Consider the following 67,587-nt stretch of genomic DNA (forward strand, 5'->3'; position numbering starts at 1 on the left):
GAATCAACCAACTCGTATATGATATGTATCGAGAGGGAATGAGGGGGGGGGGGGGGGGGGACCAAGTGGAAAAGGCACTGTAATAACTTCGCTCCCTGATTCCAATATCAATATTACTCTTTTTTGGGCTTTTTTTGTCATGACCAAGGAACCTAACCCATAATATTGCTCTCATTGAGACCATGCATTGGGCGTGCTCTTTAATTTGTTTCTCGAAATGCCAAATTTCATATTATAATATTATACAAGTAATTCTATTGATTATTTTTCTCCCATAATATAATATAAGTAGCCAGTTATTTCGGTATTTGAGAGAAGTGGGTCGTTATTTCATTATCCGTGGCCTCCACGACAATCTGTCCTCTGCCTCCCTCGTGTACTCGGAGTTTGTAGGGATGATGCTCGTTTATAGCCTTAAACCGGTCAAAGACACCAACTTCTGACGACCACGAGCTCTTTTTCCCTATATGTAGCCACTGAGTGTTAGGTTTTCAATCAGCCCCCGTCGTCACACATGGCCAAGAGAGCCCACCTGCCTTTTTCTGATGGTTTTCACAATTTGGTATTGTTTCCATATTCCATGCAAAACTTCTACCTATCTGATCATTTTGATGTTTAGCAATCTTCTGTACAACCACACTTCGAAAGCATCTAGGCGGTTTTGACATGTCTGTCCAGAGTCCAGGTTTCACACGCCTAGAGGAGAGACACGAGAATGTACGTTTGGATCACCTTAAGTTTCATGTTTAATTTGATATTGGTGGCAAAGACGACAGGTCTTTGGTTGTGGAAGGTGTTTTTAGTTTTAGCGATCGCTATTTTATTTTATTTCTAAAACACCTCTAGCGTCGTTCGTGATGGTTGCACCGAGATATTTAAACTTTTAAACTTGTTTGATGGCTCCCCCGTTGCTGGTGAGGTGAAAAGATTGATTTTGGTTTTGTTTGTCAACGACATTGCACTCGGTTTTCTTGACGTTCAGCAAAAGTCCCGTTGCTTTGCTACTAGCGAATAATTTGTCAAGCATGATCTGACGGTTTTCTGGTGTGTCACTGGTTTTATGACATTTTGTGACATGATATAAAGATATTTCCAATAGCATTCGTACTGATGATATCACAAAATAGGTCCCCACAAAATTATAGCTTTATATTATTTAACAAGTCTGCTGATATAAATTAAACTATAATTTTATTTAAAATTAAGAAAATGTCAAAATGAAAAGGTTTTGGCAATCAAAACGTACCTATTCAGTAACGCGTAAAGACAATACAATACACACAAACAAATCTTGTCTTGTTGTCTCAAGTTTGCTCTTCTGTTTTCTTGTAGCAGCATTGATCTAACTTTTCATGAAGAAGATGTGTAGTGTAGATACTTCTTCACTATGTACCGGACAGGGCCCAACAAATATTGAGAACAATTGTGCTTCTCAAATATATTTTACGTCCAAGACTTTGCACTATCCTTTTATATATGGACGGATATTTGACCGAACAAGTTCTTAACGGGCACCTTATATTATCACACTCTTTTATGGATTTGTGATATTACGACATACGTTGCTTTTTATTTTGTAACCGAACCGGCAACATTTACTATTTATTATAACGCACTTTTGGCCTTCTCTGTGTTATACTTTATTGGGACATACGTGCATAGTAACGGATCTGCCTTTTCTGTTCTATGACTTTTACTGAACTCTTTTTATCGGACTGACATTGCATAAATTTGCCTTTTCTATGCAATGGTTTTGGTCACCCGTTTACGGACTTACGCAGTACAGTAACCTGCATTATGCCTTGCTATTTCCGGCCCCGAACGGTTCTCACACAATCAACCCTGCATTGTGCAAATAATAGCAAGTGACGATTTGCAGTCTGCTGTGGGTTTATATAGCCATGGTGAGTAATATTCATAGGACGATTGAGAGGCGTTGTCAACACAAGATAGTCGAATAACAGTAACAGGTTTGAAAAATAACACCTCCTTGTCGCCTCAAGTTAATTTCCCATTGAGACTTTAGCTCGTTCTACAGTAACGTGACAAGAAGTTCATCGTCTAAATACCTCATGTTCCTCAAATTCTCACCTCAAACACAGATGCCTGGTACTTCTTCAATTTGACGGAAGATTATTTCAGTCCTTTTTTAATATTAAAAAAAAATCGGACTCATTTTCCAATGTTACACATGCTGTTTGGTTCTAGTACAAATTTTTCACAAGGCGGAAGTCATAATGCGATAGATGGGAGTCCTTTAAAAAGTTCTTTATGTTTAATCGAGTCGAAGGCTTTTGAATAGTCCACGAAGCCGAGTTACAGGCTTTTTGCTTCTCAATAGACCTTTGTAATATTCTTCTTAATGCCAAGATGGCATTCACAGTACTTTGTCTTTCACGAAGCCAAATTGTTCCTGCCCAATTTCATATGAAGTCTTATTCCTCATTCTTTTCATTATGGTGCATAGGAAGATCTGTGTGATCTGGCTCATGATGCTGATCGTGCAGTGATCACAATCTATTGCACCCGTTTTTGTTGGAGTGTGATAAAATGGGTCAGTCTCAGCTCATATGGCACGATGCCATTGAAGTAGATCATATTAAACACTTTTGTCAGAATGTCTATTCCGACATTGCCCATGGCATCCAAAAGCTCAACTGAAATGTTATCCTGTCTGAAGCAATTGACTTTGGTAAAAGGCTTTTTTCTTCCAGTTAAATTTGCAATCGAGTCGTGAAAGAGCTTTGTGTTAGATTTTCTATTTTCTTGCATTCTTTATCAATGAAGCGTTATTTTGCTTCTCTGCACTCCTTTTTTATGATTTTATTGGCATTTTTAAAGTGGGTAGTGAAGATTAAATCAATAAGCTTCTGTAATTATTGTGGCTACGTGGCATGGTTGAAGGAAAAGTAATCACTATTTTGAAATGAATCCAAAGAGAAGGCTATTATAAGAATGATAAACTAATATTCGATTAATAAAGTTTTTGTAAGCATGTCGGAGTACAATGGAGTGAGACGAACTCGGTTCTTATGTTTGTATTACTAAAATAACAATTTAGAACAATAGAGGTGAATCATTGTTACGTGACACTTTCGGGGCAGTTCTATTGTCTGGTCAATGAACGAGTAGGATCTACTTCGCGGTAGCTTTACAGTCTTCCTCTGTAAGGACCACCCCCCCCCCCAAAAAAAAAAAAACAAAAAAAAAACAAAAAAAAACAAAAAAACAAAACAAAACAAAACAAAACAAAACAACAAAAAAAAAAAAAACAGAAAAAAACCCCAAACAAAATAACACAAAATAATTTTTAAAAATAATTAAAAACAACTTTCAGCCACCTTCAATAATTAAGAAAAAAACAATCATCTTGGACTTTGAATTTTGAGGTGTAGCCGAAGCCTCTCCCGATTTCTATTGCGTTATATATACTCATAATTACAATATATTGAAACTGTGCGTTAAACCAAAGTGCTCACAACACCCGCCAGCCGGATATAATGTACCAACACACAAAACTATTAGTAACTTTGAACGTTTATAGTCTGATTGATATAGTTTTGTACTCATAAAAATGGCTGGTTAAAAAAAATAACAAGGAGCTGAGTGAAGTCAATTCGTTCCTTCTATACTTCAAAGTACTTGCCTAAAAGTTGTAACTGGATCCAGAAACTGAAGGAACGGAAAGGGATGCAAGAAAGAAAAACGATAAAGATGTAGAACACTTACGGTTTTTCATTCGAACACCTTACCTTCGTGGTAGGGAAACTTAGAAATTGTCCAAATGTGAAAGCAAAGGCAAGAGGCTCCACCGTGACGAGTCTGAATTGGTTTACCATCTTATCCCTGATAGGTTCCACGGCCATGGTTTGCGTCTATGATTAAATATCATGTGGAAAAGATAGTAATGCTGCTGCTGCTGCTGCTGCTGCTGATGATGATGATGATGATGATGATGATGATGATGATGACGACGACGATGATGATGATGATGATGATGATGATGATGATGATGATGATGATATTATTATATAATATTAATAATAATAATAATAATAATAATAATAATAATATATAATAATAATAATAATAAATATAATAATAATAATAATAATAATAATAATAATAATAATAATAATAATAATATTGATAATAATAATAATTATGATGATGATGATGATGATGATGATGATGATGATGATGATGATAATAATGCTGCTGCTGCTGCTGATGATGATGATGATGATGATGATGATGATGATGATCATGATGATGATCATGATGATGGCTGTGGTGGTGGTAGTGACGATCAGGCTCTGGTACTATATTATGTATCATCGTTGATAGGGATTCCACAACTTTGATTCTCAGGCTCTGGCACTATATAATTCTGGCAATACCTGATGCAGCATTCCCCAGTTTATTCTCTTGGTAAGTCTAACCTATCATTTTATCCAGTTAACCGCCGTACTCTGGAAGGACACCGACTATAAACCTGGCCAGAAACCTCGTATTTCAAATACCGGTCGATTTAACTGACTCTCATCTTGGCAAAAACTCTTATACCTGGGCCCGTTTTTATGAACGCGGACTAGTGCTTAGTCTCTGACTTTAGTCAAGGACTTGAAAAAATCGGATTTTATGTCAGCTGACCAAGCAAGTCCCAAACTATAATCACAGCACCTTCAGACTACATTTGGCCAAGATTTAGTCATTTGATGAAGCCGGGCATCCAGCTTTGAGACTAGTTACAAGGATACATCATGGCGTTGACACGATGGCAGATTGCTTTTTTTTTTAGATTGAGAGAACTCCAATTCGGAAGGTAAATACGTCGGTTACGAATGACAGACGCATAAAGTGTCCTGCTGCTATTGACACTGATTTTAAAAACCGTAAGATAAGAGCAGATGGTCGAAGGCACACATTTTTGAGAGTTAAAAAAAAAAAAAACCCGAATCTAATCGGGTTAGCGAGTTGCGAGTGAACGGAGACTCGAAGTTAAAGGATTTGCTTCAAAGAACAACAACAACAACAAAACGATTTGAAAGTATAGTGGAAACAAAAGTTTTATACTGCCATTGTAACTGACTGAAATAATGTGATTCATCAGAAGACACTTTCTGTTTTGTTTGTTTTTGTTTTTGTTCAATTTGTTCTAGTTTCAATGAAACTTTCACTGGCCTAAATATAGAATTGCAGTCGATCATGGACATCATTGTAGTCTGATCAGTCAACTGTCAATATCACGTGATTTGATTCATCATGGCAAAAGTATGTTCAAATATGAAATGGAACGAAATATATCTATACCGGATGTGTTGCTAATTTCCTCTTTGGAAATCTTTTGTGTTGAAATTATGGAAGTTGGTATCTTACCTGCCATTATGTACTAGAGAGCACAAAATAACCGAATTAGTCACCATCCTTGCAATGACCACTTCTAGGCAATAGCCTTGCAAGTCAGAGACTAGAAAACTTTCAAAAAATTCGATTTCTTTAGCCACTTGCTCCGCTCAGGCTTAAGACTAGCAAGTTATTTACTAGACTAGTGAATTAACTAAATCTAGTCCGCTTACATAAAATTGGGCCCTGGGTGAGGGTAATTTAAATCGATCGATATTTGAATGACGAGTTTTCTGGCCAAATTCTTAATACGTGCCTTTCTTGAGTAAGGCAGTTAACTGGTTAAAAAGATTAGAGGCAACAGCTTACTAGGGAACAGATAGTACGCGTGCTCTAACCACACAGGGAGGATCATTGACCAGAATTAAGAGTCTTTAGAAATAAAACTACTCTTCTATCTGCCCTTTAGATTATTACATAAACGTCGATGTATGAATGTTCGGTAATGTAAGTGGATGGAAGAACGATTGGCTCATAGCGTTGTAGATCTCCGATTCAACAAGAACTGGTTGGACTGGAGATCTAGATATTTACTGAACATAGATGATATTGTATATGATGGGCAAGATCGAAATAGACTGTTGTCACACTGCGTCGTGTATTCTACAACCGAGATAATCTTGTATTTTGTTGGCTGTATAAAATGCACGCAAGGTAAACCGATCAGAAAAAAAATGCACATCATCGGTTGGATGGAGAGTTAGTCACAATATGTTGGATATGCTAAAATCATTGGGTTTTTTTTTTGTATTTCCAGAAAGAATAATGAGAAGCCCCCCCCCCCCCCCCCACCCAAAAAAAAATAATTTAAAAAATCTGATTTCAGAAAACTACCTCCTATAATCTGGAAGGAGTTTTGAATGATGCAAAGGAATTAAAGTATACTGGACTCTTGTTTATCAAAATCGGAATGGAGAAGATCCAGAGCTCTGTGTTAACCAGTTAACTGCCGGACTCTTGAAAAACTCGTATTTAAAAATTTGGCAAGAAAACACGTCCTTCAAATATCAATCGATTTAAATGACCCTGATATTGGCAAAAACATCTTCCGCAAAGTTCCAGGATTGAGGTGTTTTGCCAAGATAAGGGTAATTTAAATCAATAATTAATTTTGAAGGACGAGTTTTCTGACCACATTTTTAAACACGAGTTTTCCAGAGTACGACAGTTAACAGGTTAATGAAAGAATGAACAATGCCGAAAAAGATCCAGCAACGATACTACGTTAAATCTTTCAAAGCCGATCTATTTTGTTTGTCCCCTACAAATGAGATAATATATTTTATAGTCCGTTCCACAACCCGTGCGCACCCGTTAACGTGTAGACGTCTATGTCTCCACAACCTTCTGATGGATTTTATTGAAAATTTTCAAGTATTTCTCCAGTGAGGCGAAGTGCAGAATTCTTTTTCATTGCATAGGGCGAATAGCAATATTATTAATAGATTGCCCACAATCAGGAACTCAGAATGGAGAGGATAAATTAATAATTATATCATTACATTTAGATTATGAACCTCTTGTATTTGAAAACTGCGGTTCCTTTGAAAGTACAAAAATTACATGGATAAAGAAGTTTTGATTCAGTTACATTTCACATTATCACATTCAAAGCCCCCCCCCCCCCCCCGCCCCTTCCCCCTCCTCAGTGAACATAATTCAAGAATGGCAAACGTGTATGCTGCTCGATGGGTGACCAGTGGGTTTTGTGCGACCTTTATGAGTTGTCTTGTTCAACAGTTGGTCGGGGATTTGCGTCTTTGTGAAAGGCATTTCTCCTCGTCCTATCGAAGATGGGCGTAACAATTCGGAGGAACCCCCAATCTCCCCCTCCCCTTTTTTTTTTTAAAATTTACATCAATGTCGTTGCCCCAAAAATGTATAAGTACCTAACGGGCTGCTTGTGTCGTCTAATATATTACATGTCCGCTGTCCACCAGGAAAGAGATAAATTATAAACTATGTGAGCTTTATTTCAACACTGTTAAGTACTGTTTAAATGATATCTATTGTTACACTATTTCAAACAACCCAAAATTATTTGATAAGCTACGCCACTGAGTGTAACTTTGTTGTGAATATTTCCCCCACGGAGAAGAGAATCAACACACCATTGCTGTAAGCATTTTAAAGTTTGAGTCATAATTTATTGCAAACAATGAAAAGATCAAAGGAATTTGGTCTTGTGAGAAAACTGTTTGGTCTATCACTACAGGTGTTCAAAATTTGTAATGACACTTTAATATAATCCCGCATGAACAGACTATATAATATAGTACAGTATTAAGTAATACGCATTTTCTGCATTTCTTTATGCTAAAAGAAAACGGTATGGTTGATAGGTGAAAATTAGTGATAAAATGTATAAGCTGGACGTTCTGGTTCTATAGATCATGTCACAATGGACAGAAGGATGTCAAAGAGGTCTGAATACTGGAGAGAGAGAGAGAGAGAGAGAGAGAGAGAGAGAGAGAGAGACTTTCTTTCTTTCATTAATATAGATATGAAATCTAGGGTTAATGTCTATAATTTCTGAAAAGACTCAAACTTCCATATTAGTCATTTCAATTTTAAATTTACTTTTCAGGTCCGATTCATCTCACCAAAATACGGTTTTAAGACGGTGGGTAACAATGAATATGAAATACAATAAATTCACTCTAATATTCCAATGAAGATGTGTACTCACTGAAATACAGAGTACAAACAGAAACACATAATTTGAACATCGAAACAGAAAAAAATCCTACCTTTGGAAATCTACCCTTTCCAATTTCTAAAACTGGGGCAAAGTTTCCTTTTTAACCATTCATCGGCAAGATTCAATAAGTTGAGAAAAACACAAGCTTAACCAGGTAACTGCCGTACTCTGGAAAAACATGTACCAAAAATTTTGCCAGAAAATTTGTCCTTCAAATATCGATCGGTTTAAATGACCCCCATCTAGGCAAAAGTTCTCAACCGTGGAACCACACTTGGTTCCCTGTTTGAGAGGTGTTTTTTTTCTTTTCCAATATGAGGGTAATAGTAATTTAAAAAAACCCGATAGATATTTGGATGACGAGTTGTCTGGCCAATATTTTAAAACAATTTTACACGCTATCACTGGTCTGTAGGTGAACAACGGTTAGGTCTTGATTTGTAACCAGATAAGTTATGAAATGATGGTAATATATCGTATCGTCATTAGGGATTAACCCAGCATTGCTTTCAGCAGACAGACAAGTATATTTGTTCTTGATAGAAGTCATAACTAAAGCACTTGTGCAAGATAAGAGTGCTTGTGATTAGACTATTACGCTTTGAAAGATAACAAGTAACATTTATTATTTCACGGGCAGCGTGTCACTTGTAGTTGTAGATTTCGTCAACATAATAGGGGAGAAGTGGCCCATTAAAACATTTTAATCTAAATATTCTGAAATTCCCCGCAATGAAAATAGATATACAAATACTTTAAATACAACCCCATACAACTTTTATTGATAATCAAAACCAGTCTATCTAGGTAAAAACGAAAAACAATCGAAATAAAAAAGTGACCCAAAGTGTGTTGATGTTTTATGTTGATGATTATGAAAACTCGTCATACCTAAACTTACATTTGACTGAATCTCACCGGATACGGTGGTATGATTGTTGTACGCAGCAAGTGTACAAAGTGGGCAATGAAACAATCTAACAACGCTTGCTTCCAGCAACCATAATGATTAAAGCAACGATATCGATATCTACCCCTTATTTATATTCAATCATTTAAGATTTAAATTCAATTTTCGTTACATTTTTTCATCCCGTCTCTATTGGGAGAGAGAGAGAGAGAGAGAGAGAGAGAGAGAGAGAGAGAGAGAGAGAGAGGGGGGGGGGTCAAAATAAATGAATAAACCCTACGTTAACGCATTGTCTGCCCTGTGCCAATTTGGTAGCGCCAAAAGAAACAGCTGTGCAATCTGCCTTACTGAAACCTCGTTGACAGAGATGGAAAGTGAACAACATGCGAGGCTCAATAACTTTGCATTTTTGAGAACAGAAAGAGACCCTTCACATAGAATGAGAAAAGGAGGGGGTGTTTGTGCTTACATAGATAAAATAATATCAACATATTACACTCCGTGAGCCTCTCTAACTTTGAGGTTTTATCTCTAGCGTTGAGACGTCTACTACGAAAATGTAACCGAATTAACTTAATAATATAGATCATATATTATACCAGCCCATGCCATAAGTGATCGTGCCAAAGAGAAAAAAGAAAATACGTCCATTCATTCATTACCAACAACCCAGATGAAAATTAGATGAGGCTTATTTTTAACAATATAATCTATGAAATGTGGCACACGCGGTACACGTAATGGGAAAACAACTGACTTGTGTTATTCGAACATACCAATTGCTTACAAATCTGTTGACAATCCTCAAATATGCCAATCGGCACATGACACAGCTCATCTGCTACCATCCTGTTCGTACATTCCTGAATTGAGACAAGAAAACCCGTCGTAAAATAACAAACAAGAAGCAATATTAAAACTCCAAGTCCAAGCTTGTTTTGAACTGACATCATCGGATGCTTTGACCCCTGACATCTAATAATTTATCATTGATTGGGTTGACAAGGTCAACCACTCGGCAACTTTTGTTTTGAATTATTTGTGGAAACGAAAACAAGAAAAATATTTTCAAACAACAAATCATGGAAGAAATAAGAGCTTAAAAGTATAATTGATGAAAGAAAGAGAGCGTTTGTAAACAATGACAATTTTACACTTTTTTTAAAAGATTAGAGAAGCAAAAATAGCCTACAAAAAACAAGATGGGAACAACAATTGAAATCATGTCAGTCAAATGGAGGTTGGAGTAGAGAGAGAGAGAGAGAGAGAGAGAGAGAGAGAGAGAGAGAGAGAGAGAGAGAGAGAGAGAGGCGTGAATGGAGACGATAGCGAGAAATATTTACGATGCAACACCAAACAAACAAATTGACGCTGAAACGTTGAACGAATTCTACTGTCAGTTTGAGAAAACAGCAAATACAATGTCAAAGACGAGAATAAGTAATGAACCTACCCACAATACACCGAAATATCGAAAATGGAGAGGCTTCGTATGGGAACAATACTGACAATGGACGTTACGGGTACAAACCCTTCGTCAGTACAACAATACACAAATTAACCTGGAAGGGGAGAGGGACATAGAGAGAGAGATGGGGGTGAGAGAGAGAGAAAGAGAAAGAAAGAAAGAAAGAAAGAAAGAAAGAGAGCGAGAGAGAGAGAGAGAGAGAGAGAGAGAGAGAGAGAGAGAGAGTACACCCGGATGATAGCTGCGTCTATATGTATATAAATAGGTAAATAAGTGGACGAGTAAACAATAGATAGCTAGAAAGGTAGGTGACTATGAATTAGTGGATACTTAGAACGAGAGATAGTTAGAAAGATAGATAGATAGATAGATAGATAGATAGATAGATAGATAGATAGATAGATAGATAGATAGATGGATCGATAGATAGATAGATAGATAGATAGATAGATAGATAGATAGATAGATCGATAGATATATAGATAGATAGATAGATATATATAGATAGATAGATAGATAGATAGATAGATAGATAGATAGATAGATAGATAGATGGATAGATAGATAGGCAGAGTTGTATTTGTAGTAGTAGTAGTAGTAGTAGTAGTAGTAGTAGTAGTAGTAGTAGTAGTAGTAGTAGTAGTAGTAGTAGTAGTAGTAGTTGTAGTAGTAGTTGTAGTAGTAGTAGTAGTTTTTATTGTTGTTGTGCTAGTAGTAGTAGTAGTAGTAGTAGTAGTAGTAGTAGTAGTAGTAGTAGTAGTAGTAGTAGTAGTAGTAGTAGTAGTACACGTAGTAATAGATGTAGTAATAGTAGTAGTAGTAGTAGTAGTAGTAGTAGTAGTAGTAGTAGTAGTAGTAGTAGTAGTAGTAGTAGTAGTAGTAGTAGAAGTAGTAGTAGTAGTAGTAGTAGTAGTAGTAGTAGTAGTAGTAGTAGTAGTAGTAGTGGTAGTAGTGGTAATAGAAGTAGCAGTAGCAACAGAAGCAGCAGCAGCAGCAGTAGCTGTAGTGGCAGCAGTAAGCAACGTGTTGAATCATCAACACATGAGGCTGGCAACATGCTTGATCTAGTTATTTCCCATCAGATGTACATGTTGAAATTAATAACATATCAGATCATGACAGTGTAATATTTTATCTAAACACTACAAAACCACGATTCCAACGCAAGACGATAACATACAGGACATCGTCATCTATTGATATGGAGAGTTTTAAGGACATCGTAAAGTCAAATTTAATCAATTAGTGCAGAACGCAGAATCGGTTGAAACGAAGTTATTAATCTTCAATAAAATTACTTCTGATATTTACAATCTACACCATATCTAGAACTGACATATAAACACAAGCACCACGCGTTTATATTTAGGCCAATGCATCAATGTTAACAAAGAATGCGTAGGTGTAAGAACAAGTGAAAGAATCAAATTCACAAAACCATTATTCCTATTTACAATTTTATAAATAAATCGAACAAAGTATCAATGTGGCCTAATCAAAAGCACTTTGAAGACGACACTTGGACACAATGTAATACACATTCATGATGGTAATCCATGGAATTGAACTTAAATTTATTTAAAATAAAAAGATGCAACACAATGAGCATGGGAACTGTTGAATGAATAGCCTATTGAATCTCGCGCGGGGAGTACACACACGGCAACACGTAACCGACACGCAATACGTGGCCTCAACCACTCGCAAGGATAAGAGTGAGGAATTGCCTGTTATTAGCCTTGGGTTCGGATCATATGGGAGGAGCTGGTCCCTGATGAGGACGTTCAGTTTACGTGTGTGCATAGGTGAAATGCAGTGGCGGTTTTCAAAGCGTTCATCTCCAGATACCACTTGTCGAAGTAGGCTCTGAGTCTGGTGACGTCCTCGCTGAGTACGCTTTCGAGACGGGTCCACATTTTACTTTGAGTAACAAGTGCCTAGTCATCCGCATATTCCAGCCTCAGGGAGGAAGCGTTCGGCATATCGCTAATGTAGACATTAAACAACATTGGCGCCAGAACAGATCCTTGAGGGGCCCCATTCTTCAGTTTCCTAATTTTACTCGTTAAGTCTCCCAGCGCGACATGGAATTGTCTTTCCCCTAATATTGAAGACAACAGCTTCAAGGTCTCTTTGCAAGTCTGGAGCGGCGATATCCATGATGTATCATCCAATGGTTGACTGCGCGACGGGTAGGGGGCAGTAAAGGGTGGAAATTTCGTTTTCGGAAGTAATGTCCTTCTACCAGATAGAAGTTAGAAAATATCGGGTGCAAAAAAAAAAAGAAAGAAAGAAAGAAAACGAATAAACTTACAAAAATTTTGAAGCATGCAGCCTCCATAGTATAAATAATATAAATGATATAAATGATACATAATGTCTGAAATTTTACAACAATCGAAACTACTTATTGAAATTTACATACAGCCCAGTCAAGAGAATACGGTGGGACATTTTAATTCGATGATTGATTTAATAAACGCATTGCATAATTGCAAAAGCGATTTCAGATGTAATTCTCAAATTTTGAAGTCATCTTTCGACACCCTCTCCCCCATTTTGTGTAATGGCTGTGCGTTGTCTTTTCCACTTTGATCCAGTTGAGTTTCTAATGTATGGAATCGCACTTCGATCCAAATTCATTTTAAATTCGCTCTTTATTTTAAGTTCCATAATTGCTACAACTACAACCTTTACTACCACCATAACCACATCATCATCGTCACCGTCACCACGGCTGCAACTCCTCCACCACATCATTATCCCACTCACCTTTGTGGCATTCCTGGATGGAATCCATTGCATTCAAGTCAGGACTCATTGGAGGAAATTAATCTTTAGAAATAAACCGAATATGATTTGTGCTTCATATTGAAAATTATGAAACATTGAAAGAAGAAAAATCTTATTCCTCACTTTATTCCTATCAATTATCTATTTTTCAACAAGATGGGGCAACTTCCCACGCTATTAATACTGCAGTGCTTAAAGCAAGATGCAAGTCTGGAAACTTTTGATATCGTGATTTTTGAACGACTTTGGTACAACCGGCAGTGTCTTAACCAAGAAAGGACTTTTGCTTTTAATTAAACATGCCAGTAATTAAATCATTTCGCATATTATTGTCAGATAACCACGAGTCGCTGCGGTCATCTGGTGCTGACCTTGCTACGATAGAGGGCAATAAAAATACGCGAAGTGATGGAGTTCACGCGCTGCGCTATAGACAGAAGGGAAGAGCAGACGACTACACGTGTAGTACGTTTGCGGTTAGCCCTGAATTCCATGGCGGCGTCATTTTCAATTTGCGCAGCAATGTTTTCACAGTAATGTTTTTCATACAAAAGAGCAGTACCAGAATGGTGTTTTTCATGAACTTTAATATTAAAGTTAAAGACCACCTCTTCCGCCTACATAACTTATCAGAGTATGCTTCAACAGTCGTAACGTCACTTCCCTCGTAATTACGCATGGTAACTTAGTAACTGGCTCTAAACTATCGGAACAATGGCGGACGCCCTTATGAAATATTTCTCCGACGAGCATAAAAGCGTATCCAAAGGAAAAAAAAAACCCATTATAAATCTGATCATGTTTTGACTTTTACACATTCTGATCACAAGACATATGAAAAGTTCTAGCCAACAGGAAAAAAATAAAAAGTACCGATTTTCTTTGTTTAGAACCACGATGGTCGCCGTTGCTGGGTGACGTGACATCAGACTATTGAATCCAGTTATCGTTCGTAGATAAGAAGTGGTTCTGTTGTTTCGCATATATTCGATGTAGGTAAAACGTTGAGATTATTTCGTTTAGTTGTTTAAGACATTTTATGTAGACTGTAAAAAGCCCGCAATTTCGCGGGGAAAGAACTATTCGATATTAATTGTACTCACCATCATTTAATGAGGGCATATAGGTAAACAACGTTGTCTGTGTAACTTGGTACATCCTCTGTTGATTTTTCTGTGAGGCCCAACATGAAGTGTAAGCCACTATAGCCTCTGACCCGTGACACAGCAACATACAGTTGTCCGTGTGTGAAAACAGGTTGTGGTAAAAAAAATCCCCACCTTGCTTAATGTCTGCCCCTGAGACTTGTTAATTGTCATTGAATATGACAATTTTACAGGAAACTGTCCTCTATTTAGAATAAATGGTAAGCCTGAATCAGTTGTTGAATCGCGGCAACAAAAAGAACTTAGGATCAGGATACAAAACACGAAAGACTCGGAAGAAATAATAAACCTGAAAACGGAACGAAACAAAATACTGCATTCAATTCGATCACTTACAATAAAACACAGAAACGAGGAATTAGACAAAAAAGTGGAAGACATAGAAAAGTCCAAAAGTAACGCATCGTCTATGTTCAAAGCGACGAAATCTCTGAACCGAAAACCATTCGAGAACCCAAAACTAAAGGATAAATTTGGCAAACAGACAACAAATCCCAACGATATCCTTGACATTGTAACTGACCACTTCCAGCAGAAATTTCACAAACAAGTCTCACAAATATCGCCCTTCTCAGGAAACCCTAGAGACCTAAACAACCGCATCACAACAACTGAAGTTAGAAATAGCATAAAGTGCCTAAACAATAACAGATCCCCAGGCGAAGATGAAATTCCCGCTGAATTGCTGAAATGCGGTACCCTCTCCCTGGATCTGAGCATTGCAAACATAATGAACAAAACATTCTCAACACACAAAGACTGGGACATAAACAGCGGTGTCCTAATTACAATACAAAAACCAGGAAAAACGAAAGGACCCGTAAACAACCTACGCCCAATAACATTACTGAATACCATAAGAAAAACACTGTCAACTATTGTCCTCAACAGAATTAGACCGAAAATAGAAAAATATCTATCACATAGCCAAAGCGGGTTTCGCCAAGACCGAAGCACATCGGACGTTGTATGGACACATAAATGGTTGGCAGCAAAGGCACTCAAAGAAAACATATCCATAACAATAACCGGAATCGATATGTCCGCAGCCTTTGATACGATCGACAGAGGAAAACTTGGCGATATTAACAGAAATAGTAGACGTCAGATTGATTCTCGGAATAAACACTATGTCGCCAGCTCCACTACCTGTAATTATCTTGGCTTCTAATACTTTTGAACCTAATTTCGTTATTAATCGATGTGCTTGTCGTCGCTGTCATGCTTTAATCGGCATGATTTTAGTTTATCAGTCTAGATATCAAAATCAATAGGTCCCAAGTCTTTACCACGCTTTACTTAACTTATGACATGAATGAATCAATGACTTACGCTTACTTAGTCTTAGTTTAGGATCTGATTCTTGACATATTCATGTATATATAGATTCTAGCATAACGAATGACAGTAACAGTAACGAACAGGTAGGGAATCCAGCAGTACCGATGTACCTACATCAACTGCGAAAATAAACCTGAAGCAGCAGACGTGAGCAAAGTTGAAAGACGATCCTGGGATCGAGAACTTACCTTACAGTAGAGTACTCCTGGTGATTATGTTTTGATTGTTGGTTGGTAAAATTGAGAGTTAGCCCATAATTCAAAACTAAGTAATATACACCGATCTATACTTACATGAAAGAAAATGGGTGTCTTGACCACTTTAATCCTGAGGTTAAATGAAAATCTGAAGCAGACGCGAACAGTATTAAGTACTCCATCATAATATGTCTACTTTTGGTTTGTTCGGGCTAGAAGCTAGACAGATATAATTGACAGTTTGCCGATAACGTTTAACTAAATATTTCCCAGGACAATAATTATCCCATCGATGGCATAAAAATGACAGTAATATTAGCAGTAATATTAGTTGATGTTGTTAATCGGTGAAACTTGTTAAAAATTTCTGTAAATCCGAATACCTTAATGTGATCAAGTGAATAGAGCAGTAAAGTTAGGTGCCCCAAACGTAAACAATAACAAGTTGCTAGTGATTTCCGTTAGGGACCGGAATAATTTACGCACAATATAGGTCTCCCAATTTTGTAGTTTGAGTTGTAGGCAATACACTTTCAGTATTGAAAATATGTTTACATAAAATCTAACAGTTGCAGAAATAATAATATAAGGCTAAATTATTATGAAAATCAGGCTCCGAATAATTCTCGTTTTGTTCACACCAGCGCAATAATTTGCTCTGGTCTAAAAATAGATAGACTGTAACTTTTGATAAATTTTAGAAAATTTTACCTTTTGTTCCATAAAATATCCATATCTAGACATTATTTGATGCATGATCGAGTATTTATGAATATGTGTTTCTTTTGCCACCTAACAGCCAAATTTTAAAGGTTATTTTTTTCTATTATTTACATTGGAACGTGAGCTGTCAAGACAGGAACATGTGGTTTGCCACGTGCTTCTCGACCTTTGTTTACGTTTGGGGCACCTAACTTTACTGCTCTATAATATTATTATGAATGCCACGATTTGCTGAAAAAAGCCAATCTGAAAGTTCCTAGCAAAAAAAAAAAAAAAACCCTCTTCGCTCAGGAATTTCTGTACTTGATGTTTATACTGGACAGATAGAGTTGAGGGTGTGGCCATGCCATAAGTTAAACAAAGGGGCAATAATAATACTTGATGTCATAAATCGATGAAAACTGTTGAAAACTTAGTGTAGATCTGAAATCCTTAAAGTACCGTAATTAAGTGAATACATTATTTCGAATGCAACGATTTACGTAAAAACGCCAAACTGACAACTTTTTACAGTGTCGAGATTGGTTGTTTTTGAGAGTACGGAGTTATAGTTAGACACCGAAGCTCGCCTAACGAACGACTTGCCCAACACGTGACCATTTTTTTTCTCGCGTCCTCTCGTCTAATCTCGTCACTCCCGAATAGAAAGAGGAGGCGGAGCTCATATGATATAACGCAATGAAAGTTCTGTCCGATGACGGGTGGGGGGATATCACCTCTCCAAAACTTACCTTATTATATGAGATCTTGAGATTCTTATCCAATCATCGATTGCTCGTTTGACAGTTCGCTTGTGAACAGTTAGGAGACCATCTCTTGATTTATGGGCAGGCGGCTTTGCGTAAAGGCGGTGAGTGTTGTATACATCAAAGAGTACCGCTGACCGATGGGTAAATAGTGGTTGTGTAACCCAAAAGCCCTGCCGTCTCGACTGCAAGGTCTTGTATGTAATAGTTGCGTCGCCATCTCAAGGCTCAGGAATTAATTAGTGAGCTGATTCAAACAATGTGGGTTTCAAATTTATCGTATACGTAATCATTTGGAAGCTACAGAGAAAGGTGTTTTTGAATCCCTTTCACACACACACACACAAACATATACAAACAATACACAAACAATACACATCCCTGGTCATCTATTGCCTATATTATTAATGTTGATATATACATCCCATGCTGATTGTCACTACCCCCCCCCCCCCCCCCCCCCCCCCCCCAACCATTTCCACCATCCAAGTACCAGCGGCCTTTTCTCTTTGATTTCGTATCATGGTCTACCCGAAGCCCAACACCTCGATCGTTTGTGGGTCAACCCATCCCCCCCCCCCTCCCCCCACCTTCCCCCGTAATCAATTTATAATTTTCTCTCTGTATAGAGCGCCACATGCACAATTATATACTATTGAATGACACTGACCTTGCCCCTCCCCTAACACAAGCCAACAGCAACCCAAGCTATCCTCTATCACGTGACCTTAGATCCGATGCTGCATACCGCTTGAGAGTCTTCACTATCCAGATCTCGTTCATGGTCACGTGAGAAGGCTATATCCGTTCGGGTTCGGCGTTCGGGTTCGGCGTTCGACCCGATTTCGTTAAAAGCCTAGTGTTAGTGTCGTCGGTACGTATTTTATGATTTCTGTTTTGACTCAACGAACTTTTAAACTGACTTTAAATTATAAAAGGAAATCAAGTTATCTATTTATCTATCTGTAAAAAGTACATTTCTAATTTTCAAATCTTTCAGTAGAGTTGTGCGCCGTATAATTTTTTTTTATCGACTCAAATGGCACAATGTTCTCCATAAGGCTATATTTTTTAAAGAAAGGATTATCTTAACTACTGAGGGGCTTAATAGGTCACATCGAGTTGGCAATTTCCATTGAATAAAAATCAGCAGACGGAAATAAAATTATAAGATATAATGTCGTTATTACAACAGTCCATTCAGTCAGCTGAAAGCAGAAATTATTTTCTGTTAAAGTTCCCCAGAAGTCTATGAAAATGAATTATGTATTCAGCTGTCAAAATCACATGAAAATCGGCGTATGTTGCTTTTCCCCTTTGTGACAGCACATAAACACTGTATAAATGCTCTTAGTGCTCCCCTTCCTCTTGGGACTAAACTTCTACTTCATCCAAGTCACGACCTATAGCCATATATCATTCATACCTAAGTTGAGTGGTGACAGTGTGTGTAGAGTGTCTTACCCAAGGATACAACCAAAGTATTGTCCAATGTTCCTACTCATTACTGGTTCTGAGACATTACCAATTCTGATTAAGTAACTGGAGTTTACCTTTTGGGTGCGGATGGTGTATGTGCATTTGTGTGTGTGTGTGTGTATATGTGAATGGGGTGGGTAGGTATTGACAGCCATATGGCGTGTTATAAGAAATGTTCCTATTTGTTTATGGCACAATGCATTGTTTTATCACTTTCTCAGCATTTTAAAAGTTCAATTAAAGTATAATAATGATAATAATAGGCTAATACTCTCCAGCACGGTTTCCTCGAACTCCCCCGATCAAGCAAAACCGTTGGAGGAAACCGTACTTACATTGGCATTGTATTTGATGGGGAGGAGGGGCGGGGACAGTGTGGCTCAGCAGTATGGTCTTTGCTAGTATTTGTGTGTGTGTGTGTGTGTGTGTTGGGGGGGCTACTGTATCACAACATTCATTTACCGTAATAGTCAACCATAATCATGGCGCGTGGCATTGGAATTGGAACGAATGGCGAAGTGGTTAGAAAAACAAGAGAGGCGCCTTTCATGCAAAACGGCGATGAGTGTGTGTGTCTGCTTGTGTATCATAATCATACTGCAACTACACACACACACACACACACATGCAGTGTTAACAGATAAGTAACATTAGTAACTGTCAACTGTCAATGTCACAGTAAGTCATCAGTGGTCGAAATCACCGGGCGCATAAAAACATTTAAGTAATCAATTAATTAATTTTTCTTACGTTGAATGGATGAAATTAGTTCCAGGAAACTTTGTTCGAGGTAAAAATTAGTTCGAGGCAGGAATGGAATGATAACAAAGAATAAGGAAACAATTCTGGACATCCGAATGAGTTCGAGGAACCGTGCTGGAGTGTAATGATGATAATAATAATAATAATAATAATAATAATAATAATAATAATAATAATAATAATAATAATAATAATAATAATAATAATAATAATAAAATGTACAGTTGTTAAGCGCCACTTATCCTGCTATATTATGCAGGCTTTGGTCACGTAAACAACTTGGACATTCAAATTGCAACATGTCAACTAATAAATGTGCTCAGAGTGGGGTTCAGACTTCCCATAGTGGGCAGGGGTGTACTTGTTGTGTCTTTTATCCCATAGTATGTTTTCCAATCGCTTTCTGTCTTTGTCTTGGGATGAGATTACTTGGTTTTGTCCTGACCCTGACCGGAGTCCTTGGTCGGGAGGGAAACAGTCGAATGTATAGTTTTGGGAGATTACATTTTTTTCCTTGTAAATCATCTCTCTGTTATTTTTTTCTTTTTAACATGATTTCTAAACATTTGAGTGCATTCCTCTTAGTTGGATCTTGTGCTGGTGTCTGGTTGAGACTTTTAGGTGATTTCAAACTAAGTACACTGATAGTGTGCTCTTGGAATCTAAATATGTTCCCTATTTGAACAATTCCCCTTGTCTTACTTATCTTCAAGTCCTTTTAATTGTATATCAAGAATGCCTTTACTATCCACTTTTCTTCCTTTTACTGGCGCTGATATGGCCTACATGTGTTGCCAGCGCTGTAAAACTCTTAACAACAAACTAACAAAGTTGCAATGATGCGTAGATTTCTTGGTCCCAACAATACGCGACGACCACCAGAAAAGAAAGTGAGTTATATTCAATATAACAATGGGATCATTTGCTTCCTTGGCTTGAGCACTACAAACAACTCACTATTCGTGACCATTGCCTGGAATTGTGATTTATCATTTTATATTTTTTGTTTGTTTTGTTTTGAGTCAATCAAAGTGTAGCCTTCGTTAACTTATCTTAAAGAACTTTAGTACGGAGGGCACTGCAGTATTTCTTAGTTCTTCAGGGATTAACTCGTCCTCATCTGAATCCAGAAATTTCTTATATATAGAGAGATCCTGGTTCAGGGTAGTTACTATTGATGATGGTGGTCTCCCTACATATTTGTTGCCATGAAGGAAATATTCTGTCATTGCAGTTTGGGCTGGGATGTTATTTTCTCGACGTAAGATGTGACCAAAAAACCTCCATCGTTGTTCTTTTATTATTGTACTTAGGCGTTGGACACTGGTTTTTTCAGAGATCTTTTCTCTAATTCTGTTGAGCTTGATTGTGCTTAAAACTTTTCTTAGGGTGGATAATAAAACAATGGGTCGCAAATTTTCTGAAGGGCCCTTCTTTTTATTTGGTTTGTATAGCAGAATGAGTTTTCCACTTACAAGATTGAGAACTTGTTTGTCTTAAATATGTTATTATAAAAGAATCCTAACAAGAAATATTATATATCATCTTTACCTCTTTTTGTTTTTATTTCAGAAAGAATGAAAACATACAAAAGCAAAACGAAACAAGCAAACAAACAAAAAAGAAAAGCAACAAAAATACAAAGCAAAACAAATAATAAATAGAATGGACAAAATAAAAAGATCTTATGGTGGGATGAAACAATGAGAGTCATTCCATTGCCCCAATGGTATCTAATGCGTTAAACTTAAATCAAATTTGTCTAAGTGTTTAACTTACATCAAATTTGTCTATCTGTTGCTTACGGTCATGGGATAAGTTGGCCTGGGATTTTTTATATTTTATTATTCATGGAATATAATCAAGTAGTGACGAATAAGTCCGAAAAGGCTTTTGTCAGCACTGACGAACAGCCCTATGTTTGTCAGTACTGATCAATTGGCAGTGGCACCTGTTATTAAGTACTGACGAATAGGTGCCTGCACCGGTTGGTCAGTACTGACCAATTGCCCTAGCCAAAAAAAGAAACTCATGGACTATTGAAATGGTTTGATTGCAAAAATCAAGCATTTGTCACACTTTTTCCAGACCCGATTGAAAAATTCGAGACCTTTTTCATTTCTCCTGACCTCATTTTCCCGAATTTTTCTCCAAAATAAAATTCCCAACCTTTTCAAGAATTCCTGTCATGGAAGGGACCCTGCATTCATCTTTCCTATGCTGTGATGTCCCAAAACAAAAACGTTTGGCCATGATTCTCTGTCGGCACCAACTAGCGCATTTAAGTCGCGAAGAAGGTAAATATGCTCTGCCTCTGGGATCTTTTTGACAGCTGTGTGTAATGACTCGTAGAAATGGTCCTTAACTTCAGCCGAAGCTTGCAGTGTTGGGGCATATATGCAAAGAAGGTTCATTGAACTCTGCATTGATGACAGACGCAGCGTAAAAATTCTCTCTGTGCCGTATGTTGGGGGTTTAATCATGCGAAGCAATGTATGACATACTGCAAACTCAACAAGCACTGTGCTCCCTCACTTCCTCAGTGCCTTTTCCTTGCCAGAGGAAGGTATTATTATTATTATTATTAATATCAGTGGCGGTTCTAGCCCATTCATAGTGGTCAGGTAAAATAAGGGCTGGTCAAAACATCATATATGTATATATATATATATATATATATATATATATATATATATATATATATATATAAAAGAAAAGAACTACTTGAAATAACGACATTAAAAATTCGTTTTGTTAATGATTATGTACCAACCTTGCGTCTATTTATATATTAATCCATTCGTTGAGACTTTGATGATGCAAAATGATTTATGATCATGTCATTAAGTCCAACTTTTGACATCCATAGACATCTTGTCCCATAGTATTCCGTCCACATGTTTTGATCCGTTTTAAATTACTTAAAAAACGCCCACTCTCTGTGGTGGAAACTGGTGTTGTTTTATCTCTATCTTTTCATTGAATGAATGAGTGGACTAATTCTCGATAAATATGTTGTCAATTTCATTCATCATTCACTTTAAATCTTCCAATCACAAATAATCACATTGACAATGAAATGACAATACCAGTAGACTTCAGCCATTCCAAATGTAATCAACAATGAATGACGAATGAGAATAAAATTAAAGAATAAAGCGATAAAACATTTAAAATGCACAACACCTTGACAACACAATAAATCTGGAAGAGCTATACAAGTCCATCTCGTTCACTCTCCTAATTAAAGAGATACTTTGACCCTTCAACGGCGAGATGGAAATTTCTTTCAACCAAGAGACCTTTTTGTTATAATCCTGGTTTTTAGTTATAACTTTGAACCTTTCACTAAGAAAGCTCATTCTGAGTTCAAATCGCATTGTTTATTGCTCTCTTGGTAAAAACGATTAAAACATGACGTCAAGTTGGAGTAAAATATAACTCAGTGGTTGATAGGTTAAAGTGGGGAAAATTTATCGCTTGGAGTTCAGAGAGGTAAGTAATACATACAACAGTTTTGGGAGGTTAGAGATGTCAAGGTGATGATGGATAGCGTTCGTAAAATAAATGCTTGAGTCCTACTTATCATTTCACTCTTCTCATACTGGAATGGCGAAAATAGATTGGCATGTCAATCAATGGAAGGTTATGATGGTGTTGAAGTCGCATAGTTGCGATGGTTGGATTGATTGCGGTGATGGTAGTGGTTGGAATTAAGGTAGTAATGGTGGAGGAAGAGGAGGATGTAATGATGGTGGTAGGTTTTGGTGCTGCTGGTAGTTGGATGGTGGTTGTAGTTGTGGTGACGGTGGCGATGATTATGATGTTGACATTGTTGGTATTGTTATTGCAGTTGTTGTTAATGATGATGGTGATGATAAGGAGGAGAATGGAATGATGATGGTGGATTTGGTGTAGCTGGTAGTTGGAGTTGGAGTGATGGTTTAGTGACGATGACGTTGATTATGGTGATGCTGGTATTGTTGTTATTGTTATTGTAGTTGTTGTTATTGTCATTTAAAGGATGATGATGATGATGGTGATGATGGTGGTGATAATGAGGAGGAGGAGGATGGCATCGTCGACGATAATGATAATTACCACACGATACTACAATTAAGTATTAAGACATCATAATGTTATCCTCTCATTATGCATTAGACTGCAAGTGGCAATATTACAATAACGAACATGTTATCCTCATCCCTCCCCCAACCAAACCCTAACGTCCTGCCTCATTCACTCTCTTTTTCACCGCGAACTACCTTTTGTATGTGAATGTGACAGTTTCAACACGGGTTAGAGACAATCTGCCCACCCTGCCTTTCAATTAATTATTACCTCTATAACATGGTTTTAATTCAACTTCTCCTTTCTCAAAAGACTTCATCTTATATACTAATTAATTGATCAGAAAAGGAAAATTGTGGTTGTTTGTTATAAATATATTCAGTCGTGACTTTTGAACAAAATTGTTGTTTATTTTTTAATTAGATGAACTTCCATATAAAATTCCATTGTTTTGCAACATTTTTTAGTCTGACCAAAAAAAACCCCCCCGGAAAAAAACAAAAAAAAACATTGCAATAATTATGTAAAGAAATAGAAAAAAAGAACATACAAACAAACAAAATACAAACAAGAAAACAATTTCAATAGCTGAGTGTTGAGAAGTACTAAAGAAAATGAGTAAATAAATAAACATTTGAAAGAATGAATAAATAGATAAAAATAACACAAATAAATAAGAAATAGGTAGATAAGTGAATGATTAAATTTAATGCAATACTGAATCCTTCCAAAAATCATATACTTAATGGTACCAGCACAAGTTGATCAATAAATAAGAAATAGTTTAGCAGTCATTGGTGTAAGTTGGGCAGACGGGATTGTCTTTCATGCAGCCCACCCTACCGCCCTTACCTAGTGGGAGCGCGGCCTAGTCAGGCCTGTCAGCAAGTTCAGAGTTCACAGTCAGGCACCAATAAATGTGAATGTGGGCGGAGTGGAGTAGTGGGGGGTAAAATTAACAGGAGCGTATCCTGCTCTATATATTATGGGGTGCATGATGATTCGCAATCTATCAAATATACACAACCCTTGATTTCAGTACGAAGTATCAAGTTTAATTATAAACATTTAAACTTATCTAACATAAATTAGACTATTTCAGACCTGGAAATTCAGCATCAAACTTGAAAAAACAGGCTGATATTTGCCCACCCTGACCACTATTACAAGCCGGCACTGATTAATATTATCATTATTATTATTACAGTATTATTATTATCATAATCATTATCATATTATTAAAAGTTCAAATTCTACTCACTTTCATGTTTATGTTTGTTTACTGACAAAGAGCTTGTACCCTAAACGTTCATGTATTATATTGAGGATTTTTTTTTTATTGATGCCTCCTCTTGTTATCCCCTATTTTTCAATTCTGTAAGCAATGCATATTGCCTTAATGCACCTCATTGCAATAAATATCTCCATGAAAGGCTGTTTCCATTCTACTAAAATTTGTCCAGAGCTGGTACTATCAATGATCAAGTATTTTTTAAATTACAGAATGCATCATGTTTAAAACTATCACGAAGAATTTCCAGGAAAATATGCTGAAGCCAGAGGCGGTTGTGGTTTAGACACAATCATATGTTGGTTTAACCTTACACTGTTCATCAATCGATTATTACTACTGTTCTGTGTAGAAGACAGCGCCGAAGAATGTATTGGTGCAGATGATGAGGATGATGACAAAGAGGAGGAACTTGAGACTGGTGGATGGACTGAAGTTTGCAGATTTGTTACAGTGTGCGTTGGTTTTGATAGCGAACTGACTGATGTAACTGGATTATTAGTGCTGGCACTTGTGTTATGCTGCTGTAGTTGACTATTATGTAGGTTTCTTAGAGGAATGGCTTCATCGCGTTTCATTAAAAACTTTGGGTCCACTTGTGGATTATGCCTGAATGAAAGAGAGAGTAGTAAAATAAAATGCAAAAATCTTTTTAAAAATTAGTTTACAAGCTATTTTTATTTCCTAAATTGTTTTAACTCTGCTGCTTTGAGAAAGGAAAATGAATATCTCTGGACTCAAAATAAGGATAAAGGAACAAAAGGAATTACAGCATAAATCATAAAAATAATTCAAACAAAGGGTTGGATTGGTATCACAAGACAGATGCAATAGATGTTTTTATCATATAATATCATCATCACCATACACAGAGAATAATCAGTTTTACGATACAATAAATTTTTTTAAAGGTTACAAAAAAAAAAAAAACAGCAACCACTGCTTATATTGAAAACTTCAGCAATATTCTAGAGCAATATGAGGTAAAAATGTTGCTTAAACTTAAAACTTTAAAATGTAGCAACGTGATTTTCATTTTTCAAAAGTGTGGACTAAAGTTGACAATTGCCAAGACTTATCCATGTCTTCAAACAATCGTGACGGATACTCATTTCTTTAACTAAATGATTCGCAATCATGTGTTTTTTGTTGGTGATCTGATAAAGTGTGTATGATACTGTGCCAGACAAAGCAAGTGGGAAAAGACAAGAATAAAAATCATCCCAAAAAGATACGCCTGCCTGCTCCCAAATTTGCCACTTTGGTGCTGTGTTAAGAAGATCTGGATTTAAATCCCACAGGGATCTTGGTATTTTAATTATTCTGAAAAATATAACCCTAGTTTCTCTTTTCATAGTCTAATATATTTTGTTGATGGGACTTTTTGCAATGCGTCAAAAGAATGCACAGTACAGCACAGATCTCAATCTCCTAAGAATTAAATTAATATTTTGTCCAATCCTAGCAGATAAACAGGTAGGAAAAATCATAATTTAAAAATAAAGATATAATTAATTCAATGTCATTCTCATACCTGATACTATTAGCAACAGTGTTTATGGCAGCAGGGTCAAGGTTATTGTTGGTTGGCCCATGGCTTAAAGGGGTCACCAAGTTGTTAGGCTGATATTGAACCTGTTAGGAACAAATAAAAAAAACAAGATAAGAAAGATATAAGAGAGGAAGAGAAAGAAAGAAAGAGAGAGAGAGAGAGAGAGAGAGAGAGAGAGAGAGAGAGAGAGAGAGAGAGAGAGAGAGAGAGAGAGAGAGAGAGAGAGAGAGAGAGAGAGAGAGAGAGAGAGAGAGGAGAGAGAGGGAGAGAGAGAGAGAGAGAGAGAGAGAGAGAGAGAGGAGAGAGAGAGAAGAGAGAGAGAAGAGAGAGAGAGAGAGAGGGGGAGAGAGAGAGAGAGAGAGAGAGAGAGAGAGAGAAAGAGAGAGAGAGAGAGAGGGAGAGAGAGAGAGAGAGAGAGAGAGAGAGAGAGAGAGAGAGAGAGAGAGCGAGAGCGAGAGGAGGTGCAGCAACAGAGTTTTAGACAAAATTGGAGACAGAAAAAAAATCATCGAGAAATTATTTTTCTTAGAAGCAAACTAAAATCTTAAGCACTTTTTATATGGTATTAGCATAGAGTAAAAATTAAAACCAAAATCAAGGGGTCTTGTTTATTTGATTCAATTCAGACATAAGAGTAAAATGTTAATTTAAATAAAACTATCATAATCATGTCATTCAATTATAACTTCTTGCTTCCCTTGTGTCATATATTAAAGAGATAACATTTTTAAACTGCAGGAGTTGAGTCACATCTTCAGTACATTATTATTTAAGTCAAGTGATAAACAGCTGTCTGAGCCGAGTGTACGACCTTAAGGACTTAAAAAAAAAACACATGAAATGACATAAAGTGTAAACTGCATGCAAATTTGTTTTGTTTTCCTTTCTGTATTTTTCCTTTTAGCTTAGCTTTTGAATTGTTAGGTTATATTAACATAATGTTCAAAATGACATTTTGAACTGTTTTCCATTTCTTGAATGTTTTGGTTTAAGTTTTCGTTATGTTTTCAGTGCACTAAACAACTGGCTAATTCATACCTGCTGAGGCCTGGCCATTTGTGGCCCTACACCAACACCCACTCTTTGCTGTATGATTTGTTGTCTTCTATCATCATGTGCTAAAACAGAACCGTGACTAGATGCACTGAAGTTGTGCTGAAATAATTTAGGACAAAAAAAAAAAAAGAAATGTAGAGTCACTTTACTGTCCGCTTGGTCATTCCGACCGATGTGTGAGTTGAGTAAAAAAAATATATAATTTCTTGAATCCTGTATTAATTCCTCCAATGAGGCTTTGTCATGCGCAATCCCCTTTGTTTTGTCACCATTTCGATCAGTGAACAGCTGAATAAAGCTTTTGTTTTCCAAGAACTGACAAGTTTTTTCACAAAGGTAAGTCAAATCTACTTTCCTTATCGCTAGTTGAGTTATCACCTGACATCAAATAAGCCAGAAGGTGAGCTTTTTTTCTGCGAAACAAAGTCATAACTGGTTTATTAGCATTAGGTAGCCATCTGAGAAGTGTGTAATTGTGGTTGTTCCCACATTGGAACACACGAGGCGGTTTGTTTGTTTTTATGTTTTTAAGGGTTTTATGGCACTTGCAACACATTAAGGTCATATCAGCGCCAGTAAAAAGGAAGAAAATGGGATAGTAAAAAGTTCTAGAATGACAATTAAAGCACAAGAAAAGGTAATACAAAGGGGAAAAGGTTCAAATAGGGAACAGATGTAGATTCCAAGAGCACACCGTCAAAGTACCTAGTTTGAGATCACCTAAAAGTCTCATCCAGACACAAGCAACATGTCCAAACTAAGAGAAATACACTCAAATGTTTATCAATCATATAATATAATATGTAAACTAAACATAATACAATGCATAACAGAAAGGAAAAAAATATAATCTCCCAAAACTATACCTATACATTCGACTGTTTCCCTCCCAGCCAAGGAACTCCGGCAAGGATCAGGACAAACCTAAGTAATCTCATTCCAAGACAATGACAGGAAACAATTGGAAAACAGGTATGGGGGGAGAGAAGGCACAGCATGTACCTCCCTGCCCACTATGGAAGGTCAGGAACCCGCCCAGAACGAGGCGGTTTGACTGGGAGGTAAGGGGTGTACCAATTGGTCGCTTTTGCCTCATATTCTCATGAGAAGCATATAAAAATTTAAAGATAATGAGCTTGATGCTAATAGATACCAATTTTTTTTCTATCTATCTTGATCTAGCTAGCCTAAATCAATTTGTTTAAGTTAACCTTTTGAGTATGGAATTGTTGCCTTACAGTTTTCACCAAAAGATTAGTAACTGTGACTTGAGCGTTGAGGCCGCATCATAGTTACAACTTGCTAAAAGCTACAAATCTATTTATAATGGTCCTAATATTAATTGTTCAGTCAGAATCTATTGCCGTACTCAAAGGATTGATAAATAAATAAATAAATAATTCCCTTTATTCATCACATAGGGGAAATTTGTCTAGAGTCTATTCCAAGGCATTAGCCGCAGTGCAGCGCCGGAAACTGAGCTACCGCGAGGTGATTCGGGTGATCAAACTCTGTACCTTTCGGGTATGAAGCAAAGACTGTAGTGCTGACCCACGATGCCCCATGTTTTTTATAAAATACTTTGCAAACAAATTCATAACCTAAAAGGTCGGCCATAGCATAGTACAGGGTCCCTAAAACGACCCTGATAGATAAATTATATGGAGGGTAAGCAACTGTCCCCCAAACAAGAACTGTCCTGACAGCTGAGGAGGAAAAGAAGTTGGTGCAGCGGCTGCGCATCATTTCTGAGAGGGGTTGTGGCAAGACCAAGGAAGATCTGTAAGGAAGACAAGCCACGGCAAACTTGGTACAGTGACTTCCTCAATCGCCAACCTACAATAAGAGAGGAAGACCACAGTACTCTGCAAGCAGAAGATTCTGAAATAATTCATTACATGGATGAAAGTTTGGGGGATGAATGGATGGATGTAGAGCTGGGGCAGGAATTGTTTTTTTAGGGTCTTGTGAATAATGAGTCTTTCATGGAATGGTCTTTCAAACTCCAAACCGCTCGGTTTGTTTTACTGTCATGACACAAACGAAACCTAGATGAATCGTTTTATGTGTGCAAGTCATGCGGGTATGTACAGCGCTTGCCAGTCAGAAAAAAAAAAAAGAAACAGAACAACTTAACCTTTCAAAGGCGACGTTCAATCATACTTGGAGCTAAAAGAAGATCTTACAGTTTTCAAAAGACAAATAACGGAAAGGCAATGCAATTATAGTTTCATTGAGGCCTAGGTTGAAATGGTGGAAATGGTGTATTTTGCATTAAAAATAATATAAAGGGGAAACTATTATTTGATAACAAAAAATCAGTGTCACTGGCAAAGGGTTAATTGCAAGCTCCGTCCAGTATCTCGTGATACTACTACCTCACTTGCTAATCATAAAAAAGTAAATAGCAATCAGCAACACTGAGTTGAAAAAATAAAGAAGAAATGGGGGGAGTAGAGAGAGAGCAAAACCCAGTAGCAATGTAATCCTTTAAAGGTGAAATTCGATCTTATTTTGACTCAACACCAGATCTTCCCGTTTTCATCAAAAGACAAGTAACGATTTGATAATTAAAGTCAGAGTTGTGATGCTCTGACTGCTCTCTTTGTGGAAACGCTTTATGCTTCATTAACAAAAATAAAGATAAAAAAGAAACTATTATCTGAAGAAAAGAAAATCAACTTCGCTGTTAAGAGGTTAGAACACCTGCATGACACGCGTCCCATGTACTACGTCTCTTTTTCACATTCCCCCATGCTCCCTCCCCTCATCCCTTAGTAACTTGTTTACAATTGGATGTGAATTGGTTTGAAAGTGATTCAGTTCCGAGTTCTGATTCAATGTTTGATGAATCGCTTTACTGATAGGGTCTTGCGGACAGCGAGCTGTTCCAGTGTCCCGCCACAACTCTAGATGGATATGGGTGTGGATGAAAGTGTATGTTTTATGTATGGGAAAGATCATCGGGATGGATGGATTGGATGTGTTTTGTGTGCAAGATGATTTCACAAGGGGTGTATGGGTGAACAGCAGGAAAGGGTTGAATGTTTGAGTGAGGAAGAGGTCAGTTTATGAAGTTTGTTCAATGCCAAAATGAATTACGAAAGTACCTACAACCCCCCCCCCCCCCACCCTCTTTTTTATTCTCTGCCTCCGTCTATTTTAAGGAGAGAAGTCATTTTTAGATTAAACTTTTAATCAATGCTGAACCTTGATATTTTTATTATCATTCCACCCTTCAGTTGTTTTTATTTTTGTTCACACTCGAATCACAAAAGTGTGTAACATCTTGCTTTCAATTCTTATATCAGTAGAAAAATAGATTGCTAAAAGTAATGGTCAGGAAGGGAATGATCGATAAATTTAGTTGAAGGGATGTTGGTATAAGCTACAAGTACTTCAACCGGTCAGTAGCACCACAAACGTTTAATAATGGGCACTCAAAAGAAGCGGTCAGTATGTAATACTGACTGATTGGATTGGGGCAGAATTGGCTGCGACTGGTCGGTATGGGGTAAACACCTGACAGAGAGAAATTGATGTCAATTCAATATAAGAAACTTTTAAATTGTACAAGCTGGCAAACTGGTCTCTGCTTAACTTCTTCTAGTACAAATGATGTCATTATTTTTTATTTTGCGACATTGGTTTTATTTTCAGCGCAGAAGAGCAATTTTTGTGTTGATGTCAGGGCACACACATCTTGTTAACATTGGTTGACGTCCATCATAAGCCTAAGGTGGATGGTAAAGGGCAGAGTGACAATATATTTTGTGATGCGCTAAACACAAGGTTGAATTTTGTTAAGATTTAATCAAGGTTTATCCACCAAAAGTAAAGGGGAAAAAAAAATAAAGAAGAAAATTTTTTAAGTTGATACGTACAATGGCAGATAAAGGAACTCTAGACTGAGATGATGGCATTTCAAAAGTCCCCAATTGGCTCTGATTGACTCTCTGTTCGTTGATTTGTTTATTCAACCATTGAATCACTTTCAGAGAGAAGAGAAAATATGAATATCATCAGAATGTATTATTGGTGATTTCAAGTTGCTTTTTAATCATTCTTTTTTTTTAGTGTTCTTTATAAGCAAAATGCATTTTATTTTAAAGTCTTTTCAAAGGTAAAAGCGATGAGTTTTGTAATTGCAATACGCTACTTATTATGCAACATTTTCAGGAAAAAATATATATCTTTAATTGTTAATTAATTTCATTTAGCTGAAATTCATTTTTTTTTTGGTACTAGTATCCTCTTTTCTGGCCTTCCTCTTTCCTTTGTCAGATTTCTTCACCTCCTTTCTCCTTGTAACTCTACGTTCATCTTCTTTCACCCCATTGTCTGAAGCATGCTTTGCATCATTGTTTGTTTGCGTGACCCATGCGTCTTCGCTTGTTGATGGCTCACTCACCATGCCATCCTCAAGGCATGGGGACTAAAAATTTAATTCATTATTTCATTTTAAGTGAATATTAGAATTATAAAAATGTATCACTGAAGCAACACACATACTTAAACATACTTCTGGTGCATTGAAACAGAAATAAGTCTCTATAAACCCACAGAAAAGAAATAAATTGAACTAAAACCAGTTAGGGGCTCCTGATAGCTTAGTTGGTAGAGCCCTCACTTCACATGCAATGAGATTGAGATCGATCCTGGGTGCAATCGAAATTTTTTTCTGACCCCCTTGTCCAACTAGCAGTGAATGGGTAGCTGAGTCTGTTAGATTTGGCAGAAAGTACTTTGCGATAGACTGGCATCCTATCCGAAGGATAGAAATCAATTGCTATTGTTTGTTTCACGCTATAGAAACCGGGATAAACTCCGGCTCCATGGGCCGAATGGCTCTGAAGGACTCTTTTTTATGTTTTTTTTAAAGCCAGTTATCTTGTGTGATCTTCACGGATGCTACAGTAAAAAAGTGATCAAATGATTCCCAATACCATTGCAGAAGACAAAAGAATCTTTAAGGTACCAAAACCTGGCCTTCTGAAAATGAAGTATATGAATGAATGCATTACTCATCAAGCTAAAAGACTAGTAAGAAGAGATGTTTGAAATTGACAAAAAAATAAATAAATAATCAAATGAAAGACTCACTGCTCTCGTTGGTTTTTAAAATCTTTTTACTTTCTTCTAACTTCTCTGTTGCTTTCTCCAAATTCGAAGTCAGTTTTTCATTCTGGATTTTAAAAAAAAAGTTGTTACATTTAATATAATAGGACATACCAGGACGTATTGGGTGTTTTGGATACATTAAATACATTCTTTTAAAATAACAATTGACTACGATTTTAATACAGATAGACAAGTATAATAGTAACCCGTAAATGAGGTCTGTGAAAATTGGCTGAAACTCTTCTACCAACTAAAGACATTAAGTTTTAAAATAAATGAAGACAGTCTCAGAGAGAGAAAAAAAAAATAATAGACAAGGTGATTAAATGACATGTGTTATTATTAAAACTAGAGGTATGACTGCCAGTGGTTTGATGTAGACGGAATACTAAATAAGTAAGTCATCCATATAAGTAAAGATAAGTTCATCAAAAAACAAACAGCACTCCAAATATTTCTACAGATAAAGCATAAAGCAATTAAAGCTAGTGAACAAATCTTGGCAGAAAGTCCAGCAAAATCCAAAGTTAAGAAAGTAATGAAGGAATCAAAATGAAAAATGGACAACATAGATGCCAGATTAACAAGGCAGAAACTAATTTGCAACAGAATTTATCAATTACAGGAATGTCTACCCTCAATTTCAAATTTCAGGGACATTTTACGGATAAAACCTCAAATTTTAGGAACAATAAGCTGCACAGTAGTAATGTCTTAAAAGACAGTCAAACATCTGATATCAAGAGGATAATATGGTGCCAGAGGTAATTAATTATAAGTGATTACTAATCTGCTTGGTGGTGGAGGTCGTAGTAGAAGTTGTAATATTAACGAAAGAGTGATAATGGAGAGGCTCTGGGTGGGAACAGTACAGACAATGGACGTTTCGGGTACAGACCCTTCATCAGCACAACAAAAAACAAATGAAATGGAGTGTAAATTGTATCCTCTATAATCTGTGGTGGTTGGAGTGTGAATGAGACGTTAGTGTGGCATAGATTGGTGAGTAGAGAGTCCCTAGGGGTGATAAAAAAGATAGGGGCAGGTGGGACAGGAACTTTCTAGAAAATAATGGATGATAAAAGACAATAGAAATGTCATAGTAGAAGTAGTATAAATAGAAGAAATAGTATTAGGAGTAGTGGTGGTAGTAGTAGTAGTAGTAGTAGTAGTAGTAGTAGTAGTAGTAGTAGTAGTAGTAGTAGTAGTAGTAGTAGTAGTAGTAGTAGTAACAAGAGATGAAGTGAGTAGTAAAGTGCCAGAAGACAATAGAGAATAAAAAAGGTTCGCGGCGGTGATGGGGGTTTGAACCCGCTACCTTACTGGTACAACAACTCCGCCTGGGCGGTGAGAGCGTGACTCTACCGTATGAGCTATCCCAAAAAAGGTCGTCTCTAACTCAGGTCATTATTAGAGCTCTCTCTCTACTTGAGATCGCGGGTCCAACCCACACAACTTCCGCGAAGTTAGTTGGCCAGCAATTAAGCTTAATAGCCAATATTCTCAACATAAACATATAACATAGAAACACTTGAGACATTGAGTATGAGTAGTAGTAGTAGCAGTAGTAGTCGTCGTGGTAGTAGTAGTAGTAGTAGTAGTAGTAGTAGTAGTAGTAGTAGTAGTAGTAGTAGTAGTAGTAGTAGTAGTAGTAGTAGTAGTAGTAGTTGTATGTTTGTTTTTAAGGGTTTTACAGCGCTTGCAACACATATACCGTAGAATAACTTTAAACCGAAATTTTGGGGACCTTCTAAACCATTTCGGTTTAAAGACATTTTGGTTTAAAGCAAGTTCCCGTTTTGCAATGTTTTTCAAGGGTAGTAACTATTTAAGGAATTTGCTCATTTAATCATATCATGGGTTTCCCCTTAAATGGAGTTGTTGAATAAATGCCGTCTTCGTAACCATTAATTTTATTTATTTATTCCTTTATTTATTTATTTATTTTTTTGTGTGTTTTAAAAATATTTTTGGGGGTTTTCGTTTTCAATTCAAAATTGTTGAAAGAGTTAAGTTCGGGATGCCGTGTATTTTACATATCTCCGTCTTGATCAACTTTTTTTCATCGACTTCACATAGTATTTTGATTTTAAACTCAAACGTGTAAGCCCAGTGCTTTCTTTTAGTGACATCTTTTAGTAAAATGCAAAGCTAAAATAAGATCGAAAGTTCTTGTGCAATAATTGATAAGGAATGATGTGCAGCTACTCAGAGGTGAAGTGAAATGGAAATGAAAAGGCATGTCAATGCTAAGCTGTCTACTACACCTCTCTCAGTTGTTGAAAAGCCATTAGGTTCAAAGGCCTAATTACATAGAACCCCCCCCCCCCCCCCCCCCCCTCACACACACATTTAAACAAAGTGGAAATGAAATGGCATTTCAATGGTGAGTTGTCTAACCCCCCCCCCCCCCCTCCTTATTGTCGTGTTGCAAATCCAGTCAATTCCAAAGCATCAACACACGAGCGAGAACATCTCGCTTGCGTGATTCTACACCCCAACTCTCCCTCTTTCCTCATTTTTCGCCTGCCAGTCACCCGCTGTCTTCCTTTTCCAGTCTGTGCAACTGTGGTGTTGGCCAAGCCCAAGAGCAGTAATTGAAGTGTTTGCCTCCCCCCCACCCCACCCCACCCACCCATCACCCTCATCTTATACTTACGCTCTGTTTAATATCGCCGGGCATTATTACGTGTGGCCTCCTTCCCGAATTTTTGAAGAAAAATATAGAGAGAAAAAGGGAAGGTGCTCTCAAGTTGTTTCGTTTAAAGAAAGTCCTGCTTAGAAGTATTTCGGTTCATCGTAAGAATTAGTACAAAGAAAATGAAGAAACTAGTACAATTTATTAAATTCTTTGCGGTTTAAGGTATTTTTCGGTTTAGCTTCTTTCGGTTTACAGTAATTTTACTGTAGGTCATTTCAGTGCCAGTAAAAAGGAAGAAAATGGGATGGTCAAAAAAGGTATAGATTTGGAAGTGAAAGCACATGAGAAAAAGTAAGACAAGAGAATTGGTTCAAATAGGGTCAGATGTAAGATGTAGATTCTAAGAACACACGATCAGTGCACTTTGAGATCACCTAAAATTTTCGTCCAGGCACAAACACAGGACCCCACTTCAAGGAATACACTCCAATGTTTACAAACCATTATATTATATCCAAAGCAAAAAAAATTAATACTAAATAACAGATGATTTACAATGAAAAAAAATATCTCACAACTATACATTTGACTGTTTCCTTCCCAGTCAAGGAATCCAGCCAGGGCCAGGACAAAACTAGGTAATCCCATTCCAAAACAAAGACAGAAAGCAACTCAGAAAAATGATATAGGGGATAGAAGACACAGGGTGACCTTCTGCCCACCATGGGAGGTCAAAGTCCCCACCCAGCTAGTAGCAGTAGCAGCAGTAGTAGTAGTAGTAGTAGTAGTAGTAGTAGTAGTAGTAGTAGTAGTAGTAGTAGTAGTAGTAGTAGTAGTAGTAGCAGCAGCAGCAGTAGTAGTAGTAGTAGCCGTATTAGTAGTATTCGTATTAGTAGTGGTAGTAGTAATAGTAGTCATGGTGGTGGTGGTGGTATGCATGATGATGATGTAATGGTTGTAGTAGTGGTGATGGTTGGGATGGTTATGTGGTAGTAGTTGTAGCAATGGTGGTGGTAGGGATGATGGTGATATGGTGGTGGTGGTGGTGATGTGGTAGAGTTGCACTAGTGGAGGTGGTAGGGATGATGATGTGGTGGTTGGGATGATGATTTGAGTAGTAGTAGTGGTGGTGGTAGCGATGACGATGTGCACTTAGTTTGAGATCACCTAAAAATTTCGTGGTGGTTGTAATAGTAGTGGTGGTAAGGATGTTAATGTAGTGACTGTGGTGAGTCTTTTTTATGCATAGAAAAATTTGAAAAAATAGGCGGAATTGTGATTGTGATGGGTGAAGATGAACTGTCATTTTCCGCCTTTAGGCAAAAGATTCTCAGATGGAGAACATTGTGCCATTTGAGTCAATGAAAAAAATTATACGGCGCACAACTCTACTGAAAGATTTGAAAATTAGAAATGTCTTTTTTTTACAGATCGATAAACAGATAACTTGATTTCTTTTTATAATTTAAAGTCAGTTTAAAAGTTCGTTGAGTCAAACATATAATAAAAAATGTACCGACGACACTAACACTCTCAAAAACAACCAATCTCGACACTGTAAAAAGTTGTCAGTTTGGCGTTTTTACGCAAATCGTTGCATTCGAAATAATGTATTCTTTTAATGACTTTAAGGATTTCAGATCTACACTAAGTTTTCAACAGTTTTCATCTATTTATGACATCAAGTATTATTATTGCCCCTTTGATGCTTTCAATGTTATGGTTTCGGGTGGATAATACCCAGGTTTAACTTCTTTGGTAATAAATTTAAAAATAATGATAATAATCTAAAAAATCGAAATTTAAAACCAGAAAATAGAAGTTGCATTGAAGGTAAAATAAGGTTTTAGAAAGACCATTAAATGTTATGAACAGTCAGGCTCCTTAGCGCAGTGGATAAGCTGCCAGACTCTAACATTTAAAGTACTGGGTTCAATCCCTTTGTGGACATTTAAAAAAAAAAGTTTACTTTATTGAGAAAGACATCATTTTTGTTGTTATAGTTACTGGACATATATTTATTATTATTATTATTATTATTATTATTTATTATATTTTTTAAAAAGCAACATAGGTACCATTCAATGTGTTATCGACATGCATTTAGCATTTATATGTAAACGTCTATTATTATCATTTTATAATATTTGATCATTATCATCAGTGTATTCGTTTACCGCGTCTTTGTAATTTTATTGGGGTTTTATTTTCTTCTTCTTCCTTTTTTTTATTTGGTGTTGTTTTTCAAAAATTTCCTGTCCCATCATTGTTTATGTCTATTTACCGTATCTACGCCATTCACACTACACATCTCTCATTCGTCCTTAGTGTCTTATTCGACGTGTTTTGTTGATAAGGGGGAAATCAGAAACGTCCACAGTATCTCTTCGTCTATTAAATTGAGGCTTACAATTCAACACATCATTATTTTTTGCCTTTGAGCTTCAAGCAGCAACATGTTCATTAATCAACCTGCAGCGCCAACGGAGGTGCATAAAAACGCCACCTTATTACACTTCATGTTGGGCCACACAGAAAAATCAACAGAGGATGTACCAAGTTACACAGACAATGTTGTTTACCAATCTGCCCTCATTAAATGATGGTGGGTACAATATCGAATGAAAATACTTCTTTCCCCACAAAATTGTGGGATTTTTACTAGTATATATATATATATAATAAATATAATATAATATATATATATAATAATAATATATATATAATTTAAAGTCAAATAAAGAACATGTGAAAATCTGTTTCTAAACATCAAATAGAAAACAGCAAGTTACCAATCATAATGAGAGTCTACTTTTATCTTTTAGAATGAAAAAAATTAGCTACAAGAATTATCATACCTTCTCTAGTAAATCTCTCACATTATCTTTTGTAGTAGCAAGTTCTTGTCGCAGTTTCTCCAGTTCCTGGTCTTTATCACCCAATAATTTTTCTTGTTCTGTTGCAATTTGAGTTCTGAGTTTTACCTATTAAATGCAAAAAGAAGCACAGGAAGGCAACTTGTAATTTATGACTCTAACAGCAATCCTTCTTTAAATGTCATAAGACATAAAATTAAAAAGAGGGCTATTTACCACGCTAAAAAAAAAAAGATTGTTGGTCTCATGACAAGATACAGTGGTTACCACTTTAAAAAACATCTCATAATAGCCCACTTCTCATAACACACTAAAATCCCTTAGCAAACATGTTTTTTTTCTATTAAAAACACTCCTATAATATCCCACTTCTCTGTTTCTTAACCATCTATTTTTTCAAATGAATTCATAATATTGCAACATAAATAATTTAAATCGAATTCTCATATAAATAAAGACCATTAAAATCAAAATTTGGTACATAGATCCCATCATAATGTCTGCAATTAAATCATACATCTAGAAAAAAAAAGAAAAATAGGCAGAGTTGCCTGTTTGAATTTTCAGTTCAAAATGTCGAAAAACTTGCATTTCATTGATGCCATTTGACTTTTGTTAAAAATCTGGATTTGGGATATAAGCATTGTTTATTTCATTTTGTATTAAATATCACTTGATATTAATTGATTTGGAATTTTAAAAGTTACTACTGGCACTTTAAAAGATTATTTGGCTTTTTTTCACGACTAGATTGACCATTTGCATAAAAATGTATCTGCCATGTCTTTTATAGCCTATTATTATACCCATACATGTCTGTGAATAACAACAGCCAATTTGTGTAGAAATATCGTCAACCAGTTAACAATATGAAGCAATCAAAACAATAAACTATTATTTTTTATTCAACTTTCTCTAGAATGTACTGCCAGTTGGCTCGCGTTTTAGTTTTTCATGAAATTTTATTCCTGTATTACAAAGTAGTACTTTTGGCTTAGACGAAACAGTGAAATTTATGGCTCAGTGACTCAGTCAAATTTGGCTATCTTTTGAGAACACTACAGGTCTGTAAAGTGAAAAATAATTTAATGAAGGATGTGTGAAAATAATTTCAATGGGATGTGTTCAGACTACAAAAATCAAAACGGGCATTGGATAGCCACAGTCAATAAAAGTTTTTCCATCGATGCTGATTTCAGTCAATTGACTGAGGATTTATAGGTCTATTAAATTAAAATGGGAAGAAAAATAAGCCTGAAAGAGTCAATATTATTATGATACACATTTTGTTATAATATATAGTGATAAACTAAGACCACAACTTGTAATTTAAACATAGTCCGATATATAACAAGTCTTACCTTAGCATGGTAGGTTTTAATCTCATTTTGCAACTTTTTGATGATCCCATTTCCTTTCTTCAATTCTTCTCCCATTGCTTGAGTTTTGTTTTCAAGTTTGTTAATCTCTTTCTGGCGCTTTTCCAATTCTGATTCAACTCTTCCCTAATTCAAAAATAATATAATAAAATGAATCACCAGTGAACTCACTTGGCCTGAAAGAGATGCTAATTTAAAACAAGTTCCCACCACCTTTGACTTAATTGACTTAACAATGAGAGTCAAAATGCCGGCAGGCAATAATTATTATAGCCAAAACACTGTCACTGCTGGCATAAGTTGGTAAACTTTCACCATAGGTGTAAATAAAAAATATAGTCATTAGACTTATCAGTCTGGTCAGCGAGTTATATTTTATTGTCAGGTCAAACAAGTAACGATGATCGTGTCAGATTATTTCATGACATTATAAAAGATCTGGAATTTTTAAAAAACATCTTCATCCTATCTTGGAACAGAAAACTCTATTCTGATAGACGATCCATGGCGATCTCATAGTTTAATAGTTTAATAAAAGTTATCCAGTGCAACACATGTTCGTCGAACATGCATTCAACAAATTCACCGTTCATTGAACAAGGACAGAATTCCCAAATAATGTCCTTCATTGTATTACGCATCCATGAACTGGTTCATGGTTTAGATAAACTATACTGGGACGAAGTTTGCTCCCCCTCACCCCCTCCGAAGATATATTGTTAGTGGTGCTCAAGAAAAAAAATGATACAACTGGTTGAACTCTTTGCCACCAATTCGTGAATGTCTTCACCAAACGATTCCGGTACATTAAAAAACTGTTCCAGTTCTTTTATTTCATTATCAACTTCATCTTCGCCCTCACTTTCTTCCACCTCTTTTTCTTTCTCATCTTCGTATACCATATCATTTTCGAGAATCTCTAATTCGTCGAGGTCGCTGGTTGCGGTTATAGTGTGCGTGACTTTTCCCCCCTTTTCGATCTCATTCGGCTTTCGTTTCTTTGACGCTGGTTCACTGGAGTCGTGATTAGTTATTAATAGTTGCGTCAGTGACTTGAAGCCTTCCACAATTAGTTGTCCCAATTCCGAATTTGAGGCGTGGGTTTTAGCGTGGGTTTCCTTGCTTCCCAAATGTGATGGCCCCTCATTAATTGTCTCATTTCCAATTGTTTTTGTTTTAGGTTCTAATTTTCTTTTATGGTATGTTCTACTGTCTTTTTTGCATTCTCCATATTTACCCCTCTTTTTCTCTCCCGCGGGAGAAGAAATTGGGTTTTTTGTATGAGTTAACACTCCCTCGGGAGATGTTATGGGAACTGTTTTAGTTTTTTTCTCCCTCGCGGGGGTAGAAAGTTCCCTATTCAAATCTTCAACTTTATCTGGTTCCATTGTTTATTTGAAGTAATTAGAATTTTTTCCTCAAAAGTTTAAATCATTAAGCACCACTTTCACAGTGTTAATAATATGAGTTAACACTCCCTCGGGAGATGTTATGGGAAATGTTTAAGTTTTCTCCCTCGCGGGGGTAGAAAGTTCCCTGTTCAAATCTTCAATTTTATCCTTTTATTCGAAGTAATTCTTAAAAAATTTTCCTCAAAAGTTTAAATCATTAAGCACCACTTTCACAGTTGTTAATAATATACTCCACTGGGAATTGATATGTCACAGGTCTAATAACAGATTAAAACTCCAATAAGAATAAGGAAAATTAACACAATGGTTTGCATTAAATAGACAAAACAAGACGCGTCCAGCCTTCTTGACAGTCAAACGTGAACTGACAGTCACGGCGTGATTCTTCATTTGTAACCCAATTCGGAATTGGGATACGAGGTAGAGTATATATATATATATATATATATATATATATATATATATATATATATATATATAATATATAATATATATAAAACGCTTGTCATTTCTTTTATTCTTAGTAGACTTGATTATTGTAATGCGCTGCTCATTGATTGTCCTAATTACAATATTGACAGATTTCAAAAAGTTCATAACAGGGCGGCAAGATTGGTGATGATATCTAAATGAGAAGATCCTATCTCCACTGTTCTGGAAATTCTGCGTTGGATGCCGGTGAAGCAACGCATTGAATTCAAGATTTTATGTTATTGTTATAGCTCTTTCCATGGCCTGACCATCCTACTTAAATGAACTAGTGTCTCATTATAGACTAGATAGATCGCTAAGATCAAATAATATGCATCTTATGATAGAGGTACCCTCTAAGTCTCTGTTTCACAACAAATCCTTCTGAGTAACAGCCCCTAGGCTGTGGAATTCCCCTTCATACAATACTAAACTCAGTGAAAATTTAGATACGTTTATAAAGAAATTAAAAACTGAAGTATTTAGAAGAGCTTATTTTGACAATTAATGTGCTTTATATGTTTAACTTAAGTTAGATAGTATAGTAATCTGTACCGTCAACTGGGGTAACTTTGCCTCTTGAATTTCAGACCAATAAGAGATTGTATATTCTGTGACTATTATTTCCTTTGATAAAGATTTAAGTCCTTTTAGCAGTTACAACAACTGCAACAAAGCTGAGATTATTCAATATGCTCCAAATTCACAGAGGCAAAGTTACCGCACTTGAAGGTATGTAAAGAGTTTGCGTATGTGTATGCGGAGAAGTTTTTGCATGTGGGTGTATGTGTGTATGCGTGTCAGTGTGTATGATAGTTTATAATAATATTGTCTGAATGATTCTCTTTTGTTAGTGGATTAATGGGTGCTATCAGTTTATAAGTATATTACATTATTATTAAATTGTGCTAAAAATATTACCCTCTTGTCTTGCTCAGATTCAAGCAGGTCATTAGACTTGGCAAGCAGCTGAATCTTATCCTTCATCTCCTGCTCCAGAACAGCAACACGAGTCTGAAGCTGGTTGCTATTTTTGTCGTGATCATGTCTCAGATTGTCAAGTGCTGCATTGTCTTTACGTAGGGTTTGTAACTCAGACTTGACTCTGGCATATTCTTCTTCAAGAACTGAAAACCTTGACTTGTAATCTCTAATCGTGGCCTCTGATTTATACTTTCTATCTGTCAGATCCTAAAATCATTGTCAAATTATAAAAAAATAAGTCAAGACAAAAATAAAAAACTTCTTATTCACGGTAAAGAAAGGTATCTTATCCAATCATAATATGAACTTCTATTGTTAAATAACACAGGTACTATTAACTTGCATAGCATAAATGAACATTCAACCATGCAGACACCCAATTATCTATAAGATAGATTGTTAAATGACGAAAGCTGAAAAAAAACAAACACAGTTATCCAAAAGATCTACAGAAATGTGGAGAAGCACCTTAAAATAATAAAGAGTATAGATCTATAACAAGGATAAATGCAGGACTTACTTTATTACTGGCTTCGAGTTCATTTAATCGGGTCTCCAGTTGTTTAACACTCTTTGCTTGAGCTTGCTCAAGTTCACGTCTCTCTCTTTCAAATCTAATCTGCATGCTCGATTGGAACTGTGATAGGAGATAAGAATTTTAATTTGGAAGGAAAATTATATTATATAAACATACAGCATGCATCAAATTATGCTTAAGGCTAACAACTTTAACCACACAAAATATAATAAACCAAAAATAAATATTGCGCACATTAATTTTAACAAGCATTGATCTAGACTGAAAATAGATCAGCATACTCAAAAGTGTGTGAAAGCTCCCCAGCAGGGTGTCCAGTGAAATCCAGTCTTAAAATTTCCTACCGAGAAGTGAAATTTCCTTCCAGGTATTTTATCAACCCCATAGTGTTCTATACAGACATTCCAACTTAAAATAGGTCTTACCACATTCCAAATCTTTAAGTACTATGATACCTGCATAATAAGTATCCACAGCTGCTATTAAAACCTGGGGTCTAGTCTCATGAGTAAATGAATAATAAAAATAGTAATCCAGAATCTGCTGACTTCTGCACAAAAATGGCCACTAACTACTAATTTATAATACTACTACTAATACTGCTAATCAAAATTGTAAAAATAATTGTGTACCACAAAAGAAAACAACAATAATATCACAAGCCTTCTTTTCTTACACTTCATGTCCTCTATCTCATCCATATGTCTCTTTCGTTGAGTGCTTTCCATGAACCAAACATTTCAAAGCGCTTTACAGATAATGAATTACATTTCAAACATTACAGTCAGCATGGTGTAAAATGAGTTTAGAAAAAGTAGGTTTCTTTAAAAGCATATTTAAAGTTTGAGATATTCTCGATATCTCTAATGGGTTGTGATGGGGTATATCAGAGTTTAGGGACATAATTTTGAAAAGAGCAATCACCAAAAGATTTTAACTTGCAGATAATAGAGTGGTGTTGTCTGATGATCAAAGGCTTCTGGTTCGAGGTTTATGGTTCAGAAAAATAAAGAGGGGCTAAATTGTAAAGGCATTTGAAAACTAATAAAGCAATTTTGTAATCTATTCTATAGTGGACAGAAAGCCAAAGCAAATTTTCCAAAAGTTGTGTGATATGGTCGAATTTTCTTTTTTGATATTATCTGCGGGTTGCTGAATTTTGTACTTGTTGTAATTTACCAGTTAAATTCAGTGGAAGACCTGACAAACGGGAAATGCAATAATAAGTTTTGAAAATATCAAAGAAACCATTGTATTTTTTGGTTACAGTTTCATTTTAAAACTTTCTAGCAAGGAGTATTCTTTTGATTTAAAAATTCAAAGAAATAGTGAATTAATTGTATCGAATATGAGCATTGTAAGTAGTCAGCACAGCCAGTAAAATAACAATTACTTTCTGCACAGCCGTACATTTTCAGAATCCCATTTTAAGTAAGAAATTCATAATTTTTCTTTATTGAAAGGAAATTTCACCCTCATTATTTCCGACACATCAATTTCCAACTTCCCTGAACAACCGGACCAGTTATTGACAGAGGAAAACATGTTTTAAATTACCTGAACAGTCTTCTCCTTCTCCAAAGTGATTTCTTCTTTGTGTCTTGATGAGACTTCCGCTAAACGAGAGGACCATTCCAATTTCAAAGAATCAAGTTCAGACGATTTTGTACACAAAAGCTGTATAAAAAAAGACAATAAAGGCTTATATTATATTTACTTAATTGAATTTTAAATGTATTGTATGTGACATTTATATTGATGATGTATTGGTGCCCTTTTATGCTCTTAATTGTTTTGATACTTTGGTTGAATTGTATTTGAATTTTTAAATTTTTTAAAAAAGCGCTTTGAGGTTTCGACGAAAGGCGCTATATAAATATGCTTAATATTATTATTATTAATATTATTATTATTATTATTATTATTATTATTATATATATATTTTTGTTGTTGTTGTTGTTGTTGTTGCGATTATACCAGTCTGAAAATAAATTCTTATACATCATGATATGAACTGACGTTGGTAAGTAAAGTAATATCAATAATAATAATAATAATAATAATAATAATAATAATAATAATAATAATAATAATAATATAATAATAATAATAATAATATCATCATCTATCTCTTACCTCTTCTGTATGATTCAGTTTTTCAGTGAGTTCTCTTGATGTATGTTCAAATTTCTGTTGTATCAAACTATTGCTTTCCTGTGAAAGATTAAGGGAAAAAAAACAACTGAAACATGATACACTGATACACTCATAGTCGGTATTCCAGACCAAAATCCATATTGCTTTATGCAGTTATCTAGGAATATTTATCTCAAACTTTGGGTTGATATATGCACAGAACAGAAAAAATTATTTTAAAATCTTAAAAAATAAAAGTTATGGCGCTTTGAAATCGCGAAATAAATCGATATGACTAGATGGCCAATGAAGAGGAATTTCCCATGGTTCTATCAGCTGTTATTACTGTGTCATACCAGTGGCTCTTCTCATTTGATGAATACGAAAATCGGACTATCAATACAGGCGTTATCTTCATTATTTTCCCTTGCTTCGATTAAAAATTAATAAGACTCTTTCAACAGATGTTTCTCATGGAGTTATACATGTTGCGTTTATAAATGCAACAAATTGAGCTGCGAATAATAGCAGTCACTGTTTCCACAGATAAGATTAAACGAGAGAAGTTATAATCATTATTTCTGTTAAAATATCAGTTTCGCTGCTATATGGTATTGTATTGATATAAAAATTTTCTGATATCGCCCAACACTAGTGTAAAAACAAGGCAGAAGTAACTTCACTGTGACTTGTTTTTATTTGCTATAAAATAAATACTTTATGTTATTTTGAAACAAATAAACTATTTTTTCGTGACAATCTTACTTGGGAAAATCATATCATACATATTGTTCATACACATCGTCCATCATTCTACAGGAATTTTTTAATCTAATTTTTAAACTAATTTAGCATTTATAAGGGAAAAGTAGTGTGAATTGTATGAGCCAAAAGTTAACCATTATCATTGAGATAAAGATTTATATCATAGCAAATCTTATGATGGCAAAAAATTGCAAAGACTTCCGAGAGTATTTTATAGAGAATTAAGAGGTGTTCCAGGTAAACACTTGAGATTTAAGCCCAGTATTCCATTAAAATGGAAATGGCTATGCGCATGGCGGAAGTCATGTATTTTAACAAATGAAAAGAGGACCATGCCCACTGTGTTGAGTCCTTTCCTTTACATCCATGGATACACTCTAGCATGGTTTCCTTGAACACACGGTCTCCTCAAATTCATTTGAATGTCCCGAATTTTTTCCTTATTATTCTTTGTTATCATTCCATTCCTTCCTCCAACTAATTTTTTAATTAAAAATCGGACTGTTAGAATTTTCTCCCTCGCATGGGTAGAGGTCCCTTATCTATGCCATAACAATATCGGGGCCATTGTTGATTGGAAGCAAGTGATGAGTAACCTTAAAACTTTTTATAAAACAAAAAGAACCATTATCACATAGTCAATATAATTTATAAATACAACCAAACAGGATATAGCATATTAACATATCCAATAAGTGTATGAAAAAGTCAAATTAAAATCATGAAAAAAACCCAGAATAAATTGCACTAATTAAAATAGACAAAACAAGACGCATCCAGCCTTTTAGACAGTCCAACATGAACTGGCAGTCACGTGATTCTTCATTTGTAACAGTTCAGAATTGATGTATGAGGTAGAGTGTAAATCATCCACAATTCTTGATAATAAATGATTATAATGTAAAAAAAAAATATGCTGAAACAAAAGAAATAATAAAAGAAACAATGAGAAAAAGTAAAACAAACTGCACAGGAAATAAGGATTGAAGTTTAGGCATAACTGCATGATAGTCTATCTACTGATGTTATTTCACCTTAAGCTTGGTTAAGCAATCAGCTAAGTGAGTTTTAATATCAGAGTCTGAGCCAGGCAAAAACTTCAGGGACAGATGGTTGAGGTGCTTAAAAGGGTTGGTCTCTATAATATTAAGGGTACATGGTGATTCTCCACCTAGAAATGTAGTTCCGCAGCTAACAAAGTGGAGAATAAATCTGGAGAAAAGAAAATAGATTAAAACATAAATAAATATTCAAGTCAAAAAGTCCAACATAGAAAAATGCTCTAAATTTGATAACGATTTGATAATATCAAATCCTAACTTTTTAGAATGATGTAAACATAAAGTATTTAGTCACTTAAAAGGACTCATATCTTCATACCATGCAATATTGGTGACATTTTATATGATAACAGAAAGGATACAGAATCACATTCTACCAAAAAGTTGAACCTGAGCCTAACTTTTAAACCTAATAATCACAAAGCAAACTCACATCCATCTGCAAGATAAAAGATTTAAAGAGTTTCATTGATCTTTTAAAAAGAGTAGCTAGCACAGCAATATGGTCCTGTAAAACAGACAGCAGCACTGGCTCACTATCCATGCTTGTCTATCGCTAAGTACTTTTCACTCGCTTTGATAAACCCATTATCTAATTACTAAGGGAGGTGCCTAAATGAGCCAATCAGCTGGAGAGAAAGATAAAGTGAGTAAAAGCGACTCATATATATGGGAACAACACAAAACAAATGACGTTTCGGCCTTAGTCCTTTTACAAGTAAACACGAAATATATATACTTATATTAGATTGTCATAATAGGTAAAATTTGCTGTGCATATATGTGTGTTTGTGTGTGCAAGGGAAGAGAGAGAGAGAGAGAGAGAGAGAGAGAGAGAGAGAGAGAGAGAGAGAGAGAGAGAGAGACAGACAGAGAGAGAGAGACAGAGAGAGAGAGAGAGAGAGAGAGAGAGACAGAGAGAAAGTGGGAGAATGCGAGAGGAAGGATGCGTTTCAATGTTATATTCTAAATAAAGGAAAGAGATAAAATAAAAAACGAAAAACAAAACTAGGTTGACCTAACAGGTAAAAAGGTAAAAAAATATTCTAAAATGAAATAAAAATAGAATAAACTTAGCTTTGAAATTCTCCTAGATTAAGTTGAAAGGCAAATTATGTAGTCAAGTTGGAGGTTAATTTAAAAAAAAAGTATTTTGTTTGTTCCAGTACAATTTGGTGCTGATCAAAATTAAATATAGAAGCAGAGATGCGAATTCTGATTTAAAAAAAAAAAATAGATAAAATACTACTACTGCTACTAATAGATACCACTAATAATAATAACAATAGTAATAATAATAATAATAATAATGGTGATAATAATAATGATAATATATAGATAGGTGGGTGATACCAAAACGAATGAAACATATAATTGTAAACAGAATAACCACACATGTAATCAAAAATATATAGAATTAGGAGAATGCATAATTTTTGAACTGTAAGAGAATGATTCCCTGAAGAAAAAATAATAATAGTAAAATAAATAATAATACATATATAAACGAGAGATATGTAAAAGGTGAAAGGATGAGAGATAAAGGGGGAGAGAGAGAGAGAGAGAGAGAGAGAGAGAGAGAGAGAGAGAGAGAGAGAGAGAGAGAGAGAGAGAGAGAGAGAGAGAGAGAGAGAGAGAGAGAGAAGAGGGGGAGAGAGAGAGAGAGAGAGAGAGAGAGAGAGAGAGAGAGAGAGAGAGAGAGAGAGAGAGAGAGAGAAGGATATAGTTAGAGTGAAAGAGAGTATGTTAGGGAAGGGAGAGACAGGGAGAGAATTTTAAAACGTGAAGGCTAATGTTAATACCCTTTGGCTTCAAAGTGCCAAGTCGGATAATAAGTTGCCTCTCAGTGACCATTCAACTTTGAGTGCCAGAACAGTGTCTCAGTACGAAAACTGACATGTCTGATAGTTGGTGTCCAGAGATGTGGAATTACTGGTGATTGGACAAGGAGGTCCAAAACAAATCTACACCAAGGATCGATATCAATCCCTTTGCTGAATGCTCTAGCACTGAACTATTGCTAGTTCTAATTCAAATCCAGCTATCCAATTAACTGAATGAGGGATCAGATTTGGAAAAAGAAAATTAATAAATATGGTGTGGATATATATATCAGGTCCTTTTGCTGGTCAGTTGAGTGCTCTATCCATCTCCTCTATTTAGTAACTTACTTTGGATTATCTTTGTGTTCTTCCCTTATACACATCTCCAGCAAATCAATCATTTTTTGGGGGAAGGCAGCAAAATCAACGAGCAAACCTTGCTGGTTCTTTAAACTGAAATGTCATAAAAGTAGTAAATCCTTTAAAGACAATAAGTCATTGACCCATTGACCTGCCACTCTATGGACAAAAAATCTATACATTTTAGTGAAAAAATCCGAATTGAAAGAAAAAAAATTGCATCGCAGACCTGCCAACCTTTGGAATATGGAATCAGGGACACCCTACTGCGATTGCGCCTGAATGCTGGTCAACTGCGATGGTGGTCTAAGCAAAAAGAAGACGTATAACTTAACTAAAATTTGTATTCTTTTATATTATATATGTTGCTTGGAAATTACAGGCAGAAAGACAAGTGGAATGGATGGATAAGTAGAGTTGTGTGGTTCCCATTCATGTTGAAGATGTAACTTAGTTTCTGTAATAAATGTATTGTTATCGTTAATCTTAATTTCCATTCCTTTATTAGTATAATTTCACTATCCTAGTCGTTACGTGAAGCACGTCCTTCTTTCTCTATCCAGGTTAGGATCAATGCAGAGACGCCAACTGTAAATTTGGCTCACAGGAATTTCAGACACCACTCATAGGAATTTCAATGCTGAAAGATGAATTTCCGCACATAAGAAAAGTGAATTGGAATGGTATTTGGCATTGTATTTACATATTGTATAGTTCTAAATATAGACACAATAGATAACTGATTGGAATTATATTATGCTATATAAACACATTGCCAAATACAATCCCAAAGTTTCCTTATTTTAAATGAAGTAAAGCTCCAAAACCTAATGGTAGTGATTGTAGTACTGGTGATAGTGAGGATGATGTGGTGTTGGTGGTTGTAGTAGTAGTGGTAGTGATGATGATGATGTGATAGTGGTTGTTGTTGTAGTGGTAGTGATGATGATGTGATAAGGTTGAGTAGAAGTGGTAGTGATGTGGTGGTGGTTGCAATAGTATTGGTAGTGATGATGGTTGTAGCAGTAGTGATGATGTGGTGGTTGGAGGGGAGGGGGGGGGGGGGGGCTATCCTTGGAACAAATTGACCTCACCGGAATTTGGCGGAAGTTGCCCGGAACCCGGAATATTTTGCTCCAGACCTGAGTTTTTTTCCGGTGAAACCGGAGTTTTGGCATCACTGATCAATGCATTGGCCTAATCTGGAGGGAAATTTATTAAGTTCCCTCTGAATACTATCATTCTTCTAGTCCTACTGTATCTTTTCCTTATGTTGATATTTCGGCAATATATCTGCTCTGCAACTCTCTGGGTCCAAAGCTGAACCATCACAGACAGTTAGAGTATAAAGTCGACTCCTATACCGTCTCCCAGTGATCGAGTTCACTTGAATTGCTCATATAATCGTAGATTTAAACATTTGCATTTTTAATGATAAATTTTATTTTTCCCAGTATCGATAATCTGGGATAATCAGCTCCAATTCCAGGATGCCGGGATCTTGGCTTGAATCCGGGTCAATCCTGGATGTTTGGCAGGTCTGTTGTTGATAAATAAACGTGCATTTTTGCTTTTTATTTTAGATTGATTCTCATTACTCCCGGTCTCTGAATCACACTTTCTCGTTATAACCAGTCTATTCACAATAGAAAAATAGTGGAGAAAATAAAAGGGATTTGAAAACGTCTTATTATTGCGAGCTCTCGTTATTTCTTTTGCTGATAAACTTAAAGCACCACAGTCCTCATACTATAAGATAATAGTAATAAAGACATCCATGTTAACAGCTTGACGGGCTAGCAACAAGAGGACACAGAGGAACCATTCATCCATAAGAACAATCAATTTCCAAGAATCTAGGTCAGTCATTCATTCTTTTTCTTTTCCGGTGTAATTAAAAAGTACATCACAATCGAATGAAACTGATGTATGGAAAATCATTAGTCCCTTCAAAAGAGGAATTTTTCGATATATAAAAATCGCTGTATGTCTTTATTTAAAATGAAAAAAATAAGCTTGCCTCTTTTAAAATTCTAAACCAGATGACGAATTGCTTACATTAAATATGCTCAATTTTTAAACAAAAAAGTGCAAAGTATTTACCATACACACTAATACTAATCTGAGGGAAAAATATTTATGAACCAAAAAATCTGAAGAATAAGCCTTTGACAGGTATCACAATACTAAACCAAAGTAAAACAAGATTTTTCCAATCATTTTCAATGTCTTTGTAGTCTGAAAAGTAAACAGCTTTGCCTCAATAAATTCAAAAACTAATTTCGAAATTCTTAATGAAATTCTTTATACACTTTGAACTAAAAAGTTACCTTTGAAAGTCCTCTTCAGCTAAATGTAAAGTGAATAAGAAAAACAAATCTTGGTCATCTGTTAACTTCACAACTAGTTCCTGGAATCAAAATGACAAAATAACTGGTTAAATGGCAAATATCGAGAACAGTTTTTAAATTTATAAATACTGGATTTTTAAAAGTTTTTTTTTTTATGATAGCATTCAACAGATGTAGGTCAACAAGGACGGTAGAGATGAAAATGGGGGGAGGAGGAGGCATAGAACATAAAAAAGAATAGAATTTGTAAAGACTCAATGATTGTTTGTTTTTATTTTTCAAAATTCGCACATTATCAAAATCTTCCAAAATAGTGAAAGGAGCAATTTCCACTCCCGAATGCCTGAAATTTGACCAAAATGTTGTTTTATTCAGAACTTTAAAACAAATATTGATGATCATAACCATACCTTTCTAGAGTTGTGAATATCATTTTGCAGCCCCATGTGAAGTTTCACAAAGGATTTCCTGTAAGAAAAAATTGCCATTACTTGTTGATATAAAAATAAAATCAAGAAATAGATCCTGGTTTGTATAATTTAAATCATTAAAAATGAGAACAGAAACAAAATGGAAGAACTCATTACCAATGGAATATGACCCACTGTCTCAAAGCAGTATTATTATGTTCGGATGAATAATGTGCTGGGAATTGAATTTTAAAAGCCACAGGTATGAAACATGATTATTTTCAATTAGTTATGGTGGAGAATATTTAGTTTCATACAATGCAAAAAACCCCAAATAAAACAAAACAAAACCATTGATCGTATTTCCTATCACTTTAATTATGATTACATCCACTATACGGGTCCGACTCAGCCTGACATCAAGTCATTTTTTGATACGATGGGTCACATAGCATATCAAAATTTCATCTAAATACTAAATTTTGAATCATTAAGTCTTTTCTTTAAGTACTTATGACTTATGTACAGATACTTATTGCTCCATTGCTTTTAAATCTGTCCGAATGACAAAGGCCAAAAAAAAGTATTTTAACCAGCTGCACAAGTCTTTCTTCTGGTAACTCCTCTCTCTCCCTCCCTCTCTCTCTCTCTCTCTCTCTCTCTCTCTCTCTCTCTCCCTCCCTCTCTCTCTATTTATCTAAAATTATGTAATTGCTTCATTCAGCTCATATTGTTTTTTAATTTGTTTTGTCTCTAGTTCCCCCCCCCCCCCCCCTACCCTCCTACACTTTCCTTTCAAAAAAAAAAAAAAAAGTAGATATAATTTAAATATTATCTGAAACTGAAATTTTTTTGCTTGTTTATTTTTAGGGATCTACGGTCCTTGCAACACATTTAGGTCATATCAGCGCCAGTAAAAGGAAGAATATTGGAGAGTAAAAACATTCTAGATGTGTACAATTAAAAGGATTTGAGGAAAAAGTAAGACATAGGGGAAATCGTTCAAATAGGGAACAGATGTAGATTCTAAAAGCACACTATTAGTGTACTTAGTTTGAGATCAACTAAAACTAAAAGTCTCACCCAGACACCAGCACAAGATCCCACTAAAAGGAATAAACTCAAACTCAAATGTTTACATATCGTATATATATCAAAATTTATAAAATAACAGTACACATAACAGAGAGATGATTTACAAGTAAAAAAAATCATCTACCAAAACTATAACTATACATTCGACTGTTTCCCTCCCAGCCAGGGTCTAATCTCATTCCAAAACAAAGACAGAGGCAATTGAAAAACAGATACAGGGGAACAGAAGACACAGCAAGTACCTCCCTGGGAGAAACTGAAGATAATTTTAATATTGTATGGTTGCTGTTTTGGATAAAAATTCAAGTATCTCCCTGATCTCCACAAACATGGCTTAAACTGTTTGCAAATAATACCCTTTTTTTCCCCAGGACAATAGATAGTAGTACATATGCACGTGAACTCAAGAAAGATTTTGATTCCCTCCAGACGTGGTCAGATAAATGGCAAATGAAGTTCTATTCATCGAAAGGCTATGTCATGTCAATATCAAATAAGAAAGAGCCTTTATACTCACAATTACACAATGCAAGATCATTCCTTACAACATGTTGACTCCATAAAATACCTCAGAGTCCATCTCAATTAGAAACTAAAGTCTTGTGGCAAACCATATAGAACATATCACAGCAAAGGCAAGTAGGATGCTGGGGTTTCTCAAAAAGTACATAATATAGACCAATGCCCACAAAGAATTAAAGCCCAGGCACACCCAGCACTTATCAGTCCAATATTAGAATATGTCAGCGCCGTTTGGGACCCCTACACAAAAAGTGACATCGAAAAAATTGAAAAAGTACAAAGAACAGCTGCAAGATTCGCAACTGGATGCAATCCAGAGACCTGGGTTGTGTCACGTCCTCCCTCCAGTCACTTGAATGGAAACCATTGAAAAACCGGTGCAAGGTATCCCATATCTTACACGAAACCATCAACGACCCAAACTCACCTATCATCATCCCAAACTACATAAAAAAGCAAATCATATTGGTACGCTACACATAGTTACAATGCATCACAGGAACCATTTACAAGAACAGACACATACAAACACAGCTTTTTCCACGAACAATAAATGACTGAAATGTCCCGCCACCCGATATAACGAACATTGAATGCTTGGGAACTGTCAAAACAGTTTTGAATGCATTTACTTGTCAAAGTAATCTGTGACGGTTCCCTGTTTTGATTGGACTGTAACTGAACATTTGCAGTGATGGGCCCATTGGGCCTTTTGCAAATACAAGCCAGATTGAATATATATTTATACATGTCTTATAATTTTGATTTTAATTTATGAAGAAAAAGAAGAAGAAGAAGAAGAAGAAGAAGAAGAAGAAGAAAAAGAAGAAGAAGAAGAAGAAGAAGAAGAAGAAGAAGAAGAAGAAGAAGAAGAAGAAGAAGAAGAAGAAGAAGAAGAAGAAGAAGAAGAAGAAGAAGAAGAAGAAGAAGAAGAAGAAGAAGAAGAAGAAGAAGAAGAAGAAGAAGAAGAAGATAACTCTCAAGCTAACTCCAATATTAGCAGTATAATTCAATTAAAGCGAACTTACCTGTCCTCCCGATCCGGTGATTTGAACACAAGTGGGACTTGCTTGTAAAAGAATTTATCCATCATGAAATTTGTTCAATTCACACACACTTCAGTGAAATTATTTCAATTTAAAAATTTTAAAGAGTGTCATTGATCATGATCACGGGTGGTGTAAGATTGTCTGTATCAATATCAGTACCAGTTTCTGTGACAGTGCAGTATGATGAAGAATTCATGAAGTGAAGAAAAGTCAGTTCAGTGAGCTGTCAAATTTGTGAAATTTGAATAAGAGAGTAAAAAGATAAATATCATTTTTAATTGGGCATTGGTAAAAGTGAGGTATGGCTGCCATCCTTGTTTACACAGAGACTGGGCTGACTGGGTGTTCTTGATAAATAGTACTATAGCAATAGCAGTAACAATTCTAGAGTTGGGACAAAAAGTGAAGTGATGGTGGTGGTATTGGGGTAGAGAAACTTGCTTGTGTTCAGGAGACTAGGTTGGAACCTTGGCCAAAAGAGGCAAATGAGGGGAGAAATAGAAAGGAGCTCGAACCCCTAATTCAGCCCACCCTGGTTACAGTTACAGTTACGCTGTGCTAAAACAGCCGGCCACCTCGCCTTCTGGCGCTCTGTCAAGAAACAGTTTAGCCCTTACAATCTCTTCCAGTGTACTGAATTCACAGCTGTGTATTCAGTACAATGGTGGATGGAAAGCACAGTTGTGTATAAACAAAGGAAGCCGCTATTTTCACCGTACTGTGAAAATAGCTTGACACACTATTTTCATCGTACGGTGATAATGGTGTGGAAGGCTATATTCACTGTACGATGATAATAGTGTTGGAGACTATTTTCACCGTACAGTAATATCTTCGTGGACGATTTTCACAGTACGGTGATAATGGTATCTTGGTAGCTAACAAACTTCGCAGCGTTTGTCTGTGTAACCAATTCTGAATCCGCCATTCCGCTGGTATTATTATAGCTTCCAAAAGCTCCTCGTACTAAGGTAGGGAACCCAAATTTCGCTTAACTAATCCTAAGAATAAATACAACCTAGTACCTTTAACTCTAGCTATCCCTAATAGAAAAAAAAAACAAACCAACCCTAGGACTGCCTTTCAATACCTCACAAATCAAAATGGCAGCCGAGAATCAAAACAATGGTCAAATTAGGAAATTTTAAATTTTCACAAATCTATCAAGGTTTGTTCTATATGATGACAAATTGAAAAATAAACGTCTGACAAAAGGTCCAAAGTGAAAATACAAATTGAAAGAAATGCTATAACGAGGAGCTTTTGGGAGGCCTCCCTAGCTTTTGTTCTCTGGAAACTTGTTCTTTTTTTAAGCCGCCTGCACGCAGGAAGAAAACGATGTCGGATCGAATTCGAGTGGACCGGATGCTGAGGCCCGACTACGTCACAGTTCGTTTCCTGGCTTCTGATTGGCTAATAATACATTCGGTGAAAATAGTCTGTCAGGCTATTATCACCATATGGTGAAAATAGCCTGACAGACTATTTTTACCGTACGGTGAAAAGTCAGTCCAATAAAAAAAACCCAGGCCATCATCAATATCCCCAAAATTATGGTCAGAATGAACAAATAATATAAAAACTACAGGAGATCAATAAAGTTAACAGGTAGGTAGGTAATGAAATTTGTAATGGTTGGTGGACTATGAACCAATTTGCAATTCGAAGTGACTATTCTCATCCCCCTAGTCTAGGATGCTTGTCTTCATAATAGTAGTCCACAATTGTTGTATGTTTAATCCAAAGGTTGTAATGCAGTAATTTGTTAAGTTTCTTGTCACAAGTTGCACAATTAAAAAAAAAAATCAATCAAATCCAAATCGCAAAAAGCCGGCGACGTTTTTTTCGGTAATCCAATTGGCCGCCGGGGGGTGGGGGATGAGAATAGAGGCAGCCTTTGCAATTATAACAAGTTCTTGTTGGTTGAAGTTGAAAAAGAAAAGGCGGAATTGCCAGTCTGACGTTTTCAGTTCAAATTCAAAGTAAAGTGTCAAAGACTTACATTTCAATTGCATTGATCCATTTTTGCTTTTCAAAAATTTGTCACATGAGCTCTATATACTTTCATTTTGTGTTAAATATCACTTGATATTAAGTGATTTGGGACACAAATTACCACTGGTATTTTTTTTTCAGATTATTTGGTCTTGGTATTTTTCACGCTTAGTTTGGCATTTTAAAAGTCTAGTAGCGTGCAGGTCCAATATTGAGGACGAGCATAACTGATTCAGTGGAGCGACGGTCCAGTATTGAGGACGAGTTGGCTTTGACACCGAGCGCGCCAGCCCATAATTGAGGACAAGACCAACCCCGTTTATGAATGGAGTTGTTAACCTTTCTATATTAAGAAATGCAGTAAAAATTTAATTGAGTCTGATTGGTCAATAGTTTAGCTATGTCCTTCAACTTGTTGAAGGCAAGTTAGTGGCCTTTCAAGTCATAAACGAAGCCAACAAAGACCCCCCCCCCCCCTACCACGCTGTTTTGCATGTTCTGGTCATCTGTTACACCTCAAACAAAGGACACAAAGAAATAATGTTACCCACGTGTGTGTGTTTGTCGAAAACTCCTTTATTACATGTCTGCATCTGTACGTGGGCTCTTTGTGTGTATATGCATGTGTTAGGCGAAAACTAGGCTAATGTGTGAAGCAATAAGGTGTAAAGCCTTGATCCCTCTCATTCCACCACTCAACTATTCGAAATAGAAAGATGACTGTTACAGGTTTCATAAATTCTTACTAAGTTTGCTCTCTCTCAATAAATATCTTATTTCCCTTTAAGAAAATGTAAAGGTTGTACCATAAATTATTATTATTAGCTCAAAAAAGTATATTTTCTGAGATGGGTGTAAATATTGAAAAACTGCTAGGCGAGCTGCCATTGTTTCAACTGATCAGCTGTAGCAACTAGGCACTGTCCAGTGTAACTTCCGGAATGCAAGGCCGCGTCACTTGGACTTGAGTTAATCACTGACATGATACTGCCATTCATGTGATAAAAAAACGTGTCGCAATAACGAAAAGGCCAGGCTTTTGGTTATTGCCAGACAGGTGTCTGCCAATAATTTTTTTTCTTTAATTAGGGAGTTTAATAGAAATTCTAAATGTACCTCACACACTTGAAACCAATGTCATATTGAAGAGCTGGCAACACAGATTACAAAACAGTTTGAATTTTGTTTCTATCTTGATTAGAAATGTAGTTACGGCAGTTCAAAGGCTGAAATTTCAGACCGATTTTTACCCCAAAATTACCATTGCAAAGTTGTGACCGAAATCGCGTGATGTTAATAAAAAGGTTAAAACAGTCAATATTGAGTTCTTATCATATATTGTATACCAAAATGTTCGTCTTATCAAGGACAATGTATTTACATTAATAAAGAGGACGATAAACATTTCAAATTAACACATTATTACATAATATGACGCAAATGTTACATAATCAAAAACTTGGCTAGACGTAAGAAACAATTTGCTATCTATATCACTTTTGGATATCCCCAATATCTCACTGAAACAATTGCAAATAATTCCCCTCTTTGAATTAATACATAGAGAATAAAAAAGAGTTTGAGAGTACTTAAATGAAAAGATATAAATATGTTGTGTAATGACATAATGAGTTTATTTTTACCTATGGCAATTTAATTGCATATAAATAAAATGGTAGATTGAAAAAGTTCAAATAAATTGAAACAGATTCCTTATTATAATTAGAAGGAAAGTTCTGGCTTTTAATACTTTAAAAAATTCTGCTGAACCACTTTGGGTTTATTGCTATTACATCATTTGAACGGACAATTAATATAATTTTATCCCCCCCATCTCTCTCAATGTATGAGGGTGTCAAAATGTATAACTAAAAGAACTTCTTACCATAATAATTATTAAGGCTAAGGCCTTTAGAATATGGATACAAATGATAAACATATGGGAAAGAAACTTGATGACTTGATGGCAAAGTAAAATAAAATTCAATTAAAGCAATTGGTATTTATAAAATATGGATATTATCAATATCGAATTTCACAAAGAGAAGAAATATACGAACTTTTAAAACAAAAACTATAAAATGCCCATAAATAAAGTTGGAAAGTATGTATTCAAAATAAAAACATAGTAAATAATAGTACTGAAAATATTATGGACTAAAATTAAAATAATATATAACTAAATTTAAAATATCGATATCGTCCGGCAGCCATGATGAGAAGATAATGTAAACATGGCATTTCGGCGCAGAGTTAAAAGGTGTCTGCTCATCGATATAGAGCCCTGAAATTTGGCATGAATAAAGTTTAGATGTTATTCTAAAAACAAGCGTTTAAATTTTAAAAACACACGCGGTAAATAAAAAAATAAATGAATTTGAAAATTGCCAAATTTTAACTTCATATAACTTCTGGAATTATTAATGGATTTTTCCTTAAGTGGCACCATTTAAAAGGAAATTGAAAGATGAAAATAATGATACCAAAATATCTGCGATATTCCTCTTTATAACGAAGTTATGCATCTTTAATTGAACCCCCCCAAAACGCGAACGGCAATTTCCAGTCACAACTTTCCTATGGGCGAGTTGGGTCAAAATTTGACTGCCACTGCTGCTGCTCACTAAACTGCCTACTTTAATAGAATAGAATAGAATAGAAGGTATCGACATCGCTTGATTAGGCCACTGGCCTGTCGCCGAGTTTTTCCAGTCACTAAATATCTTGTTCACAACTGATCTAATGCATTTCCCTACCTGATCTTGTGATCAGGGGCTAGCCTACACTTACTAACTTACTAGACTTTCTCTACTGATCTTTTGATCATAGCTATTTTGGGTGGGAGGCACTTCTACACTATGCATATAACTTTCAATCACAGCATCTAATCTACACTTGAAAGCATTGACGCTCGGCGCTTCAACGACTTTTGCTGGCAATGCGTTCCAACGTTCAATAACTGTGTAAAAAAGTTCTGTCGAAGGGTGGTTTTAACTCTGGGTTTCAGAAGTTTATATGAGTGGCCCCTGGTGACAGGCATGTGGCAATAACGACAGCACGTAACTTGTAACTACAATTACCTAAGATAGATAGATAGAGAGAGAGAGAGAGAGAGAGAGAGAGAGAGAGAGAGAGAGAGAGAGAGAGAGAGAGAGAGAGAGAGAGAGAGAGAGAGAGAGAGAGAGAGAGAGAGAGAGAGAGAGTATAGATAGACATAGAATAGAGACGTCTAGAATTTCCATTACAATTACACAAATGAGAGAGGAGGCCATAACAATTTGGGACAGCAGACCTGCATGTCAATCAGAATTAATGAACCTTTGACAATAACAAGCCTTGTCAACAATTTCAACCACATTCAAATCAGTGAAAGATTCACTTCTTCAATTGTACAGGCAATCGAAATTCGAGCGAAACTGAAAATAAAAACATTCCAACAAATTGATTTCTTGTAATGGTCTCCCTTGGAATAACGGCACCTAGTGGACAAGAAAAGATAACAAATTCACAAGGCGTGACAAACATTTACTTCCGACAAGCGACATGGAGACATACACCTATGCATAGAGAACGTTAGTGGTGAAAGAAAAAAAAAAAAAAAAAACCCGCCGCGAACTGAACGGGTTGATTGCAATAATCAAGCATTTGTATAGCTTTTCCCCGACCTGATTGCAAATTTCAAGACATTTTTACGACCGCATTTTCCCGAATTTTTCTCAGAAATCAAATTCCAGACTTTTTCCCGACTTTTCAAGAATTCCAGACTTGGTGGGGAACAGAGAGGGGCAGACATGATAGATATATATATATATATATATATATATATATATATATATTATATAAAATATATATATAAAAGATAGATAGATATAACATATGTTGTATAACATGTCACTACAGAACAACACTAATCACCGCCAAATCAACAACAACGGAAGTAAGGACGCAAAGAAATAAACATCGACACCTTGAAAGAAAAAAGCATAGGCTACGGATATATGCCGACTGACGACATGGATGGCATAGAAACAATTGTCTCGGCAAAAGTATGTGAGAGACTTTATTTATTTTTATATTAGCGCTAACCAACATTATCGAGCACTCTCGTACCTACAAGTACCCACCAACGCTCATAAATATATCTGTCTATCTAAATAGGTATATATATATATATATATATATATATATATATATATATATATATATATATATATATATATATAATATATATATAATAATAATATATATTATATATATATATATATATATATATATATATATATATATATATATATATATATATATATATCTTCATTCATTCATTCTCTCCCAAAAATAGCGCAGATGTTTTTTTTCAATGTCCAATTATTTTCTTTTAAATTAATAGTTAAGAGATTACTTGGAGCATTCCACAGTCTGTAGTGTTTTCATTCCATGATTATAGAGCCTAATATTTAATCAATTGATAGTGATTCAAACAGATCTCTCTAAAAATGTCAAACAAAGAACCACTATCACAAGAAAACATTATTGACAACAAAAAAAAAAAAACGGAGGACCAAAGGAGGGAAGTCAACCCCCAACAACTCAAGAAACAATTCCCCAAATCCAAACGTCAAGAAATACAGAAAGAACAGTACTTGGCATTGCAAAATATGCACATTGGGATTTTCTGACCCAAATGACAAATTACTGGAATGCCAACGATGCAAAGACCACTTTTGCATCAAATGTCTTGGCAAAACAAACGAGGAATATTCTTGGATGACAAAGAGTGATGACACAATGTGGTTCTGCACAGAATGTAGAGAAAATGTAGAAAGAAGCATACTTGTTGACAGAGAAATTGAGGAAAGATTTAAAGAGATATCCTCTAATTTTGAAAACAGACCGAAGGCTTTGGAAGAAGCCCTAAAGCACAAATATGAAGAATGAAGGGTGAGAGATATAGTAAAGAGGAATTGAAACGGGAAAAGTGTGCATCAAGTGGAAAGGATAATGAAGAATGGGATGAAGTGTCTTTGGTCATGTCTGAATTTGAGGAGAGAAAACAATATGGTGTTATATGGCATCATGGAATTTATTACAAAAGACAGGTCAGAAAGAGTAAGAGATGATACAAATGAAATAAGGAGAAGAATAAATGGAACTGAGGAGAAGAAGCAGGCAATGTTGAAAAAGACTGGTCTCTGGAGCTGCCTGATATTTCCGGTAGGCGTCACTGTTCCCAAGTTTCCATCTGCACATAATTAATGCAGTTCTGCCATGTCCTGTTAAGATGCGACGTGAGGAAACCCAGTATTTCCTGGCATTGTGGAATGCAGGCATTTTTTATGTTTCCTCCTCTTGGCGTTTCCCCGTTCCACATTTATTTACAGTTCTCCTCCACGTTAAAGTCTACCCATTTTTTTTCGGAGGAAAGGTCTTCTCAATTTTGAGCTTTGTTGTAGAAGGTGCTCCCTTTATGATTATCTTTATAGGGATGTTATCTGTCGCTTCATCAATTCTTGCGTGCATCCTTTGATTAGCGAACAAGTGACTATAGGAGGTAGGCACCAGTAGGGATTGCGCTGGTGACTATGAGAGCTGGACATCAGCGGGGAGGGAACCAGAGACTATGGGAGGTGGGCACCAGGTAGGAGTGAACCAGAGATTATTGTTAATCAGAGAATATCGAGGTGAGCACAAGTGGGGATTGAACCAGAGACTATGGGGGTTGGGTCCAGTGGGGTGTGACCCAGAGACTATAAGAGTTTGGCACCATTGGGGAGTTAACCCACATCTGTGTGAGGTGGACACCGGGAAGATATAACTAGAGACTATAGAGCAGGGCACCAGTGGACATTGCCCCGTAGACTATGGGAGGTGTGTACCACTGGAGAGTGAACCGAGACCTATGTGAGGTGGGCTTCAGTGTGGTGAACCAGAGACCACGGGAAGTGGGCACCAGTGGGTATTGAACAAGAGACTATGGGAGGTTGCACCAGTTGAGAGTAAACCGGAGACAATGGGAGGAGGGCACAAGTGGGAATAGAATCAGATTCTCTAGGAGGTGGGCACATTGGGGATTGAAGCAGAGACTATGAGGATAGAGCACCGGTGGGGATTGATCCAGAGACCTTGGGAGATGGGAAACGATGGGGAGTGAGCCAGTGACTATGCGAGGTGGGCAACAATGGGTGTTGAACAAGAGAATCTGGGGGGGGGGGGGGGGGGCACCTGTGCGGAGTGAACCAGAGACTATTGGAGGTTGGCACCAGTGATGAGTGAACCAGATAATATCGGAGGTGGGAACCGGTGGGGCTTGAACTGGAGACTATTGGAGCAGGGCACCAGTTAGGAGTGAACCAGATACTATGGGAGTTGGGTAAAAGTGGGAAATGAACCAGAGATTATGGTAAAGGCTGTCGTTATTGCCAGACCTTATTATTATCATTATTCCCTGCTCTATTTCCGATGGAAATTTCTCTCTCTCTCTCTCTCTCTCTCTCTCTCTCTCTCTCTCTCTCTCTCTCTCTCTCTCTCTCTCTCCCTCCCTCTCTCTCTCTCTCTCTCTCTCTCTCTCTCTCTCTCTCTCTAAAAAAATATTTTTCTCTAAATCTTGGGATTGTTATTGAGAGCTTTTTGTTTTCTGAACCTTTATTTAAATTGCACTTGCCTCTAACGTCTAAATGCAATCGGCGACCACCATGATTATCTTTCTGTTTTTTTGTTTTTTTTTGTTTGTTTGTTTGTTTTTCTTTTTAATTATTTGAGCGAATCTATTCTTTTCTCATTGTTCCGTTTCTGACCATTGATTTAAAAAAAAATGTTTTTATTTTTTTTTCTTCTATCTAAACATTTGCTTGCCCTCTGATTTTTTTGATTTTTTTTTTTTAATCTAATTATTTATTCTTTTAGTATATACTTTTTGAGATCTGAGTGGGGACGGATATTACAATTTGCAATATTTGCCAATGATCAGTTTTCTTTATTGGCAGACATGTCTGTTAATAATCACAGCATATAAGAAATCATCTACTACGGTCGGAGGGCACCAGTGGGGATTGAACCAGACCCTATGAGGGGTGGGACCAGTGGGGAGTGAACCCAGTATTGTGTGTGGTGGACAACCAGTGGGGTGGAACCAGAGACTATAGAAGCAAGGCACCAGTGGGGATTGAACTGGAGAATATAGGAGGTGGGTGCCTGTGGGATTGAACCCAGAACTATGTGATGTAGAAACCAGGGGGAGTGAACCAAAGACTATAGGAGCATGGAATCAGTGATTAAACTGGGGTTGAGATAAAAAAAAAACCCCGCTTAAATAGCTTTATAAATTTATTTTACTGACATAACACTCATGTAAATGACAAATTTAATATAGCTGCTTTTTATTAAAATCAAAATTATACACAAGTTATAGAGGAAAATACTTTACAAAATTTATTTATTATAGAGGTTCAAATTAAAAGATTGTATGTTTGTCGTGGTTTCAGCTTGTAAAAGGAACCAAATTCCTACATGATCGGTTAGCTTCATTTATGAAATGTATTTTGAATTTCAGTTCATAATGACTGGTATTATTGTCGATTTTTATGTGAAATTTAAGATCTTCTGATTATTAAAAAAAAAAAAAAAAATCGCGGTGAAAAAGAGTATTATGTAAACATACGAAAAGGTTTTATGTGGTACACTCTGAATAGTATGGATTTGGTGCGTGTACGGATTTAGGGCGACCAAACCTATTTATCTTGTTGAAATGCATACATTAATTACTTTCAGGTCTAAACTGCTTGCATTTCGGTGTTTCTCTTTGGAATATTCTTGTGTCGAAAGCTAAATTGATTGTCACATAAATAGTATAAATATAAGCTGTGCTGAGTGAGACCTTCTTCTTCAAGTACCAAGTCTGTGCCAGACATCGGTGATCATGGTACGCCATTCATCTCTCTGATCAGATAACCTCAGAAAACGAATATTACTCTTCTCTTTCTTTGTCACCCAGCTGTTCAAACTATTCAAATATGTTTTTCTTGGTCTACCTTTACTCTTTTTACCTTCTATCTTTCCTGTGAGAGCAAGATGTTCAATACATTTATGTCGATTTAGGTGCCCTAAAAATTGCATTTGTCTTTTTCTTATTGTACGAATTAATAACCTTTTAGTTTCAGCTTGCTCTAATTCTAATACTTCTTCATCAGTTTTCTTCTCCGTCCATGAGATTCTTAAACTACTTCTAAGAAACCACATTTCTGCTGTCTCCAGTTTCTTTCTAATGTCTTCTGTAATTGCCCAGCTTTCACAGCCATATAATAATACTGACCATACATAGGCCTTCAAAACCCTATGTTTTGTTGTCATTGAGATATTGTTGTTTTTGAAAATTAGACTCATTTTATTAAAATCATCTTTAGCTATTGTAATTCTTCGTTTTATTTCTGTGCTACATCTGCCATCTGAAGTTATTATGTATCCAAGACATTTAAATGTCTGAACTTGTTTTATAGTTTCTCATTTGCTTATTAAGTTTCATGTTGGATTTCTTTTTCTCCTTGATACAACCATGCATTCTGTCTTTTTTACATTTAAATATAACCCCATACGTTCACTCTGTAACTACGTTATAAAGGAGTAATTGTACATTTTCTTTTGAGTCTAAAATTAGTGTTGTGTCATATGCATATCTTATATTTTTAATATTCTCACCACTGATCTTAATGCCTTAATCTTAATCTCCTAAAGTTCTAATAATTGTTTCGCTGTAGATATTAAAAAGGTATGGTGACAAAACACATCCTTGTCTAACACCTCGTTAAATTTGTTTATATTTACGGAATTCTCCTTCAATCCTGACGGTTGCACTTTGATTCCAATTTAAGTTTCTAATAATCCTAAAATCTTTTCCATTTATGTCTAGTCCTTCAAGGATATTAAGTAGCTCACCGTGTCTAACCTTATCAAATGCCTTTGAGTAATCAATAAAGCAAATAAATATGTCTTTCTGGACTTCAATACATCTTTCCATCAACATTGACAAGGTGAAAATAGCATTTCTTGTACCCTTGTCAGGGACAAATCCAAACTGAGTTCTTGATATATCTGGTTTTATACTTTTACTCATTCTGCTCATCAGTACTCTTAAGAGAATTTTCGTGAAGTGACTCACCGTTCTGTGTAACTCGCATTCCATGGCCCCTGGTGACTTTGGAATTGTTATAAACACTGACTTTAATAAATCATCTGGAATTTTACCACTGTCATATATCTTATTCAATAGATTTGTCACTATGTTTAAACCTAAATCCTCTAATGTTACGATTATTTCTATTGGGATAATATCAGGGCCTGTTCTTTGCATAACTTCATTTTTTAAATAGCTGCTTCTACTTCTGCTTTTAAAATTGGTGGCCCGTCTATCTCTTTGTTTATTGTTAGTTTTTCTCTTTCATCACAAAAAAGTTCCTCTATATACTCTGATCACCTATTCAACACATCTGTTCTATCCATCAAAACATTGCCATCTTTAGCTTTTATGCATCCTGTGCTTGAACACACTCTTTTGCCACTGACTTCTTTTATCTTTTCAACAAACAACAAACAAACAAACGAACAAAAAACTCATACAAATAAAACCCTTTCCCCAAAAAGCTCCCCTTCCCCCGATAAGAATGATCGAAAAAATATATATACCCCCAACCCCCAATAAATATTTAGAGACAAAGCACCCCCCCCCCCCCTTTTCCACCAGAAAAAAACAACAAACATAAACAAAACAACAACAAGCGAAATGCAAAACAGACAAAAACAGAACGAAAAAAAAAAAACAAAAACAAAAAAAAAAAAAAAAAACACACACACACACACACACAAAAGAACAACAACAACAACAAAAAACCCACAAACACAAACAAGAAAAAAAACAAATAAAACAAAACAAAACAAGTACAACAAATAAATTAAAAATGATCACGCAACTAATAATCTGTTGAAGCATGAAGTTTATTAAAATAGAACAAATGTTCGATTTTGATTTGTGACAAATGTTTGTGGAACCGCCACAAGTGCTGCAATCATTTTACAATACAGATGTTATCTGGATAGATTTGGACATGAACAGAATGATTACTATAACTATAAGAAATCATTACATTTGTGATAGTGACGATGACTTTAACACACTCACAATTCAAAACATAAAATTTGATCGTGGGTGTAAATGACGATGTTTAAAAAACAACGACGAGGACGACGACAACGACGACGACGATAATGAGGATTCGGTGAATTACATTTTTTGGCTGGCTGCCAATGACGATTGTAGACTGAATAAGGATCATAAGAGTGACGACAATGATGACGACGATCTTGATAATGAGCAGATGACGTTGATATAAAACATAATGATGATAATGTTAATAATAATAATAATAACAACAACAACAACAACAACAACAATAATAATAATATATAATAATAATAATAATAATAATATAATAATAATAATAATAATAATAATGATGATGATGATGATGATGATGATGATGATGATGATGATGATGATGATGATGATACGGATAATGATAATGATATAATAATAATAACCCGTTGAGCCATATCTTTAATAAAATATTACAAACAAAAATAAACAAAAAAACAACAATGGCATTATGTATATATAATGATAAGTATTCTCATCATATTTCCCAGAGAAAAGTCGCAAACATAGATAGAAGGGTATGAATTATTAACATCGGTAGTATTAAGAAAAAAAATGACCAAATTAAATGAATACTCACATGTAAGGTGGAGATGATATTTGATTATAATTCCATAAACCCCAACATTTTGGGTGACTTTACATGAATACGGAAACACATACAAGTGACGTCACTCTTCGATTATTTTAGATTCAATTAACCAGACAGAATACGAGATTACGAAATAGAATCTATAC

At 35.8% G+C, this 67,587-nt stretch overlaps 2 protein-coding genes across 11 annotated transcripts in view; both read right to left on the bottom strand.

Moving 5' to 3' along the window:
• The window catches only part of LOC144979706 (proton-coupled folate transporter-like), a 47,652-nt gene extending 31,299 nt beyond the window's left edge, over positions 1 to 16,353 (bottom strand). The window contains exons 1-3 of one of the 6 annotated variants that reach the window (XM_078926667.1): positions 8,503 to 8,659; positions 8,157 to 8,275; positions 3,753 to 3,875 (exon numbers count right to left, since the gene is read on the bottom strand). In XM_078926667.1, the coding sequence (XP_078782793.1) occupies positions 3,753 to 3,866 (114 nt within the window). In that variant the 5' untranslated portion in view covers positions 3,867 to 3,875; positions 8,157 to 8,275; positions 8,503 to 8,659. Of the gene's footprint in view, positions 1 to 3,752; positions 3,876 to 8,156; positions 8,661 to 9,793; positions 9,881 to 15,776; positions 15,796 to 16,078 lie in introns of those variants that run through there. The other 5 variants (XM_078926647.1, XM_078926676.1, XM_078926639.1 and 2 more) reach the window with 5 other exon arrangements.
• Positions 16,354 to 24,152: 7,799 nt separating this feature from the next.
• LOC144979730 (spindle assembly abnormal protein 6 homolog) lies at positions 24,153 to 60,122 on the bottom strand. Of its 5 annotated transcripts, none has more exons than XM_078926709.1 (17): positions 59,903 to 60,122; positions 54,636 to 54,879; positions 51,991 to 52,048; positions 51,560 to 51,639; positions 49,218 to 49,322; positions 47,020 to 47,197; positions 45,221 to 45,298; positions 44,642 to 44,761; positions 43,067 to 43,183; positions 42,484 to 42,753; positions 39,662 to 39,805; positions 38,283 to 38,408; positions 32,766 to 32,847; positions 31,547 to 31,653; positions 27,645 to 27,761; positions 26,589 to 26,689; positions 24,153 to 25,663 (listed from the first exon to the last, which is right to left on the bottom strand). In XM_078926709.1, exons 2-17 carry the CDS (start codon positions 54,698 to 54,700, stop codon positions 25,288 to 25,290), a joined length of 2,124 nt encoding a protein of 707 aa, XP_078782835.1. In that variant the 5' UTR covers positions 54,701 to 54,879; positions 59,903 to 60,122; the 3' UTR covers positions 24,153 to 25,287. The 5 variants fall into 5 exon arrangements, with proteins under 5 accessions (XP_078782835.1, XP_078782831.1, XP_078782851.1 ...); XM_078926705.1 differs by having other exon boundaries at positions 59,944 to 60,115; XM_078926725.1 differs by having other exon boundaries at positions 54,636 to 54,821; positions 59,944 to 60,107.
• Positions 60,123 to 67,587: the final 7,465 nt, after the last annotated feature.

Source organism: Berghia stephanieae, chromosome 1, assembly GCF_034508935.2.
Source record: "Berghia stephanieae isolate SIO BIC M18660-M18661 chromosome 1, UCSD_Bste_1.3, whole genome shotgun sequence".
NCBI classification, from domain to species: Eukaryota; Metazoa; Mollusca; class Gastropoda; order Nudibranchia; family Aeolidiidae; genus Berghia; species Berghia stephanieae.

What these genes read in the sequence shown, in the direction of transcription:
- LOC144979730 (XM_078926709.1), bottom strand. Translation starts at nt 54,700, where the DNA reads ATGATGGATAAATTCTTTTACAAGCAAGTCCCACTTGTGTTCAAATCA. An exon ending in TTAAAACCTACCATGCTAAG is followed by an intron (nt 38,409 to 39,661) that starts GTAAGACTTGTT and finishes TGCATTTAATAG; the next exon opens with GTAAAACTCAGAACTCAAAT. An exon ending in AAATGGCCAGGCCTCAGCAG is followed by an intron (nt 26,690 to 27,644) that starts GTATGAATTAGC and finishes TGTTCCTAACAG; the next exon opens with GTTCAATATCAGCCTAACAA.